Consider the following 65,915-nt stretch of genomic DNA (forward strand, 5'->3'; position numbering starts at 1 on the left):
CATGACAATTTTTATATAATATAATTCTAATCAAAAAAATTATCGCATTAAATCTAAGTTATTGCTAATGTACGGGCGCTACTTGCAGCCACATACTCATATTCTGTAATTTTAGTTCATATTTTATTTTATTTTGTACTAGCAATCCACCCTGACTTCGTACGGTTAGATAGAACAGTATATTCTGTTATGTCCATGGTACTGTTTAAGTCTATAGGCGACGGTTACCACTTTCTTTCAGGTAAGCCGTCAGCTTGTTTGCCATTCTAAGTTGCATAAAAAATACATATATAATATATATAAATTGATATTTCATATTAGCTTTTATAGACAAATTTTTTATAACTACTTTGGGTTATATTATTGTAATTTTCGTAAGGATTAGTTTTTTTTTTTAAATAACACTGCTACTTGCTGATATTGCAGCTTTCTATAGGTGAAAGAATTATTAAAATCGTTTGGGTAATTTTTGAGTTTATCCATTACAAAGAAACAAACATACAAAAAAAAACGAACATCTCCACTTTATAATATTAATATAGATTTTATTATATTCTATAATAAATGTTACAACAAAAATATAGGTAAGGTTCTAAATTTCTATGAATTAAATTAAAAATAATAATACATAAGTATGTGAGGATCGACTATTTACAATTTCAATGCTTTGACAATTCAAAATTGTTACTTGCACTTATTTAAAATATGTGCATACCTATTAGTGTAATTGTTTCTGTTCTTACTTCTATAATTTTACAGTACAGGAGTACGTTATAATACGTTATAACCTTATATTACTGCTAAAGCCATTATACAGTATCACAAAAATCATTTAAAATCGAATGACAGATTGTACGATTGTGGATATATGGCGATATTGTATATAATTTTGTTTATAAAGATGTACAACGTACATCAAAAAATGTTCTATTAATTTAAAATCCTTGTACCTCTGTAATTGACTGTCCTAGTTACTGTATTTCGTTCGTTGATCTTGAAGAATCAAATAAAATATACACTAACTAATGAACAAAGGTCAAGTCTAAGTGATTTGTGTTTATTTAACAATTTACCACTAGGTGCAATCAAGGTTTGGCTTTGTTAAATTTATGAATGAATGCCACTAGTGAATATTATAACTTGAAAATTATCTTTTTGTGTGCTCTTTCGTACGCTTGCATTACAGATGCAGAAAAACTATTGAATCAGACTAGCGATACCTAAAGTGGGTTTTGCGGAACGTAGGGGTTCCGTAAAAAAGTTACCAGGGTTCCGCGAAATTATTTATGCAGTGAAACAGTTTCATTTTTTAAATTAAAAATTAAAGGAAACTATAAAGTGTTATATTTTTACAATACTTCTAATAAAAGATTCTGTTTTTCTTGAAATTACAGTGTTTTTGATCATTGGATATGGAGTGTCGTAAAATAATAAGTATTTGGTGGGCGTTCTGTTATCTTAATAGTTTAGGAACCTCTGAAGTAGACTACTTCTCATCTCCAATGAAATAGATAGCATATTAAGATGAAACATATTTTAAGTTAGACCTTCAAAAACATATAACACGTTCAACATATCTCCTATGCACAGACATAGTCTATTTACAATTGTACTGTATTAATAAGAAATATTCTCGTCTATTCTAATAATTTAAGATAAAAGTACAATTTGATAATCAATAAATACAATCGTGTTTTTACAATAAGTTGTAAACAATATAAGATTTTGTATTGTATTATTAACATAACTAAATAGTACTTAGTACTAGGTGACTAGGTAACGCTGTGTAGCCCCGGTACAGAATAGGCCACCCCTTCCTTTCCCATGGGTGTCGTAAGAGGCGACTAACGGAGGGCGAGGGTTGGTCAGCAGCAACCCTCTTAAAACATCTCCAATAACTAACTGCGGTTGCCAATTCGCCTGTCAAGCGTGGCCACTACGGGTAAAATCTTTCCAAGGTAGAGACATATGTTCAGCTGTGGATACTTAAAGCCTGATTTGATGGCGATGATAATGACTAGGTGACAACTTCTATCCTTACATAGGATTCTACAAATATCTCTTATAAATATGTCCACTTCCATCATATTAATTTAATTGTAATGTATGAACGCTAATATAGTATAATAACCTAATCCGGAAATGTTAACGTCTATAATAATTTATGTTATCTATGTGAGATTTCTCACATAACAAATTAAGTATAATAGTAATATTGATTGGTGATTTATTACGGCTACAGGACCAGCGCCGGAAGAAGAGGTAAATAAAAAAAAAACGAAAAATACTGGTAAACTCTGTCTGTTGCAATAAGAAGTATCCGTGAAATTAATGATTTGCAAGTTTTAAAACCTCCTAGATCTTATTAGGATCATAGTTTATTTAAACGAGTAGGTCTGCATTACGAGTACAACTAAACTTTATGATGATATTAATATTTAGTTGATTAATATTAATATGACATAACTATAATCAACGATGACTTCCGTGGTACAGCGGTAGGTACATTATAGGTATTTTGCTTTGCGTAATGAGATCCCGAGTTAGATTCTTGATTGGGCTAATTTAGGAAATGAAATTTTATTAATTGACTTGAATTTAAGCGATTTGGGTTGTGCACTTACATGCTCATTGCTTTATTTTATTACACAAACGGGTAATCAATTAAAACAACATAGGGTACTCTAGTCTAAAGACCAGCTGGTTGGTGTGACCGTTTAGTATTTATTATTATCCTTGAATTGTCGAACAGCTGAATTTATTTCAATGAATTCAAATTTGATACATAAATAGACTATGTCTCACAAGGCATAGTCTATTTATGTATCAAGTTTGTATCACATACAAACTTGTGAAACTCAAAGTATAGCTAGTATAATATAAAAAACGCAAGAAAAAGTTGTAAAATGTACTTCTTTATAATGTTGTATCAATTGACATTAAAATATTACTAAGTAAATTAAATAAGTACAATACTATTGATTAGTGTAAGTATTTATGACAAAGAGTTTAATAAAAAAACAATAAAACCCAGTATAATGTAATGGCACGTAAACTACATTATTAAAATTCATAATCTAAAAACTCTCAAGTCCTTGATTTGATAACTACGTTAATCTTTTATTCCGTATGTAAATATTTATTTAAATATATGTGCAGTAAGAGATAATAAATAAAATCTGACACATTATTATTATAATTTAAACAATATAATTTTAACAAGAAAATTATATACGATTGTCTTTCTCATTGAAAATAAACTCAAAAGCTAATCACATAAGTCATAATTTTATATTCTCGTATTTTGTCACAAAAATAAATATTTTTTTTCATGTAAATACTTCATATTACGACGTTTAGGCACAGAAGAATAAAATACAACGGTTATTAACTTATTTTTGTGATTTTAATAATCACAAAAATAAGTTAATAAGAGTTTTAGATAATATGCTATATTGTTCGCAGATACTAAAAATTCTTATGTATAAAAATAGCAGCATGGTGCTGCTATAGAATACACTGTGACGCCCATAAAGCGAAACATAAAATTGAATACCTAATTTTAAGTTTACGTATTTACTCATATCACATAATAAAGACATTATACCTATATTACATAGTAATTGTACATACTAATTAACTTAATAATTATCAGTAAAAAACCAGAAATTGACGTTTTAGCAATTTGCTTTATATAACACATTCGTATTGTAGGAATATTTTATTTATTAGATCACGCGTGACATGACCTATGGATGTAGCATCAATGCAGTACAGGAATACTTGGTCACGTTTGAAGATACTGGTTCACCTTTACATATGCGAGTAATTTACTTTAGAGCAAATCTCAAGTTAATATAACTATTGTATTTAAATGCCGCTGAATTAATTTCAATGTTAATATTTTACCTACAAGAAAGACTTAGAATTACTGGAATCCTTTTAATAGTTCTAATATATATTTTATATTGAGCATATTTTTTAAAGAAACATAAGTTGTAAAATGGCAAATAATTTTAAATCGCTCATATTAATTGCTCGTTATATTTTGCCGCCTTGATGGTTAATATAAACGTCATATACTTTTTATTATATATTATATTTATAATACATGCGTATTCACGATAGAAAAAACATAGGCTATATTTTATTTCGAATGAAAACTTCGGCATGTTTGCTACCTACATGTAAATAACATATACTATTTCTTCTGATCATTATAGCTGTGGTAGACTTTGAATTCTAATACGTAATATATGAGTTAACCAAATCTAGTTACACACAACAAATGATAAAATCATTGTCCTTTCATGGGTTATTTATTTGCATTAAACAGTTATTTTTTTTAGTTTGCTGTAGACAGAGTTGGAAAATATGGTCTCCTGATAATTTTCATCTGCAATGTTACTAAGGAATTTCTCTAATACTTGCGATAGGCGTTTAGTACAAGTATATTATTTATTGTACACAAAATAGTTATATTAAATGATTAAAATGAAAAAGATAACAAATTAATTAAGAAATTGTAACAATACTAATGAGTTTCAAATTTGTTTAGTACCGCTCTATCTTTTCATTTTTTTAATATATATTTTGTTTAAAAGAACAGTGTGTACATTTATTAGACAATTGATTCGTTCTAATCTGCAAACATTTGAAAATACATGAAATTTTGCTGAACCTAAAATTTTAGGAGGAATCTAAAATATTAGGCTAAAACGAGGCTGAATCGTACCTGTAACTATTTTAAATGCAAAGTTCAAATATTTGGATAAGAGGATTTGTAGACGATGATTAAGTGTTGAATGATTTATACCAATTTAAATGAATTTATGTTGAAAGTATTAGTAGATTAGGTTCTGTTATAGGGTTTGTTACAAAGGATTGCAGATGCTGAATCACTTAAATCTAGATATAATAGAGTAACCAAAGTGTAACGAACAAAAACACTTACATTAGGTAATTTTAAAGCTGAACTATACTGCTCAAAGAACGTAATCGAAATGTGAAAACAATGTTTAAACATCTATCGTTGAAATATTTTTTATATTACCCTTTGTATCTTAACTCCTCGTCAGTTAGTTACATACTATAAAATACAGACATTAGAACAGAATACTAGGTATCTATTTGTTCTATTATCCCAAGACAGTGGATTGACATATGCAAGATTTGAAGTATTAACACTAATAGTAATGGGTAGTTTAATTACTCGATCTGAAATCATTGACTATGGTTATGTTTATGGTCAGATACAATTAAAAAGTCATAGTTAATTAAATCAATAATCAGTAATAACTAGATTTACGTGTTAAGCTGATATCTTGAATCGCAAGAAATAAATTGTTTTAACTATTAGCGTTGATATAAAAAAACTGACTTTTTTCGATTTTCGTCACAATAACTGCGCTGTTTGCTATCGATTGATAACGTAGGTTGAATTCATATAATCACCATGAAAATAGTAAGTAGAATTTTTTATTTTTAATATGTAATTAGTAATAGATATGATTTAATTTTATGTAGATATAATTGCAATACCTACTACAATTTTCTTGATAATTCTTATTCAATATAAATAAATTACCTATAAGGGTATAAATGTAAACAAAAAGTCACGATATGTTAATGGTAATCGATATGCATCATTGACAACTTACATTATGCTTATCACAGCAGGATGTCATGACCCCTCTCGATTTCCTATCACGACTTAGGTCGACATACAATTTATATAATCGAAATGTTTCAGGTTGTATTATTATGCTTCTGTGCTGTGGCGGCGCTGAGCGCCCCAACATCGGTCGAGGATGCAGCCCGTCGCTCCCTACCCGCTTTACAACACGAAGAAGTCCATGATGACTTTGGGCAATACGCTCTACGTTACATTACGGCTGAGGGTATCGTAGTTTCCGAGCGTGGTCGTCTCGTACCCACTGTTGATGGCAAAGATCATGTCCTTGTCTATGAGGGAGAATATTCATTCATTGGAGACGATGGCAAGACTTATACCACCAAATACAAAACGGATGTCAATGGCGGCTTTCATGTAGAGGGAGATCATTTACCTAAAGCCCCTGTGGTGGAAAAGGCTGAGTAGGTAAAAGGGCTTGAACCTGAAGTTCTGTTAGCTGAAGTACAACTGGTCACCTTAATAATGTGAAGTGACTACTGCATCTAGGTATTAATTAAATAATAATAACAAATTATTTCTTATGTTTTTATTTAACATGTTTGTCATCTTCATCTTCCTACCCTTATTCCAATTATATACGTTTTTGGAATTGGCATAATATGTTTTTTTTTTTTTATTTTAATTTTACGACTGATCGCCTACTTGACGTCAACTCTCTTTAAGAATACATTTGTTAATATTATACCCACCTACAGTATGGAGAAATACATTTAACATTGTCATTGTACAAAATCGAGATACAGATAATATAATAAAAATGGTCTCTAATTAAAACAACATCATATGTACATATATAAATATATTTTGGGTATTGTTTGTTGAATTCGGACGGGCGTATGGTGAAGCAAAAGATAAACTGGCTTCGACATAGCGTAGCAAGTGCGCGGTCAAATTCCGTCTGCTTCAAATAAATTAGAATTTTTCAAATCGGTTTATAATTGATCGAGTTATGAGGAAACAAACATAAAAAAAATACAACCGAATGAAGAACCGCCTTCTTTTTGAAGTCGCTTGAAAAGTGTCTTATTCCTTATTCAAGACTTATTCCTTACTCCAAGGAATTCATTCTTGTCTTCTATCTAATGCTAAAGTATTAAGTCAGTATTAAATCGTCGTTAAGATGTATGAGAATATTCGTTGGTAGTATTGAAAGCCACTTCTTATAATAGGTACGAAAGTGTTTGTAGTTCGCAAAAAAATTGTTAATATTTAATTATACTAAGTACCTACAGAAAAATCTCATATAACTATTTTGTACCTCGCAAATATAAGATTATATTGACAAAAATTGTTACAGCAATTTTAAAAACCGTGAGAATTTGTATTTTTACAGTTACTCTACGATTTGTATAGAAGAATAGTCATTACAAAAACTGTCTATTATTATTATTTTAATACAACATAAGCCTTCTCCGTAATGGCAGTTTTGCCAATAGTTGCCATGCCTGGCAGCCGGGTTGGCAACTGCAATTAGGCTTTTAGAGACATTTTAAGATAGACGCTGATGCACATCCCTCGTTCTCCCTTAGTCGATCTTACGATACCCACGGCAAAGGAAGGGGTTGCCTATTCTACGCCGGGATCACACGGCGAAACAAAAATTTTTTATTTGGAGTATATTTACCGTGGTTTTCTTTTATCCTGATCCTGTTTTTAGGTAGGTAAGTAACAAAATCTATTGCATAGAATGAGAGTTAGTAATTTTTTTTTTAATTTTAATGCTTTTTATGATAGGTATTATTTTAAGAGTATAAGAGGAAGGACGTAATCTACAGGAAATTTTTGAAATTTATATTTGTGTCTGTTTCATATAAAAACTCAGTTATTAAATTTCATAAATTTGAAATTATCGCTATGGAGGCGAATAAGGAGAATAAACCAGTGTAGAAGAAAGGAAACTTTTAATAAAACTTCATACTAAAGTCGCCTAGCCAACAAGGTAATGATACAGTATACATACGTATTGCCACTTCATTATCATCATTTCAGCTGTTAATTGTCTACTGCTGAACAATAAGCCTTCCCTATAAGGGGAGTTTTGCCAGTAGTTGCCACGCCTGGCAGACGGGTCATTGTCACTTCATATTAATAGTAGTGGTTCAATGCCTGCGACATGTCTCGCATGAATATAGATGTAGTATACCTTTCCTTAGACTGTACCACAGCGTAAAGGGCAATATTATTCTTATTGGGAGAGATGTCCGTACTCAATAATGGGACGATTAAGGGTTGTCATGACAATATTTTTCCAATATTAAATGTGTACTAAATATTCATCCGTTTTAGTACAATTGCTACTAGTTAGGTAAAGCAAAGCTAGATGTCTATATTTTGTTACATGTGAATTGAACTAACTGGTAATGTACTAAAGGTTACTTGTTTCGTCACAGCTATTTTGTAATCATTTTAAATAAATCTGACATAACGAAGGTTCTCAAACATACTCGTCCCAACAAAGCCGGCGACAATACTTGAGCTATTGCGTAATTTATAAAATAGAATCTATCCTCGAATATATACGCATATTGTCTTGTATATGATTACATCTAGATAATGACAAGACTGTAATTACTGTTTAAATATTCCAAGCCAGAATATAGGTTACTATTTTTCTTTATAAACTTTTAATGTCATTATTGAGTAAACAATTTGCTGTATGTAGTGCGCATTATGTGTTTAGCAACCAGATATTTTCGACACGCCCCATGACAGTTGTTGAAAATGATGATTAATTATAAATAATAATAAAGTGTTATATTGAAGGTTATAAGATTATCATAAAAACATATAATATGAAGTGGTTTACTGTGTATCGACGAGAGAAGCAGACGCGACATGCGTGCTTTGGCATTTAGCTAGGTTTACGAAACGTACTTACTTATAGCTGTACAATGCCTACCGAACATTCGAGGTATGGAACTAAGATCTAACATATTGCACTGAAGTGTGTAAATGATATTTAATGGCTCAGAGTGGGCGTATGTGTACACCAAATGCAACGTCATTTACATGTTTAATTGCATCATTGAACAATAATACTAACTTAGTTAATCAATTTTGCAGATGGTATTGCAGGAATTTAAAATTTGTGAATACTTAAAAGTATTAATAAATATTCATATGACGATATAAAATTATATTTGACCTTACAAAATTTTACGCTTCATTTTATCTGAACACGGCATGTAATTAATGACCTGTAATTGTATTTTTGTTGCGTAAATAAATATACACGGTAATTTAAAACTAATCACAAAAAACCAGCACATCTTTTGTTTTTTTTTCTATTTCATAATCAAAAACAAATGGTAAACAGGAATGACAAGCGATCATCTTAGTGCTTTTAGCGTTCTGTAGTCAAATGATTGAAACAGAGTATTTTTCCTCGTAATTGTGCTAGTTAGAAGTCTGCGTTCCAGCATAAAATTTTTTCGCCTTATATATATAAAATTATACAGAAAAACATAGAAGAGAGATCTCCATAAAAGTAAATCTTGTAATTAAGAACAATATTTATGCTTAATTGTTTTTGAGGAAATCTAATAATTTAATTTTTCTTTCTAAATAAATGTTCAATAGGTTTCAATACTGAGAATATTGAAAGTTTTTTTTTAAAGAATCCTATTCTCTTTTTATGAATATTACAGCATAAAACTTAAAATCTATGGAACTCTTCCAATACATTTTTTTCTACATCGAAACTGAATTTGTAAATTTTACCAAAAATATTTATTCGTATATAGTAAGCTAGTTGTAAGCTGATCAATACCACATAGGCAAACAATTTTTTGTGCACCAAAGGCATGGAACTTGGTACATTCCAATCAATCTACTATACAAACGTGAATTATCTTCTTTCGTACTCAGTCTTGTAGAAAATTTTAAAAGGTTGGGAGATACTTCTTCGAAATGTCATTGAAGCAATTTTGATCCTAGTTTCGCTAAAAATTAGATTGTATAATATACTCACTAAAGAGTTCTAGATTGTCAGTAATCTGAACGGTTACTTGTATTACATGAATACCTGATTTACATTTATAATTCGCATATATTTGAATAAAAATAATATGTGGTTTATGAATAAAACATATATTAATATATAAAATTCTAAAGCACCAGTCTAAAGTCTGAAATAATGTTCCTAAAATTTATGATAATTATTAATTTTTAGAGTCATGCGAAGGAATTTTCTTTACCGTAACATGCGTTTCTATTTTGCGTTTTAAGTAACAAAATTTTAGTAACTCCATAAAAATAAATAATTTTAGTAATACTGAAACGCAGAACAATGTATATATAGCAATAGCGCAAAAAAAAAAGAAAAAAACAATTTAATTTAAAAATGACTTAAGAGATTTCATTGTTTCTTATAAAATTGTGATGAGTAGATACTGAGTGTGTTAATACATGTTTCCAATATTTAATATAGAGCGTAATTTACCAATAATTACACGTTAAACCTAATTTTGAATACGAATCATTTTTAATGTACTTATGACAACTGATTGTACTGTATACTGTAGACGACTGCTGTAAAGAATTGAGTAAAGCAGGTCCACCGAATGAGGAAGTACTATTAATATTAGATAAGTAAAGGCTACAATCACATTATTGGCCACAAAAACATATTCCTTGTTTACAAAATTGTGTTTCATCAAATCAATTGCGAAAGTTTTTGTTAATTATCGTGATGATATTTGGGTATAAAATTTAATTGCGTTCTCTCGAGGTTAGAGTTCAACTGAATCTTATTAAAGTTTGGTATTTCAGTTACTTTTTTTTCAAATATTATTATTAGTTTAGACAAATGACTAATACATTGGATAAATAAACTATTTTATTAAACAAATGCGACTTATTTTGTTTTAGCTCATGTATGTAGTTCATTTAATATCTATATATTGTATATCCAGAAGGAAATAAAATGGAAATATTCGTTTCTAGAAAGGAAAATTTGATTTATTTAACCCTTTATTGCACCAATAATTTAAATAAAGGATTTATTTTTTCAAGTGTTTTTACCTCATAAATATACAAATATTACTTTGGAATATTAAAATAAAGAACAATGGAAGAAAGCTCTTTTAAAGTTAAGCTCGCCTTTATATATTTGCTCATCTCTGTTATATTTTTATATAATATGAGTTTGCATAATAAAGTATACATAATTATGTAAATAAAAAAATATGATATATCAACATCACAGATGATTTACTACTGTCGTACTTAAAAGGAAAAATGGACTCTATGTAAATATATTGAATTTTACCACAAATCTACAACAGACTGGATGCCTTGATATTTTTAGTTATATTATTATTATTACTATATTTGTCACAATTTGTCTCACAATTTGGGATATTTATCTCCCTTGACTTTTATATTAAAAATATATGTACCTAAAACGTAGGTTATGATTATTTTTTTTATTCAGTCCATGATGGTTCACGATCATATCCATAATTCGTAGGTCATTATAACCGACAAAAATAGTCATAAAATCGAGTAATAATCATTTATTTATATAAATCACAAAAGATTTTACAAAATTAAAAAAATAGAAAAGGCATTTTTATGGCACAAGAATTTAGCAGAAACCCTTCTGTGTGCTCGAAGTAACTGAGATCGAGTGTTCACTGGATATTGTAAGGTATGTTGAAAGGTTGTCCCTAAAACTTTGATCTTAGATTTTATGTACAATGATCAAAGTTGGTTTATGGCTTTACTTCTTCTGTCCGAGGGATGTTTTGGGTTGGAAACCGTTGGGACCAGCTGTGAAGGTGACGGTGTAGTGCTTGCCATCAGGGGCGACATAAGCGTACTGCCCAGTGACCGTCAAGGCTGCATTCTCAGATTGCGGGTTATCAAGTTTGCCCTCCTCCTGGCGAGATGTACCATCACTGGTTTCGTATCTGTTGAAGTTATAAACTAATGTTAGTAAAGCCAATGCATTAAGATTGGCATCTCTAATAATTCTGAATAGAACTTGTGCGACTGTTATTTTAATTAATATTTAAGAATACAATGCTATGTGAATGTATAATTAGGATTGATATAAATATGTATTGTTAGAAAAGACAATGCTTGATTTTTCATATAAACTTTGAATACTGCGGAGTTGAGTTTATTCGAATCTTTAGATGATCATGAATTATATACCATAGAACAATACTTTGGAAAACCATTGTTGTCAAATGAAATAAACTCTATAGAAATATCTATGTACTTATATATCTTATTATTTTCTCAGATACACTTATCAATTTGATTTGGTGCGAATGCATTGTTTAGTGTTTTTGTGGAATTACAGTTATAAGTTTATATATTTCCTTTTCCTTAACATTCCATAATGGAGTTGATTTCAACAATAAAGTAAATTGTTATTTTAAATATAAATAATTTTATAAATAAATGTAATAATTTATAAGAATAAAGTCGCGTTTTTTATGTGCCTAAAATACAAAATAGAACATTTCAATCTTTCTGATGTTACAATTAATATATAATAAAATATATTATTTGAACTGCGTAAGTTACATCGTTAGTACATTAATCTACGTCCATGGTTAGCTATGAAACTATTATTATATTTATACTATGTGTTAATTACTTTAGAATTTATTTTAGATATTCTACTATCATAAATATAGTAGAAAAGCATAAAATCTCTGATTATTATATTACGCAAATTAACAGTACCCAATTAAAATTTCTTAATTATTTTTGAATTGATAGTACTAAATTACAGAGATATTATAAAATATTATTATTCTAAGATATAAATTTTAAAGGTATCCGCTGCATATTAATTACTGATCTTTCTATATTTAATAATTCTGTCATGATAGAAAACTTACGCAAAACTATAGCCATCGGGTTCAACATTGCTATCAAAACGCAGGATCTGTACATCTTGGGGGTTTTGTTGTGGTGCGCCCGCGCATAGCGCCACGACTACGCATAAGACCGTTACCTGAAATTATCGATATTAAAGTACATATAAATTTACAGGTGTATTCCAATTTAGAACATGATAATAGTATGCATTCCAATTTTAAATAATAATAATGTCACAAGGGTTGACAATATACGATTGTTAAAATTATTGATACAAGTATCCTTAGCTTGTGGTGCTTGTTTATCATCAGTCGGGACATATATTTGATTGCTTCATTGTTATCCTCATGGCATCAAAAAAAATCCTAATCGGAATATTAATTATGAGAAATACACAAAACAATACACGAGATATAAAAAAAAAACACATTTTGATAAAGAAATGGACTAGTTAGTCACTCGGGAGGGAAAAATTAAAGAATGTAATTAAACAGGTAATTAGCAATTTGATTAACTAAAATAAAGAGTATACATAACTACAAATAACTTTTATTGGACACCACAATCCACTGTCGTTCATCTGAAGTTAATACATCACAAGACACGACACTTTTGCAACGGGTTATAAATGGGGATTAAAAATTTAGCATTTAGCCACAAAATACGGCCTTCGATACTTATTGTAATGATTAATAAACAAAAAAAAAAATGCAACTCACGTATTTGAGCATGTTGCTTAGTATTCGTGTTGAGCACAAACTAACGAATGAGTAACTAGTGTAGGTCGTTCATTTTATATAATCCCGTGCTGGTGCACTTGCAAGCTGACATCATGTGAGGATGGGACGCTGTGCCGTGAGCACCGCTCTCTGCTTCGGACCTCAAGAATTTTTTTGTAAACATCGACACGGTCACTAATCAAAATTTTATGTAAACGATGGTCAAACTATGACATAAGTGATAAGAATTATAATAATATATGTTTGTAACTTTGTCCCCGAAGGGCTAGTTAAGTTAAAGGTATGTAAACAATATGGTACTTTAACTGTATAATGACAAAAAATATATTAATTAATATTCATGAGGTTTGATAAGATAATGTGCGTGGAAAATTTATAAGATGCTATTTATGAAAATTTTTGAAGAATCTCGTTAATTCTTGACTTAATCTTCATGTCGATTGAAATAGGATTCCGTAGTATATTTTTTTTAAATAGTAACTTTTAATATGAGTCATCATCATCTTCCTATTCTTATCCCAATTATTATTTGGGATCGGCGTAATATGTTTTTTTATCTATATTACAAAAAAAATTGGCTTATAGTTTTACGATCGGCTGCCTGCCTGTTGTTAACCCGCTTTAGAGTCTAAATTGAACTAAACACTAATAAATGAAGCTATACCTACACATGTGACAGGGGTTGAAGTCATTAGATTACCACAATGTCATTTATTGTTATGCTATATATAGTTCTATATAGCAGAAAAGTTCTAATGTTTTATATTAATAGCGACGTAAATTTTATTCATCACAATTTGTTCATATCCTTTATAGATTTATTATTTTCTTATGTAGTATGTATTATTCTTATGAACGTATTCTTTTTTGGTTTCTTTGAGTGTCAAACTGAAAAATATTGACAAAATTTTGAATTAATATTTTGGTAGATCGTTTCATGTACCTACTACTGCTATAACTTATTTTTTATCATCCTACAATTATATATTTATTGACCATAAAACTATTAAATAAATAAGACACTCAAAAGTATAAAATGTAGAAAAAACAAATTGTCTTAATTAATAATATTAGTAAACAATTATTAGTAAACCTGGTGAATACCAGGGCCATAATTCTCTTTGTAATTATTTATCTATTATTAATTTTAGCTTCATATGTGAGTTTTGTAGAGAATATTTACGGTGATTTTTTTTTTCTCCAAAATTGATACAAAATATTCTACGGCAAAACGTATACTAATACGTTTGTTATTATAGTTATTCATGGACTACAGTAATAGTTTATTTATGATGAACATCAGGGGGAGACTTTGTACAAAAGTCGATTGCTTGGATACCTCTGTCCCATTCGTGTTTTAACCGCAAAGCAGTTGTGTTTGCATGGCTGTGTTTCGGTTTGAAGGGTGAGATATGGCGTGAATTTACTGGGTACGGAGGAATAACACCTGAGTCCTCAGGAATGGCAATGCATGAGGGATATCATGGGCGAAACAGTATACTCTGTTATGTCCATGGTACTGCTCATGTCTATAGGCGACGGTTACCACTTTCCATCAGGTGGGCCGTCAGTTTGTTTGCCATTCTAAGTTGTATAAAAAAAAAAAGATGAAATTGTTAATTATTACCACTTTTATTATAAATAATTATAACAGAAAATGAAAGAAAAATTTCAAACTAAAGAATTACATATTCGGAATTTTCTAATATCTCCTAAAAACAGATCAACAGAGAGTCAGTCATAATTTTTATATAGGCTTACTTTTTAAAGTACGAATAAATATGTATAAAATTGTAGTTTAGTAAATATATGAAAAATGGTAAAGTTACATTTAAGTGTTTATTACACTCAGAATTTAAACATTTAATTCATGAGACGAGTTAGGAAATAGTACGTGAGTGAAAACACAATGGACTCATTTGAAAGCTTCATATCATTGTCATCGTGATGACATACATTTGCAAAAGCTTTGTCAACTATTTGAAACTAAGCGGGTAAAAATAGATACAGCTAACTAAAATAATATTAGGATGCGTATATTATGTAACTTTTTCGTCATTCATTACGACGACGCCATTTTAATATTTTATTACTTTTTTATAACTGTTGTAAATTATAATAATTAAAAACACGCATTATCTTAAATAGATCTTCAATCATTAACATTTATAATTTAGTCCCGATTATGAATAGATACAAATATTCGAATTTTAGTTGTCAGACATACATAAAAATTGAATTAATAAATAATTTGAATTTAATATAATGTTAAATCAGCTGCATAATTTTAAACAGAGATTAAGGCCTGGTTCTGCTCCTTGTACAAAAAAGTTTTTAAAAGCAAAATTTACTGCAAATGAAATATCTAACAGTAACTAGTGGTAACTGTAAGAAGTATTTTAGACAAAAGTGTCGTGCTGAAAAATGTATATACCTACCACATAAATGGTGGATAGATATTAGTGGACAATATTTATTTGGGATTACACAATTTACTGATCCACACCAATTGAATTGTCTCACGTCAATATTTAAATATTCTTTAGTTTTCCCTTTACTATATAATATAGGGCATTTAAAGAAACGTGCTTACAAATATATAAAAAGCCGGCAAAGCATAAACAACTCTTCTCGTATCGCAGGTGTGTATGGGCGACAGTAGCTGCTTTCTATCATGTGGATCGTCTGTTCGTTTGTTTCCTTAACAATAAAAAAAAAAGAAAAAAATAGTTACTTTGTCAATTGTTAAATGACATTTAATGAATATGGACTCAATGGAAATTTAAATTTGATAAATTTGTAAAGGTACTTAAACAATGTATATAATGATAATCTTAAATATCTTAGGTTCAAAATTGTTTAGTTATATAATTTCCATAACAAGATTAGTATCTTTCTTCTTTCAAAATAGGCATTCTATATCAGCGATCAAAACAGATAATGTACTCAGTATCTAATTTTAATTTAGGACAATAATATAAACCAGATAATATTATACCAAATACAAGTCAAATTTATTACAATTATCTAAGTATTTTTACAAACTTTTACATTTATGATTTTAATGAGATATAATATTTATGGACTAGTCTTTTCCTGCGACTTTGGTATACTGATAGACAATAACAAAAAATACATAAAATTTTTATTATTTTATTTTTACTAATTATTTACCGCAGTTTTGTCCATGTAATTTAGTATATACAGTGTCCTATATGTTAAAATATTACCTATCCGTGTATAAATTTTTATTCAAATCTATGCTATATTAAAAGTCTTTTTTAGATCGTAGGTCAGCTCTTCATTTGTTCTAGTAAATTATTAGGTGATAATTTAAGTGATTATAACCTAATAATGACGACTTTTCCCACGTTTTAAATTTAGGAATACTCGACTAGTTTCGAACACAGTAGAGCCCTTATTCATACATTCATTTATTATTCTGAATTTAAAACGTGAGTAAATCCGATATGAATAATTAAAATACAGTATGACACACGATCTCGAAGGATAAGCAAGCTGAAGTGACAATGGGCTGGTCATATAGCTCGAAGAATCGGCAACCCCATGTAACCGACTTTGTAGAGATAAACAAAGTGTAAAACGACTAGATGGTGTGATGACCACAAATGTATTGGAGGGAGTAAATGGGTGCAAGTGGCTCGAAAGGGTTCGTTATTGCGGTTTATAAGGGAAGCTTATGTTCAGTAGTGGATGGTTTATGGCTGAAATGATAATGACTGAAATGACGGTTATATTACTAATGTTTATTAAATTTGGTAATGCTTCCTTGTTGGGTTCAGGATTTAAAATTTTCTTTTCTTATCTACTACTAAGCGTAGTTTGATTTAAATTTACTTATTCATTAATTTGAGAAGGAAAACAATAAGTGAATAGGAAGTGATGATATTTATCTATTATAATTCGTAACAATGGAAAAAAAATATAGATTAATACACAAAACCCTTAATCGTTGGTTACAAACTTATGAAAACTTATATATTTTTATAGGTTTATTGATGGGAATATTATATTTATCACATAGCGATGTAAAGATAAATTAATTAGATATTACCAGTCAATTACCTTGTCCTTGAAAGTAGGTAATCAAGTTTTTGTTATGATTATGTGATTACAGATATAATCTTTATATAATTGGACATTTAGTTTTCTTTATAATCTGAACATTTTCAAGGTTGCGTCTATATTCAAATATCATCAGCAATTAATAACAGAAATTACGTAAATATTTAAAAATGTGATTATAATAGTTTTATATGCAGTATTTACTAATTTCAAGGTAATTTTAATTATAATAAATTTTATTTTATTTACACCACCCCTATACTAAGAATGTTATTTTTATTTTATATATTAATTTATATTATTATTTACATTTTTACATGTTAGATGCCCTGCTACTGAAGGTATGAAGTAAAGCGAATACTAATTAAAGCAATATTGAATAGTACTTCCAACATAACATATTTCTTTGTACAGTTATTTGAATATAGTAGAAAATTTTTTGTTTGTATAAAGCTCTCAAAACATTATGTATTCCTCAATGTCCACTTAGTAGGTGTCTATAATACCAATATTACTACGAAAAGTATTAGTACACCTTGACCCATGCCCCTTGCTGCTGCATTCGTAATAACATGATTTAAAATGTACTTTAAAGGTTTAAATATTAACATAATTATGAAGTGTATTATATAATTTGGATTTTATTATAACATACTGAACGTTTTATGAAACAATATTAAGAAATGACTAAGTCTATTAAAACAGTAGCTAAATCGAAACATTACCTACGTTGGTTATAAATGGATATGAAAAGAGTTAACTTAGTAAACAAGAAAAAAGAATAGGTTATTTGTGAAGTATAAGTTGATTCTGGAAAGGGACTTTTGTTTTAATGGATGAAAATGGAATGGCAATCCGTATGTGTGGTTTTACGCTATTAGCGAGATATTATAGATGAAGACAAAGGCCGTATAAAGAGCTGAAATTTGAGCAGAAATTCTTTTTGAAAATAAATTCTGATTCTTATGGGAAAACATACAATGTATTAGAATGATAGGGATAAAGTGATGATAAGCTTGCGTAAAAGAATATATGCTTGTGATGCAACATATAGGATAGTCGAACTAAGAATAAAATGTAAAACAAAACCATGACATGTCGAAATAAAATAATGGAAAAAACTGCTGCTGGTGATGTTAATTGAGTAACTTTAAAAAATTAACATCTATGAATTGGGAAATTCTATGAACCCATCAGTTTCCGAAGGAAGTATACATTAAGCTGTCTTATGCAATGGCATCATATTTTTAAATATGTATATTATAAATAATGTTTACCACATAATTATAAAGTTGTATTTATAATAGTTGTTTTGTTGGCCTCGTCTATACAAAACCAATCGTGTTTTTTTTAGAAAATTTTATAAAAACCTTTCTAATGATAGAATAGATTATTCTCCGAATTATAGTTACTAACAAGTAGTTTTAGAAAATTCTTTGATTTGGAAATAATTTAAAGGGATTTATAGACTTAGAGGAAATCTGAAATTTACAACTAAATATGTTTTTTACCCTTACTCCGAATGAAGTTTTAATAAATAGAACAGTTTAGTGATGTGATAGTTTTCCATGTTTTTAATTAAAAATATTACTTTCATTTGAAAGTAATATTTGTAATTGAAAAGGAAACCTGTGCATCTACATTGCTAATACAATCATCAATATTAGCGTACATCAGGTCAAATTTGCAGAATATTGTTGAAATTGTTATGTCAATATGTATTGTCTGTTCTACCCGCTGACATTGATACTCCTTTCCACTTTGGGTTCGCTGGAAGAGAACTCTTGTAGAGCTGAGCCCGCCTTTGTAATATACAAAGGCGGGTTTACGTCTGTAGTATTTTTTATGTCCTATTAGTGTGTACAATATAGTATGAAATATAGTATAAAGTATATAGTATAAAAATACTTACTTTTGAGTCTATTAATATATAGCGATTGATTGTAAAACATCATCATCATTACAACTTCTCTATCGTCCAATGTTAAATATAGGTCTCATTTTATAAATATAGATTCTGTGCATAACTACATCGTCTAGCACAAACTGACTCCTTGAAACATTTTTAAAGTCGTCATTACAGCTTGGTAAAAAATATATTTTATCACAGGGGCATACTTTTTCGAAGCAATATGCAATACAAATATATAATTGCATATCCAAAGTGTTTTAGAGCTATTTTAACTAATACGCTATTTATTATTCTATAGAATACTATAAAATGTAATCTATAACATAGACATTGGTATAAGATTGAAATAGGTTCAAATAAGGTCTTATTAAATTTACGTAAAAAACATCTGTACGCACCACGGAAGTCATTATTAGGAAGTAAAAAAATTAATACACATATCTAATGACTGTTTTTATCCTCCTGTTGTTTTATTTGCTTGAGTATATCTGTATATTGGTATTTTTATATCGTGTTAAAATTAAATAATATTTTCTTTTTGAGAATTTCTTTAAGCCATTTGGAGGGTATCATGGGCGAAACAATGCACATAATACTGTTCATGTCTATAGGTGACGGTTACTATTTTCCACCAGGTATGCCGTAAGCTTGTTTGCTATTATAAGTTACATTAAAAAAGGCCACATAACTTATGGTTCTTTCCTAGGACCCTAAATCACCTACATCAATTAAATCATGAACGGCAATATGTGCTTTATAATGTTTTGGTTTGAAATCAAAGAAGAATTCTCTGATGTCATGTTTGTAGGTAGTTACTTTGTATTGCTTTCGATCACCATTTTTATGTGAACTGCCAGCTTATTTTTCCACATTACGTAATAAAAAACAATATAGTGCATCACGGATTGTGATACTAGTTTTAGCTAAGGTTTGCATGACATATCCTGTTGGTGATGATTATCAACAGAACATACCATCATCTTACATTGATTTACCTATACAGTGGACCCCCGATAATCCGGCCCCTGTCTAATCCGGCGCCCCCTGTAATCCGACATGACAGAATTATGTTTGACAATCTTTGCTAATATAGATCACGCAAGTTTGAACAGGTCACAACTCGTACGCGCCACCGCTATTGTGCTCGACGCATATGCATTGTTTTACTTAGTTTGAATTTGACTACTAGTGATAGCGATACGGCCTAGCGTACGTTCATTGTTTACTATTTATTCATTGTGTATTAAGTATATGTAGTACCTAGTAATGTCGTCACAAACCCAGAAGCGAAAGCACAAAACGTTGACAATTAAAGAAAAATGTGATATTTTAGATCGCTTAAATCGCAATGAAACTTTCAGTAGTTTAGCAAGTGAATACGGCGTAGGCCGATCTACAATTTATGACATTAAAAAAAACCACGAGAAGATTAAGAAGTTCGTGTCAACTACTGACTGCGGGCCAGGCAAGAGACAGACACTCAAGAAAGCTGAACATCCAGAAGTGGAAGAAGCTTTGTACATGTGGTTTCTTCAGGAAAGAAACAGGCATGCACCAATTTCGGGACCCATGTTGGCGATGAAAGCTAAGTTTTTTTATAAGGAAATAACAAAAAAAGATGATTTTATGGCCAGCAAAGGATGGCTAGAACGTTTTAAAAGTCGTCATGGCATACGTTTAATGACTATTACAGGAGAGAAACTTTCTAACGATGCCACCTGCATAGAGCCCTTTAAATTAAGATTTTTGCAAAAGGTGAACGATTTTAATCTTGACCCGTCACAGGTGTATAATGCAGACGAATCAGGGCTTTTTTGGCGTGTGATGCCTAACAAAACTTTCGTTTCTTGTAACGAAAAAGACGTACCTGGACGAAAAGTGAGTAAAGAGCGTGTAACCATACTACCATGTGCTAATGCTGCAGGTACACACGCGCTTAAGATGGTGGTCATTGGGAAATCTAATAAACCAAGGGCATTCAAAAACATTGATTTACCTGTACACTATTACGGACAAAAAAGTGCATGGATGACAAAAGACCTTTTCAAAAAGTGGTTTGATGAATGCTTCGTACCTGAAGTTAGAAAATGGTTAAAAGATCATAATTTTCCTCAAAAAGCGTTGTTGCTTCTTGATAACGCTCCCGGTCATCCGTCTGAAGAAGAACTGACAACTGAGGATAAATGCATCACTGCGATGTTTCTTCCGCCAAATTGCACTGCACTGATTCAACCAATGGACCAGAACATCATTCAGTTTGTTAAGCAAGACTATAAAAAAAACCTACTTTTGAGAGCCGTATCAAAAGACCAACCAATAGAAAAAACTTTAAAAGAATTTAATATGAAAGACTTGGTTTTTGCTCTTAGTCAGTCGTGGAGTGCGTTACCGTCATCAACTATTAAATCGTCTTGGAAAAAGTTATGGCCAGATATAATCACCACTCCTAGCAACGATCCACAAATCAGTGTAACTTCGGAAGTTATAGAACAAGTCTCTACTGAAACACAGATAAGTCCGGAAGATTTGGAAGTCTGGTACCGTGGAATGGATAAAGAAGAAAATGTTTTTCTTGAAATGTCTGACAAAGATATTATAAAAGAGGTTTCTAATAATACAACAAACGATCAGGAAGATAACGACGACGTGATTGCAACTGCTCCACAAGTCACAGATCAAGACGCAGTTAACGCTTTTGAGCTAGGTTTACAATGGGCTGAAGAGAATGGTACATCCTACAACGAACTTTTACTTTTGAGAAGACTGAGGGACAAAGCTCTGATCTCGCGTTATAACAACCTTAAACAAAAAAAAATTGATGAATATGTATTTCAAAGCTTCATAATTTGATATAGTATTCACTACATGATTTTGATTAATAATTCTTGATTATTTTGGTAGATATGTATGTGCATTTATGCTTAATTTTATAATAAAACGTAAGCTCTCAATTGTTATTTAATTTACTAAATTCGACTTACATAAATTAAGTCTGATTTGTACTTCAAAGTACATACATATGTACGTATAATATAGTATAGACTCTCGTCATTAGATATGTAATTTGTCGGATTACAAGGTACTCTTTCGTAAAAAAATCCGGACTATAGGGGTCTTAGGCAGTGGTCTATAATCCGACAAATTCGATAGTCCGACACTGCCCTGCATAATGTTTGCCGGATTACCGGGGGTCCACTGTACTTGATAAACCTTACTGAAAAATCATATTGAAAATGAAAACAAATTATGTTCATGCTATTGAATAAGAGAACAGTTAGCAAAATATCGTAGGAAAGAAAATGAATCAATTATGACTCCTTTGACGCGACGATACATGGAGTAGAATTATTAGAATAAGCGGTAAAATAATCAAATTTAATTATTTTGAATATGTTATCAACTAAAAATCTTACTTATATAAATGAACTGCTAAAACATAAACAGTGGCTGCTAGTGTTCTTTCCTACATTTATACTACGCCTAGTTCGTGATTGCGAGATTTATACTAAGCAAACCCTGCAACTCGATAGAATAACCTTGTACAACATATATTGATAATAATAATATAGTGACATATGCTATTTGTAGGCTTGTGGTGTCTTCCGTTACGTAACTTGACTGTATTGATCTTATGGTCAAATGCATGAACTTTAACTGGCGCTTTAAAAAATAATGATTGATGATATTTTTATAAAGTACCTATATTTGTTATGTAAGCTAATATATAATCCATGATTTTTCATGTAGTAAATGTTTTTGAAGTTTAAAGATCATTTATTATTATCAGAGTCTAGAATTGAATTGAAATCTTAACTCGTATAGTCTCCACGTCAATTAGAGACAAGCAAGCAAAAGATAAACATGTTAATGAATAGTTTTTAACCAAAAAGTAAAAAAGAATGAAAAAACTGAACAGAATTTTCGCACAAACTGAAAGGTAAATTTCCTTAACAATTTTAATTTCTCAGAGAAATAGTACTTCTTTAATATTAAATTTATTTCTTAAACCTTCATACTGACTAATATTATGTTCATGCAAGTATGTTTGTTAATACTATATTTGTGACCTTTTGGAACCTTTCTGGCTCTATCAATATTATGAAATTTAGCATACATATAGAATTTAAAATGAAAAAGGACATTTTTATGGTCTACAATTTGTTTGTCCTGACAATTTTAAAATTAAAATCGTTAGAAAGATTATGTTAATGTTGAGAATAGAAATAAAATATGCTTTTAATTTTAAGGTAATACATATTAACAAAATTGTTGTGCTAATAAAGTAATTGTTTTTATCAAGTATCCATTGTGTGGGATACAATATAAAGTCTTTAAAAATAAACAGCGATACATTTCGTAAAAAAATGCAAATGTAATAAGAGAATTGATCGTTATCTGTGTTTACAGATCCAACAAAGAACTAGGTACATTAAACAACCGTGAGAGAAATTATATTATGACCTTATGTTGGATTTTAGGATTGAAATAGTAGGTTTCTAGATTTATTTACGTGCACATTTTTGTAATATTTATTTAATTACTAACTATGTCCGTGACTTCATCTGCTGAACTTCAAACTTGTACCCTTAATACTTGTGCCTGTACACTTTTTCCTTGTTAAAGACTAAGTGGATTACAAATTTCATAATGCAGCAGGTGTTTGAGACGTTAGCATACAAAAAAAAAAACGAATAAAAACACTTATTTTTTATTCACTTTCCTTATTAAGGATACATGGATCGATATTATTGATAAATATATTGTAATTCACCTAGAAATCACAAAAAAAAAGAAGTTTTGCTACTTCAAATAAAATTAGACGAATCGCCGCTAATATCTTATTTATATGGCTTGTTATTTGTCTATATTAGCATAAAACGTACACTTACGTAGTAATCTCAATAGTGAATAGGTATTAAATGCGAAATAAAATATTATTTATAATAACAACACCAACAACAATTGAAATATGATTGGATATTTTTTTTAAAGAATCGATAAATAAACTCAAATAACTACATACTTTGCGATATGTAGGTTAAGTAATGCACGTACATACGACCCACTGTCTGGCAAACAATTTACACAATTGATGAATCCCCACAACGTTTTCGTGGATCACCATACAAACTGTTTGCATGATTGTGATTAACACCTCACCTCCCAATGAAACTTCGAAATATCGTATTGTCAACACATTGCAATGATATTTATAGCTGAAGTTGCCATTTCAGAGTATAGACGTCCAGGACTTCTCCATACATATACACACATTACAGTAATTCAGTAAAGTCACCAAAATGATGAAAATCGTAAGTAATTTTTTATTAGAATATTAATACTATTTTTTAATATTATATTTGAAACTATATGTATAATTATATTTAACGAGTTTGTATTCTATTATTTTAGTTGCCGAGAACAAATAATCTAAGTTTCATTTTAAGGTATCTGAACAGACCTTTCGTATACAAAATTATTCTATTTTCAAACACTAATGTTAAAAACATTTTCAACAAATAATAAAAAGTAATATATCCGAAACTAGTTAATAGTAATATAAAACATATTTTTTTTTTATTAATGCATTAATAAAATGTTTAATTTTGAATCAAAATATTAAAAGTATGCATTCATCTTATTTTTCAGAGTTAAATAACTTTAGTAATATATCATAAAATTATTTGTGAACATTATTCAGATTTACTCTTTAATTATTATCTTTTACTGGAACTAAATCTATTTAGTTTCTAGCAAATCAAGTTGTACATAAACCGTAAATGGTAATTATTGGGTGAAACAGATAAAATGGTAAAATATTTTATCAAACCAAACAAATAATCTACATTAGATTTTACATTACATTTTAATAAACTACCTGAAACCATATTTTCATTTGGTAATAAAGTTAATTAGATAAATAAATGTTGCAGTGTAGTTTTTTCTATTGAGTTCATCTACCCGCTTGTTGCTATTAATTCAATTGATTGAACAGAGGATACAAATATAAATAAACCTTAGAAAATGCATTAAACTGCGAAACCGGTCAAGTGTTTAACAATTTTATTGTGGTATTGAGTATAAGTATTTTATAATAATACAAGTATAAAACTATTAATAAATGTTTTTTTGCAGACTATGTTTACGTTGGCAGCAATTGCGTTGGTATGTGCTCTTCCTCAATCACCTTCTCAACCTTCATCACCTGGTCAGCAGCAACCCGTACAAATTGTCAAACAAGACTCTGAAGTCGATGTCAATGGATATAATTTCGAGTGAGTTCAATTATTTAAAAAAATATATATGATCACAATTTTATTCTTTAATAAGGTAGACAGAGGCATTTGTTGACTATTATTTTTGCGATGACTATATTTTATATAATATCAGAAATTTAGAAACCGATGCTTAGCTTAGCCTAAAGCGTATCGTCATCATTTTAATTAATTATTTATTTTCATACACATTATATTTGCTGCACACTAAAATAAGGCGCTTAGTTTAAATGTCCATTATGGTGCAAAAAGTAGTAGTTTAAACATTTTTATTGCTACAAAAAGATAAATATTATCACTAATTAACTTTTTGAAAAAGAATAAGACGGCTTTAGTGGTATAATGGTTTAAAACATTATCTTATCTTTCTGTAATTATGAATTCAATCCCCACGTAACACAAAAAATTGCGTATATTTACTTAACATATATATCATTAGTACCTATGTACTCATAATATGCTTAGGAATTTAGGTTTAGGAATAAGCATGTATATTTATGTTATGATATTAAAGTCATATCAAATAACAAAGTTATTAATTTCTGTCAAATAATATGAAATATTACAAATAAAATTAATTTCACAGGTTTGAAACAAGTGATGGCACATCAAGACAGGAGCAGGGTGAGTACAAGAATGACACTGACCAACAAGGACTCTCAGTGAAGGGTAGCTACAAATACGTGGCGCCTGATGGCCAACACATTCAGGTTACATTTGTTGCTGACAAGAACGGCTACCAACCATCCGAGCATACTGGGGACAATCAACAACAACAACAGCAACAACCCCAGCAACAACCCCAGCAACAGCAGCAACAATTTCAACAACAATCCCCGCAAGCTTAACATAACTAAACTTTAACACTGTAAATTAGGAATCGTTGCGTTGACAATTGTGTATGGCTGAAACCAAATAATGTATTATTAAGTTCTGTGATTATTAAGTTCGTTAATATCTAGTCTAAAAGCAAATGTTATGGAATAATAATAAAAATTGCAAAATGATACTTTGCCACATATTCTACCTCTTTTATTTTAGTCTTTTTATGTGATAGAAATTAAGAACATTTAATGAATACGAACACTTTAAAAAAATTAATCTAGGGTATCACATATCCAGTTAATTATGGAGAAAATATAAAAAAATATTTTAAAATTTGGTTTATATGAAGTATTATTTGGTTTATAGTAAGTCTTCGTAAGATAGCGTTATAAACCATTTTTCAAAAGTAAAACTATTGCAGTTACAAATTACAAAATGTTATCACTCTTCATTCCTAGGATATCATAAGGAACAAATAAAGAAATAAAGTACAAAGTATGAGAGAGAAACGACTTGCAATAAAAGTTAATAAGCCGTAGACTCCATTTTTGCTTAAAACACGTTCACCAAAAAGTGCTACAGTCGAATGCTACCTATAATAAAAATTCGATAATGATCCTTACTTCTTCATCTAAATATATATTTGTGATATTTGTTTTTATTCAGCTAATTGAAGCTAATTATGCAGAATGGCCATCTCCTATGGATATCTTATAAGAGTTTGTTTTCTCCACAACTAGTTAAATTATATAAGTCTAACGGGCACTGGTTTCTTTTTAAAAGAAGAGTAGGTAACCAACTATGACCACGCTAGCTAGGTGGCTACCGAGCTAATGAAAAATCGACTTTTTATTTATTTATTTATATTTTATTGTACTCAAAGATTATATTGTTGTACATTTTTCATTCTTAATTTGGGTGTCTTTTTACTCTCAATTATTTTTGGGATGAGAAAATATGGTGACAGGAGCTTATAATATGTAATATGGATATAGATTATCTTATTAATTTAATATTTATAGATATCGGTAATACATCTTCATTTAATTCTGAGTTATTACTCAGAATAAAGATAAAAAAAATGTCCTAGAACATTATGTTTCTAACACCTACATTTCAATAAGTATTAAACAATGATGCAATGCACGTTTATTAATGATGGACAGAAAGTTTCCTGGTTCTTAAATCTGAACAGAATCATGTTTAATAATAGATATTCTGGTTTTAAAGTTTAGTTATAAAAAAATATTAAACTGAATTAAAATTATTACTTTTATTTAAGACTACGCATAATCTTAAAAGTTTTAAGTAACCCTTCAAAATTTTATAATATTTTATTTCTCGTTTAATTTTAATTAAAGAATGATAAGAGTTGAGTATACCAAAATAAGAATTTTTTCAGAATTAACTATTAGACTTTCATAATCTCTGTAAATAAACAAATTTCAATTTTAAAATATCTTTCTTTTCTTATTACGAATATAATATTACTTTATATATATGTATAGAAAAAAATATATAAAAACGTGATTTATTTATTACTGACGGTCATAAAAGGCTCTTGAATACTAATAAGAAGTATGTAGAGAAATGATAAAGATTTGCTTACTTCGTCTAGTAATGGTTTCAGCTATAAAAATGGAAGAACTTATAAACTGTGCTTATAGGTGACAATCACGGTTTTCAAAATACCTACCTTTTTTCTTGCCTTTTGTTCATTATTGTAATTTGATGTAGATCTTTCACGCAGAAAATGGCTTTTTTATTCTTTTTATTTACATACATACATATCTGTCACGTTTGTCTCCCATTAGGATAGGTAGAAACAATGGAATGCCAGATGCTTCGATTCAAACAAACCTCTTTCGCTTCTTCCACATTCTTCTTTCTTTCTTTTTATTTATTGTCTTATAAGAGATTACAATTGAGGGATTGAATCTTTTAATATTCAAATATAGGTAAATTAGGCATTACTCATCACAGACTCAACAAGGTCTTCTTAAATAGTTGCGTACATAGTAGTTTCTATAGTAGGTGATAACTAAGTGTATTGTCACACTGTCACGACACGACGATTCGGTGCATAGGTGAAGCATGGCAAGAAAGGTCACAGTGTGCGTGATTAAATATTTTGATTGCAATTATTTGATTACCATAAACGAACGAAAATATACTTAGTAATTATAATAAACCCGCTAACAACATGCTTTCTAACTGCATTGAGTTGACTGGAAGAGATATCTGTCAGAGATAAATCCACCCTTGCTCACAATATTTATAAATGCATTAACAATGTATTTTACAAGTGCAATAAAGAATATAATATAAACTGCAACAGCAGTGCAGACTAAATATATTAAAAGTATTGGAATAGAATTACATTATTCCTTTTTTGTTATTAACGTAGTATTTCGGAATTTTCACTGATTATAGAGCATCTGCGGGTGTACTTGCTTTATATGTTAATAATAACTGACAAGCTTTAATGCTGAGATTAAGTGGATTTTAAAAGTTACGTTTGGTTAGTTTTTATATTAGATGGTAAAATTTCATCAATTTACAGCCTTTAGAGTAGTCTTAATAGTAATAGAATATGAAATTTACGTGTGTCATAAATGGCTCAAATAAAAAGTTTATCTATCTATCTATATATCAAAAATATTCAGCACACGCGTCCATTAGTGTAACTAACAGACATATTTCACCGTAGTTATTATACATGCTTATACAATAGTCTTTATTATAAACACAAAAAAGACTATTTTGGAGAAATTGTGTGGGATGTAGGGCTGGAAAAGGGGTGATTGCTATACAGAAAATAATTCTATCCTAAGAAAGTCTTTTTAAGTGTAATTCCCTTATAATGAATAGTTTGATATTTCAGGATAGTGATTAGAAAATAAAAAATGAAAAATTAGTTGATTTTTTTATTGATTTGATGGTACTACGTGTATTTGTGGCTTGTATCCTTTGTCGTCAGCAGTAAATGTCACTAGGTACTGTTGACCGTCTGGTGCTATGTAAGAGTAGGAACCTCTCACCCCGATGCCCTGGTGATCGCCGACTGTGATTAACGAAGCTTCTTCTTTGCGTGATACACCGTCACTGGTTTTGTATCTATAATGAGAGAAATTGTAAAATGTTTATAATTCTAGTAAATATTTATTTTTATTGTTTATATAATATAAGAGAGAATTATAAAGATGTCGTAAGAAAATGAGACAAAATATAAAATATATAATACAGTATGTACTTAAAATATAGGTTAATCATAATAAGTCTAGCCAAATAAATTTAACTATGAAATATAAACAAAACTTAGATCATTATCATCGTGGGATTTCCAATTGAGGTTTAAAAATAACCTAAGTGGACAATTTATGCTGTTTATTTTGTACTTATAAACCAACTATTTTAGTATTATTACTATTGAATAAGCAGTATGCTAAACAGTTAGTTCTTTGTATAATATTTTTCTATATAATCGCGTGATCAATTTTGTATGAATTTTTACTCGCGAATTCGTCCGTGTGACCGGGATTAATTGTAAAGAATTAAGTTTAGACGTTAATAATGCTACAATGTGATCATCTATGTATACGTATATTCAATTTCTACAGACTCTGTTGTATTTTTTGTGCACTACTACAAAAGCAGAGTACATGTCTTAAGAACATAAAACTACAGATTATTATTCAAGTATAGTTATAAAACTAAATTTATATATTTTTTCTTCAGATCAATTTTTGTATAGATAGTATAGTTACAGGAGAAATATTTACCGAAACAAATTTTGTGTACATGCATTTTACTGTATGGAGATATGTTTATAATCACAAACAGGTACAAATTGGTTGGCAATCTCTAGTAATAAAACATTTGTTTACTGCAAGCGACTAATCAAGTGTCGCGCGGGAGTCATAAAAGCGGTTTTCTATTGAGCAAGTCCTTGAGCGGCGCACATATTCTTATTGTTTGAACACCCGTTAAATAAGTACATATCTGTGCTTTAGGTAAATACATCCTATGATATAAACAATTATATATGTTTGCTATGTAGATGCTATTGGTAGACAGTTCGTCGGTTTTTAATTAACCCAAAAACCAGCGAGGTAAAAATTTACGTCGTTCTTTTAATTATTCTGTATAAGTTATATTTGCATTAATATTGCAATGTGTCATATAGCAGTATTAAATGAAGTAATATAATTGTGACTGTGATATGTGAGGTGTGATTAAATGGGTGTATATTAAATATTATATATTAAATCAAAATTTCATATTAGTTGATTATTGCAATAATAATATTATCTAGGAATTTCTTGAAAATAATTCTAGGTATTTTCGATATTCAACTATATCAATACCATTATATAATTACTCGTATAAATGGTGATGTTGGTGATAAACCAGATTCACATATTGTCTCACCTTCCGATGATTGAGGGTTCGATACCCGTACAATTAAAACATTTGTATTTATAATACTATATATACGTTATAATTATATATAAGTTTTTTGACGTTTTTTCTATATGTAATATATATATATTTAGAAAAATATTCATCTAGTTTAATAATTATAGCACAAGCTTAGTTTGGGACTAAATAGTGCTGCGTGAATGTTAGTGATGTTTTAAGAGGGACGCTGCTACCTACCCTTCGACCATTAAGTTCCCTTAGTCGCCTCTTACGACTCCCACAGAAAAGAGGGTGGTGGCCCATTCAACCACATGGCAATTTATCTTGATTGAGAGGACAAAATTGTAAAAATCAGAAATCGTTTATAAATACATACTGTATAATTGATAGTAATTAAATTAGGTATACATTTAGCATTTTCCATATAAAAGGACAGTTTTGATACCGACCAATCAATCACACGAGCGAAGTACCGGCGTAGCTAGTAACACGATTATAGAGTTGTTATTAGATATAGCCAGCTTGATATTTTACGTTTATTGCTAGATATTTATCACAATTAAAGCAGATTTATGAGATGACTCAATGAAGATACCATTTTAGTGTTTTGTAACCATATAGTTAATCATAGAGCTACATAATATTATTGTAATTATTATAAGTTCAATTTAATCGTTTAAGAATAAACAGAGAGTATAAAATGTTTATATATTTTTTCATAAGTACTCATACATTTATATGCTTGTCAGTTTCAAATATGTAGGTACTGTTATTATTTGTTACCTCTATTAGTATAGATACGTTTTTAATTTTAAAACTTATTCTAGACTTGTCGTCTAGTATATATTTTAAAATTCTGTAAACTTGTAATTAATATTCGTAGCCTAGACCGGACTTAGTTTTTATGAAGATTTTAAAAACAAAGGTAAAAAAAACAAAAAAATAACGAGTAAAAATGTTATGCAGAAGTCTCGATATGATAAATTTTAATAATATATTTCAATATTATATATACATATATTTACACACACACACACACACACGCACACACACAATATATATATATATATATATATATATATATATATATATATATATATATATATATATATATATATATATGTATGTATACATAGCTTAAAGGTTTTACTGCGATTCGTATTTATTATATCATATCGATTAAGAACTCAGTTTTTTCTTATTATGCTTAATTACAAACCTTAATATTAATGCTAGAAGATATATTTTATAATCGAGACTAGTTTGATTTTAAATTGATATGCTGTTCAAGACCCCTTCCAAGATTTTATATTTAATTTAAGAAATGTATTTACATGAATATTATTAAATAAACATTTACACACTTCAGTTTGATAAATTACGAGAATATATTCATCATCATATCAGTCGTTATTTGTCTAGAATGAGTCTCCTTTAAAGACTGTCAGAAGGAACAGGGTCATTCCTTATGGTAGTTAACCACTCAGGAGATGTTGCCAGTAAATATTACGCTTGGCAGGCGGCTTGGGAACCGCAGTTCAACTTGTAATATTAATTATTTTATTTTATATTGAATGGTATTAATTAAGCATATAAAATTATAAATAATATTAAATTAATAGTTGGTTTATTGAATAATTACTTTAAATATTAGATAGTGAGGACTTATTATTTTTATTTTACTTACTCAAAGTCATATCCATCTTCTCGAACGTAGGTTTTTTCTGTAAGAATTTCTACTGGTTGTACATTTGACGCATCTTGAGCTACTAGGACCGCTACACATGCACTGAAGATGAATAATTTCTGTAACCATTGAAAGTGTTATTAAAAATGTATAAATATATATTTAATTTAACTTTATTATAGTGAATAATCATCATATCAGTTTTAAAATGTCATCAGATAATACACAATCCGTCATAAGATTTTTAATCATATTTACCACTATTATGTAAAAAAAAAAAATACTTTTTGGGTATTTTATGTTAAATTATAAATATGATAAATACCTAATAAAACAAATAATGTACGAGTAAAGGATATTATGGTAACAAATATCTGTAGTTGTAATCAATAAAAATTGTAAAGCTCAATTTCGATACATAAAATGTAATAATTGTATTTATAATAGATTTTAGACTTTAATGGGCAGTTATAGATATTATAATCCAAATTAGATAATAGCGAGCCTTACCACTGTATGTTAGTTAAATTTTTAATAACTACTTAATAATCATTATAATGAAATTACAAATTTACTTACCAAGGCGTACATTATGAATTTCACGGTTATCACAGTAAGTGATGAATGAAGTATTGACAATTTGACACTGGTAGAAAGGTTGTCGATTTCATCTTAAATACAGTGATTGTTTGTCGATATTACAGCAATTCACAATGTAACTGTACCTAGGCGTTGTTTGTAATGGAGGTGATAACACGAATAATGTGATGAAACTTCGTGTGTTCATAATTTGACATAATGCGAAATGTGTATTTTACGTAAAATTAAAAAGTATTTTCCTTTCAATCTAATATGATAGATAGATCAAAAACCTCCTGGTGATATATATTTACGCTATAACTTTTTACGAGGTAGGTAAAGTTATAGATCATAAGGTTGACTCTAATTAATTATATTGTGTAATATATATATATATATATATATATATATATATATATACACACATATATATGATTTACTAGTGTTTATTATGTTGTGTCGATTATATAATATAGTATATAGCTGTAAATAAGAGAAAAATTCATAATACGATTGGAAAAAATTATATAGCAATTTTTTTTCGAGTTGTATTATGATATTTTCACTTATTTACAACTTATGTACATTTGTGAATTTGACTGCTTTTCAGTAAAAAAAAATAGTTTAATGTTCTTTGTTATCTTAAATATTGGTAGATATATAGAGTATTCCAGAAAGAATAATTAAACATAGCTGAATTCCACTGATAGTATCTATTCGTAAAATTGTACAAGTTTTTCAAGGAATAAGTATGTATGTAGGTCAAGTAATTAGGTGAAATATGAAAATAATTTTTGAACTTTTAATACAATTAATATGCACGTATTAACAGAGTAAGAATACAATATTATTATTGCTCCTTTTCATGTTCCGGATATCGTAAGAGACGACTCCCTTAGTCGCATTAATCCACAATACAGCAGTATGAGTGAACTAAGACTCGAAATAAGACTCTGACAACTATACGATATGACTAGTAATTACATAATGAGTTAATGAACCTTTTTTGTGGACGTAGGTTTTTATTTACAGTACACAGCAATGGAATGTTAATAGTTTACATAGTAAATAAATAATTAACATTAATGAATGAATTATTTCTCTTACAATATCACAAAATTTCTGTTTATTACAATTGGCCCATCGTATTTTATATATCGCATCCGTGTAAATATATAATTTATGTGCGAACGTACTTGTATTTTTCTAAAAAATATTATAATTGATATTATTATCGAGTTTTTAAGATACATGTCTATTTCACTGTAAAAAATTGATGAAAAAATATTTATAAGCATAATTTTCATGCGAACTTGAAGTTCCACCATGTATCAACATTCACCACTATCTATTAAACTATTTATATTTTTATAAATATTTATATAAAACGACCTAAATACAAATATAATTTCGGTGCAAACAGTTAAATAATAAATCATAATAAGTTCTGATGATATTTAATAAATAAATATAAAAAAAGTGTTTTTAAGTACAAATAAACATCTTTTCGTCTTTTCACAACTAACATTACTTATTTCTAGTTGTTATTATTAATAATTGTAATTATTTTATTAGCTTTTTGATGCTATAAACCGTTTGATGATTAATTTTCGTATACATACAAGACAACAGAGAATAAATAGTACTCAAGAATGGTAGTACATATACCATGGATATTACATTGTGTAATTTTACTTTCTGTTCATTTATTTTTCATTAGTACATAAATATAGATGTATGAAACAATTTAATGTTAAGAGCATTCTCTCTCTGTCAACTTTTTAAACTTTTTTATTTGTTCAAATTTGTATAAAAAAAATATAATTTACAATTTTATCTTGTATCCATACATGCACCTATTACACAACTTCATGACATATATGATGTTTTATTATTACATAAAAATACTTTAATTATAAAATAATTATGGTTGGTTTAACACAAGGACTAAACTTCTTATCTTTTAAGATATATATATATATATATATATATATATATATATATATATATATATATATATATAAATGCTTTGCTGTTAAAAGATTACAATTGGACAAATACGATTAGTATTTTCTTTTTATTTCAAATTCGTTGAAGTTTGAGGAAGGTAAAGGTAATAAATAGAAAAATCGTAAAATTTCTTGTAAATGGAAAAATCTCATTTTTCTTTTTCCCAAATACAAACTGTTCCTAGCTATCAATTGAAATATTTTAAAGTTTTTGCCAAATGTTTGTCAAGTCAACTAATAAGAAATAAAAATAATTTTTTTTTATTAAATAACTCAGTCTGAGTTTTAACTAAGATCTAAGTCTTTATTATTCTCATAAAGGAATGAAACGTAAGCACATTCCTTTTTTTTATCTAAGATAACGTATCTACATCAAATTATTCTCCATAGTTTCTGCACCCTTAGCTTCATTCTCCATTAAAAAACATGGCAAAAATATTAATTTTGTTTTAGGTATTATTGTACCTTTATTTTGTAATTTTAATTATACTATTACGTATAAATTAATTAAATAATACCGATAATGATACTAAGTATCTATATTAAATATAAATATTACGGAGTCTTTAAATTGCTACTTAATTTGAAAGTAGCAGACTACAATTCGATCGACTGACATTATGACACTTTCTTTATGATAGTTCTATAGCCTCTTTTACCGGCTTTATAAGTCATTTCATAAAGTTGTCCTTTTTTGTCGTACCAACGGACTGCTCCCTGCACATCCAAAGCTGCTTCTTTTGTGCCGGAGTTTAAAATAGCTCCACGTTCTGTTCGGGAAGACCCATCACTGGCGTCATAGCTGAAATTTAAAATTTAATATTTCAATATTTAAATTAATATTTTAATTTTAAAATTAATATAATTTTTTTAATTCTTAAAAATAATATTTTAATAATTATTACGGAATTAAAAAAATAAACTGACTTATTATACTCGTAATAGTTAAAAAAATATTACTCAAAATAAAATAAAAAAATAAACATAACGTTGACGAAATAAAATCATGGGATGAAATATATATAAGATAATTATAAATATTGTAAGTAAGGGTATACTTATAATATTCAAAAGAGATTTCGTCCAGTAACACAATGACAAAGGAGTTAGGGGCACTTAAGTAAGATTACTGTACGAACGACATAGATACTAACACATACAGTATAAATAAATAGCTAAATAAAGTTAAATATATATTATATTATATGGATACCTAAATATGATACCTACCTGCTATATATTATTTTTTTAATAAAAATATTTTTAATAGTCAGTCGGGTTACAGTCATTGTAATAATGCAGATTTATTTTATTTATCATATATATTTTGTGTCTTGAGTATTTAATTTATGAATCAGATTTACCATTGAAGCGAGCAACGATAATTTAAGAAACATGTTTAAACGACTTCAAAAAGAAAAAGGTACTAAATTTATTAGTATTTTTTGTTACTTTGTTTTCACATCTTTGCCGAATGGGTGACCGAGTTTGATTCTTTTTGTATATTGTGTCACAATTTAAAGTCGTTGGTTTGCTTAAGAAATGAAATCATAAATTTTCCAAAATTTAAGATATATATCCTATTACTATCATGACTACATACCATTATTTATTTATAAATGCAATTATTTATAAAGAAATGATTTGAGACACCTAATGTTATTATTACATTCTGTATCGGCTTCTCTTCTTATCGACTATGTCCCAGTTATGTGGACATAACTAGTAGTTAAAGACATTTGCATTAAATTTATTTTAAATGTATTATATATATAATATTAGTATTATGATGCAGGGGGGAAAGGGATTATTAGTAATGGAGACTGAGAATCCCATTGCTAGCAATATACTCAACCAGGTCGAACTACTCGCGGTTCCCCCTGGAAACTATCATGGTTAATTCCTGATGAATTCATCGTGATGGGCTAACTGGCCTGTTTTCATTCTCATCTATCACCCTTCACTGGTGCTCCGCCAGCGTAGCCCGTTAGCGCAGGCAGGGTTACTATTCAATTTTTATCCATAAAAAAAAGTATTATTGTGCAATATTTTCAACTTCGTCCGATTGACCGAGTAAAGATTATAAACTGGGAAAAAAAGTAGTTTATGTAATTTTTCCATCTGAAAAAGTACGTGTATAGAAAATTTTATAATTATACAAAGTCTCTTTCGTATATATAATATTATGTAGTAAGGATTATAATTTATAGATGTTTAACAATATATGTTGCGTTAAAAATGCTTAACCTAGACAAATTTGTTGATGCGATTATTAGGAGCACGAGTATAAATTATACGCATAAATCAAATATTGATTATCTTTAATTGACATGATTAAGTTTAATTTACTTTTTACATTTTTTGCAAATAAATATTTATGCACCTAAGGTCATATGGTACATATCAATTTTATAATCATGCTAAAGTTTGGAAAGAATCATTATTTGTTATTCACACTAACCGTACTTCCGCTTAAAATAACGCAACGCCTGTGAGATGCATATTAAACAGAATTACGTTTTAAATTGTTCTAATATTAAAAATCCAAATCGTTTAGCAAACGATGGAGTGGGCATGTTTGAAGTTTCACTGTGTGATAGATTACGAAATATGAATTTCTCCAGAAGAACCAATGTTATGAGTTATATGGATAACTTCATTTCATTCATTAGCTACATAAGACGAGTTAATTAATGCAATGAAGTTCATTCATTAACTTTGTGTAAAAAGTGATAAATCGAGTATAGGCAAGTAATGGATCCTATGGGTAAGTCCCATAACAATTACAACAAAACAACAATTATCTACTCGTAACTCCAATTTAAAAAAAAAAAACCTGTTTAACTTATTTACTATTACTATAGAATATTTTTCCTAAACATGCATATGCGAATGAGATTAAAAAGTGGGATACATTGCAAATAGATCTAATTTATGATGTCCTTTAAATACACCTTAATTAAAGTAAACCATAATTGGGGACATGGTGCTCAAATAACGGATGTTTATAAGGGTATCCGAGCAGCGGTCACCGGCCGTTCAACTTGGAGGAGGCGTACCACATACCACGTTTTTGTACCGCGCTACTTGTATGACATTGTCACCATTCTACTTTTTTAATATCCCCGAATGACATATACGATAAGTAGATACCATTTTAACAGCGTCTTATTATTGTGCCTACACTCACAAGTCCATGACCTGACTAGATCCACGCAAGCAATTATTATAACCAATTATTATCTATGCAACATATTGTTATATTATGAAATTAAGAAAGATAAGTATAAAAAAATTTAAGTTTAACCTACCTAAAAGAATAAAAAAAATGGTAAAGATGATAAAATCTTATTGTTATAATAGAACGAATAGGATAAATTCCTTAGTTTATTATTATATTTATTTTTTAATTTATTCTATAGTATTGTGTTTTATGAAGCAAAGTAGTCACGTAAGGTAGGTGATATCTTTTAGTCATAGAACACAATGTAAGATTTCAAAATAGTTACTTTCTACAAAAATAAGGTTTGTCAACATACAGTTAATAGGACATGTATTTGAATAATCGGGTTACGTTGCACGCATAACGACAATATAAAACACAATTAGCATAAACGCGACATTCCTGCGTATTTGTTTAGGAAATATTTTGGTGCCAACGATCAAGTAGGTAATGTATAGTAGCTTGACTCATCCTTTTGCTTTCCTTTTCGTTTAGTATTCTATTGATGTTTGAAAGCGATAAAAGAATGACAACTTTTGAGATTATGTTGCTAATTTAAATGTTATCGAAATTCATTCAGTGATATTAAGATATAACTTATTTCAACGAATGATTTGAGTAATATTTAAGTATAAAACATTTTAAAAACACGTGGTTGGGGCTTAAAATAAAAATATGTGACATTTATTGAGCCATAAAAATGCAACACCTAATTTTGACAAGAAAGTTTTGTTTATTTGTCAATGTAAATGCACATCTGATAAAGTTGTCTAATAATGTATATTTAAGAAATTGATAGCTAAAATATGTATATGTATACCTAGCGAGGTATTTTATGTACCACATAGTCAAATGATTTTATATTTATATGTGTTGTTATTATTTAAAACACAAATTAGTAATTTCGGCCAACGAATAAAGAGTGAAGGTTAAAATTACTCGTGAGAATATAATACAACCTACCGATAAAAATCTTTTTGTATTTACACCATTAAAAATAAAATTAAGAAATAAATATTGTAAAATTTCTTACCTATAAAAGGTATCATTATTAAAGAAGTATATATAAGTATATAAAGATATGACAAATTAAGTTTAAAGTTAATCAGTACTCGGACGGAATCGGCATATAATGTATAATTTTTAGTACGTTCAAATACGTTGTTGTTGCGGTCGAATAGTCAGAAAGTGCAATCACAAACACACGAGACCTATATTAGTTGAAAACGACAAGGCACGTATCATCACATTTGTATAACACAGTAATATCTATGCGATCCGTGATGCATTTTATATCTCGATACGATGGTAATGACTTCTTGAGAGGTTTCAACAACAAGTTTGTAAAAACAAACTGGCGTTTATTACCATTACGCCTACTTCTAGTAAGTAATGAAAAAAAAGAAAAAGTTGGCCCTACATAAAAAAATATAGAAACCTTTTTGTTTCATTAGTAGCAGAATGTTCAGTTGTAATAATATATTATCGGAATTGACGAACAAATATATCAAAAAAAGAATGTCGATTTTGTGTCGAATTTAGAATATTTTTTGTAGTCAATTTTATATAAAAAAATAAGGGTCAATACGTTCTTAAATCAGCGTTAACTGTCATACGGTACAAGGTATAACGTAACAGCGTTGGATTTTGTCTTGTAAGGATCCTAAAATAACGTTTTGCATACCTACTTTATCGCATGTATTATATTCAGTATCTTTTTTATTCACAAATAAATCAACATGAAAAAATGTTTAGAGAATATAACGATATTATATTTTAATTAATTTAACGTTAAGTTGTATCACACTGAAGTATAAATAAATATATAAATAATATAATATTAATAATATATAATATTTCATCGAAGAATATTAATAATGTTTTTTCGAAGAATATTTCATCTACGAGTCTTGTATTGACTTCAGAATGACTATAAAATACTATTTCGTAAAATCTTCCCTGTTCCATTTTCTCATGGTTCATGCAATATCACAAATAGCACGTTTAAATATTGGATGATCACTCTATGGTAAATACCTAAGACAAATATGCTGTATTGAGTTTATATAACCTTAATTATATTTTCTTTATCGAGCTTATTATTAATTCGTTCAATAATATTTTTAATTAATTCATTATAATAAACTACTTATCTGAGATACGTAGAAAAATCAGAGAGCTAATACCTCAATTTTCATAGGCATCTCTTTCTTTATCTACTTTCATAACTCATCTCTTAACTCTTCTCTGTCTAGGCTGTCCAAATTAGATACAATGTCATAATGATTGTTACTTACTAAAAATCATAAGAATTTGGTAAGTTTGCTGTGTTGATCTGTGAGTGCAGTACTTGGGGTTTGGCTTGGTTGTCTATATATGGATTAGCAGCAAACATTTCCACCAGCATAGCAACTGCAAAAACCTGAAATGTTAACATAACTATGTAAGCTCAGACGTAAATGTTTATCGACAGTTAGGTAGTACGAACAGTCGTAAACTACAATTAACCCAGACATATAGTTATCGTACATCGTGTTATTTAAAGTGCTTAAAGTAATTTGCACTATCTTTAAAATTTCTTTCTTATTTTTTAACATTGAAAAGCTTTTAAGGGTCAGTATTTATTTACTTTATCTTATGATTTTATAAGTAATGTTTTTTTAACATGCTCTAGTAGACTATTATGTTATTTTTCTAGATTAGCCTTTTTATAGGACTTCAAAAAGGAGGGAATTCGCATTTAGTCTATTTTACTTTATATAAATTTGTAACGCAATATCCTAGCTAATTCTCAACTAATGTTGATAATTACATAATTGCATTAGGTAATGTTTACTTCAATAATAAGTGGTCGGTTTTGTGTAGAATTGGATATAGAATAATAGACGTTCTAATTTTATCATAATCTGATAATGAAAATGAGAGTTTTTATTGAAAATATGATATTATTTACCCGCTTCGACTTCGCACAGATGCAATATTTGTTTGTGTAACTTATAAACTGTTCAACACATTTTAGTAAGGCTGGTAATTTAAGTTTAATAAATCTAATATATAATTTCGATTCAGCCATTTGTTTTAAATGGAATTTGTAAAGTATACGTGAGATCTGTATCTTACTTAATTAAAATTTATCTTACTTTTAACATAGAAACCATCTTTTTGTTTGAGATATTAAACTTAGATGTATGGTGTCGCAGACTTTTTTCTAAAAATAAAAGTAATTAATATTTTTGCTATAGGTTTTATTCTTTTGTTTCAAACCATTCTGCCAGCGCCTGCCATATTACAAAATTTTTGCGGTGATTGTGATTAATTATTGAAAATATATATTTTTCAAATTAAAAAGTAGCTTATATCACACAATGACAATATAACTTTCTAACAGTGAAAGAATTTTCAAAACGGATCATATTTTCAAAGTAGTACCGGAGATTACACAGAACATCCAAACTCACAAATTTACCTCTTTACAAGTATAAATTAACTTATTATTACTTACGTGAATAAAAGTCATCAACAATTTACGAAAAATTATGTATATATGTTCTATACCTAGTAAAAATTTATCTTCTATTCTTTACATTATATGTTTCATATTAACGATTACAAGTAAGACGTTAAATTTTTTTGAGAAAACATAAACAGGTATTAAGAGGTTTAATTAGGCACCTGACCTTCATAATTGCATTTACATTTGGTGAATAGATGTGTACAATAACAAGTATCAATTGTTCCATGTTGTATCAAGTTTTTATTTGTGCTACTCTGGTCGTACTTGATAAGTACTTGATATAACTTAGTTTACCTTTATTTCAATAATAAATATAAAATAATAATAATTGTTTTCCCTCTTAAAAGTTAATAATAATAATTAACGAATAATTATTATTCATATTATATTATTCATTATTCATATTTAAGTTCATAAAATGCTCATTATTTTAATTTTAAATTAAACTATATTTTGATATACATGATATCTTAAATATTTTACTGTAATTTTAGAATAGTCAGTTCTTCAGAAAATTATTCATGCATTCACAAAAAAGTTTAACAAATATGTTTATCTAGGTATTATCTAAACAATCTCACCAGGACTTGGTGACCTATAAATTTAAATACTGTAATGGAAAAATGAAACGTATTCAATATGATAGAAATAATACTAATTTTAGATAATTATTTTCATATTAATTTAGATAGATCTATTTACAAGGTAGCACGTTATTCATAAACAATTTCTTTCCAATAGCAGTGTATTAGATTGAAATTTATTACTAGCCTTTTCACTAAATTTATAACGATAATAAATATAGTAATATTAAAAATATTGCGGTATCGGATAGAATGGTAGTTAAGTCATTGTAAACGTAAACATTGGAGGTGCAGACGCAGAAAAGGTCAAAGTGTGAACTAACGACATTCGCGTCTAAATTAAACATTCATGCACCAGGCGATGATTTCTGCAACATCACATATCTGACATCGCAATAACGGGAAGGTCACTTTAAGTACGTAAGACTTGAGCTAAGACTATCATTAGATACGATATTATTATTGATAATGCAAATTCTAACTTTATTGTAATTAAAATTACGTGTGCTGGAATTGTAATATAAAATTTGTAATTACCAATGACAGCAACATCTCGAGCGGTGACAATAGGAACTGGCGACTTCCTGAACAGGTTGTAGTCCGAATGTGCTAACGGTTTCGTAAGATCTCTTTATATATAAAGAGTAGTCTGTGTACGCGCCCGCCGGCCGAGCCGAGCACCGCCTGTTCTGAAACTGAGCCAATTCTATATGACCATAAAGAGACTGATTGACGCTTGTTAGGCATTTTACAGTAATCTTAGACAATAGATCTATACGTAAGACCTGTGAAAAATGTTGCTCTATTTTCATGATAATTATTACCGTCTTCCTGTGATATCTTGAGTGGTAGTCGAAAACTTTAACGCTATTTTTTTATATATAACATTGAAGTTTATGTTGAAATTAAGGATCGTTATCGAATGAATATATCATCATCATAAACATATCAGCTATTAACTGTCCACGGCTAAGCATACGTTTCCCCCTATTGGGGCTTTTGCCTATGGACAGCAATTATCTTGCTTGGCAACCCACTTGGGGTTAGCTACCGTAGTTAGACTTTAGTTATATTTAAATAGAAACGCTGCTGCCCATTCTTGAACCATTTACAATAAACCCTTATTTCGAATATTAGTTTCGTAAACATTTTTTTTATTATTTTTGAATGAAGCAAAAAGTGCAAAAATAGTATTCTTTAAAAATTTTTATGAAAAACTTATTGTATTTCACAGCTTATCCTGGTAATTTATAGGGAAAAAATAAGACTCAATATGCCAGTAAAAGATATGGTCCATTATTACCCAGCCGTTGAATCATGATTTGTATATTTCTCCATATATTTGTGTACCAATTATCAATTAAATCCATCCAGCTATTTAAAAGTCATGAATATCCAAACATAATATTAATAAAAAATAATAAAACTACTGGACATATCACGCATTAAATATATTTATAAAGTTGCACATTTATAATATTAGTAGAATATACGAGATGTACTCTAGATACAGAATAATAAAATAGAACGAAGTTTTCACATCGAACTGATCTTATTGGCATATCAATGGTCGTGGGTTTTCCGAGTCGCTACGTCACGGATCACTGTCTAAATAGGTAACATCCTTTACACAACAATAGATCCGTAAATGGTTTCTGTAGACTGAAAAATTAGATGGTGAAATCATTCATGAAAATAGGTAATGTTATTGTTCAAAGTAATACGATGCAATTTATCTCATAAACAACTGCAGATACAGATGAAATTGGAAACAACGTGTTCATTAGTATGATCCTAGGAATGATAATTTGTAAGCCGGTAGCGTACTGTTTAATATGGTCAGTTAGATTTAACTAAAGTTTACATCACACCCGGAAGTTTGTACCTACGCACAAGAATGGCTAATAAAGGTAATTTTTTTTTAACCTAGTTATAAAGTATAATTTATTACAGTAAATTTGAGAGGGTATCAAATCATTTATCTGTTTCGAATACATACAAAAATTAAATTAATTCATGTCAATAATTTAGAGATATGTTTAAATATTTCTGATTTAGACTTAGTTAATATAATTTAACTAAGAATTATATAAACATAAAAACTAGAGAAAGAATATTTAATATATTTCAATAAATGGCGCATTTCTCTCTTTTTTCTGAGTTTACAATTAATACGGTACTGCTCATGTCTATACGCGACGGTTACCACTTTCCATCAGATGGGCCGTCAGCTTGTTTTCCATTGTATGTTGCATTAAATAAATATACTCCTAATAGTACAAGTATACGGTGCATATCATCTGAAATCTTGCAGACTTGACAATTGGGTTTGTAGAATTTTCCGTCAGACGTGTAAATTTTCATGATGAGTAATGTCCAGAGAGATCTATTTTGATCCATAGAAGTAAGGAATATGTGAAGGTTCAGAATGGGTAGTAATATGTGCTCATTTCTTTTGAAATTTTATCAAAATACATCATACCAATCAAAATATTTTTGAGTAGAATAGGCTAAAAGTGTGAGGTATAGTAATAAGAGAAATAACTGCATTTCAAAATTATTATGCCAGTGGATATGGTGTGTAGTGTGTGTGCAAAAGAGATTCACTGATAAGAGCACGGCTTTTATTATGAATAGAATGTATACAGTAGTTTTTTTTATAATAGTACGACACATTGACTCCATAGTCGCATGATGATTATGAAATCTATCTCTATTAATTGTAGATCCAATGCAAGATTGCATCTATATATGGACCGCAAGTTTTTTTATGGATGGTAATGAAATGGCAACCCCGCTTGCGTTAGCGGTATATGCTGGCGGGGCACCAGTGAGGGATGATTGGTGAGAATGAAAAGTCAGGCTAGTTAGCCCATCGTGGTAAATACACCTGGAATTCGGCGCGATGGTTTCCGGGAGGACCAGTGGAGATCGACCTGACAAGGTGTATTGCTAGCAATAGGATTGGTAGTTTTCATTGCTATCAATCCCTCCCCTCCCGAGCCGCAGGTTAGATACTACCACCACTATATCAGCTTATATGTTTATATAAGCTAGTATAGTGGCGGTATATATACTTTTTCACACCTTTCTTGAAGAGGTCGAAGTTATACTTGGCAGGAAACACAGATCCATAACTTGATGGTTCAACAAAGGTAGTAAGCTGGCAAACTTTTTGACCCTAGTATGAATCTCATTAACAATGATGGATATGGATGGGATGAATATGGATGCATCCAGTTTAATCATAAACTAACACATGGCTTGTAGCTTTGTTCCGATTTTCTTATAATGAAAAAATTAAAAACATATTTATGATATCTCTTATTATACAAGATATACTACTTGGCTACTTTTATGAATTTTCAATAATTGGATATTCTAGTAAAATCAATTTGCTGCGTATCCGATGAATTTCATGGATTTTCTCTTATAAATGCATCCTAGAGCTATTTCTGATATGAGTTTAACGGATATACAAATATGGTAAGTTGGTTTATCATCGTTATTATAACGCACCATTAACGTCCCACTAGTTGTTCGAGTCTCTTCCTATAAGAGTTCTTTACGCATATTACTTAATTATATGCATATTGGTTTCGTAAATTTTGTATTATTTCAAGTTTCTCTTCTCTAAAGTTTCTTCCTTAATTTTGAATTTATTTTGTAAAGAAAGAGGTAATCATTTCGACTGTTTTTTATGTTATACGATATCTTCACCACTTCAGAACAAACGTTAACAATTTTTTTTATCGAAAGGGTTTACTCCCACGTTATCGCTATGTTTATTTTTAAGATTGATAATTTTGTATTGTGGAACAAAGCTAAATTATCCTTCTTTAAGGTGATTTATAATCGAAGTTTTTATAAGAAAACAAACCCATTGATATAAGATATTTAGTGGGTATAGTATTTTTAATTTACCAGGAATGAAAAACAAGTTAGCGAAATAGGTAGGTACCTAATGGAAAGTGGTAACCGTTGCCTACAAGTTTAAATTACGAGTATAATCTACTACCATAAAAATAAATAGGTTTTAATTTTATAGTACTACCACAGTTTCCCAAATTCATTGCTTCTAAGTACTAATATTTACTGTTTTTTCTTTCAGAAAGTTTTTCTTATATTCTTATTATTTATATTTCTCGATTTTACTACATGTTACCATAAAGATGTAATTCAAATTTTAAAACCAGTATTGACGGATTTCACTGATGATCCTGCAGTAACGATTATAAAATTCAATAAGGGATATACAGAAGAAAAAGGAACTGATGGATTGTTAAGAAAAAGAATTCCTGATTACATTAATAATCTCTATTATAATGAATTGGACAAACGTGGGAAAACAATTTATTCCAAATGGATATATAATCTTAGAGATGTAGTTATTTTATTAAGAGAAAGATTTGACGTGGAATTAGTAGTAAATTAGTGCATTATTGTAATAAAAAAAAATGTGAATTATGAAAGATTTTTAGTCGTTTCTTTGTTAATTTCCTCCTAAATATGTAAAAGCAAAACTAACAACGGGGGTTATTGCTATAACTTAATTAACAGTAACGAAATGGATCTTCCATTATTTCAGAGCTATTTATAGTTATTTAAATATTACCTCTGATTACAGAGTAAATAATTTATTTATTTTAATTTATTAGTTCTAATTCGACTTTCTCATCATATAATGTAAGCATAATAAGAGTCTTTATTATTAAGTCAGACATAACGTGACTAAGAAACTCACATATTCCGTAGGTAAAATTTATCAAATTTAAATTTGTATGGACAATACAAATTATACTTATAAAAATAAAATGCAGTGACAAAATTACAGAAATAGAAACCGACATTATTTGTTTCCATTGTTCCTCTATTAGTTTCACTATTGTAAAAAAAAACACGTGTAAAATTATTTAAATATCTGAGCGTTCAAGCTTCAATTAATTCCTTTAATGATCTACAGTTACCGTATGTCCCGGCATAGAATGGGACCACCCTTTCCAATTTCCATATCATAAGAGATTACTAAGTGAACTTAATGGTCGAGGGACAGCAGAAACGTCCCTCTTAAACATCACCAAAAGCCTAACGCGGTTGCCCACCCGTCTATCACGGGGGAGGCCTATGTTCAGTAACGGACATTTAACGGCTAATTATGATGACCTCCAATGGATTTTGTAAATATATTTAATAAAGTTTAAGACTACGGTAACCACTTACCATCAGGTGGGCCGTATGCTTGTTTTCCACCTCAATGGTATAAAAAAAATACTAAAATTATAGTTTAACTTTTTTTGTATGTATGTAAATTTTTTTTATGGAATGCGAAATGATAGGCATATGACCTACCTGATGAAAAGTGGTAGCAGTCGCCTACAGACACGAACAGCAGTGCGGACATTATAAAATATACTGTAAAGTCCATAATATCTCTGATATGTTACTCCTCCTGAGAACTAATATGTTATACCTTGTAATTTCACTACTGTTATGCACCCTGTATGTGTTATACAGGCAAGAACAGCTACTTGTCGGCAGAAACATGAATAGGATAAGAAATTATATTTAAAAAGTGCTTATTAAATATAAAACATAATAAGTTTACTTAAATAAGGATTACGATTTACTTATTACTATATATTGTTTATACAGATACACTGGCGGATGACTTTTACAAATTAACAAAGCCGTCTACCTTTTCATTATAACTTATTATAATATCTAATAACTGCTAGAAATAAGGTCAATATTATATATTACACATAAATATTTGTGTTTCAAAACTTACAGCTAAGTGTCTTTATATATTTAGCTCTTTAACTGAATAAATTTTCATTTAAAAATTTAATTGGCGTAAAATAAAATTATATTTCTAATTAAAATTGGAAATTTATCGTACAAAAGAAAATAAAATAGTTATAAAAAAACTACTTCATTGAATAATTTTGACGTGTTGAAAATAATAACTTTATGCATTCTAATGTTTTTTCAAGTATATTTCTATATGTGAGCGATTAATTATTTTAAATTATATATAATATATAAATAAACGTATAAAATAATACATGTACACATTTCGACATTACAGATTATCCCTATTCCAGTTATACAAATTGACTGCAAAGTGAACACAACTGATCTCATGAGGTGATTTTATAGTAAATATATATGTACTAATTAGTATTATTTTTAATTATTGCATCCAACATAAATAAATGTCTATCTAAACAGTTGGATTGAAAATTTTAATTTTTTTTTAATAGCAAACGCTGTAATTAAATTTTAATTACAGCGTATTATTTAATTTATATAGACTTTCATTACTATACAATCAAATCAAAATTTGTACTGTTGGATAGGATTTATATTAGTATATATAGTCTGATTTGGACTTAAATGGATCCAAAATAAAAATTACAAATACTGGCTACTTCCTGTCATATTGTGATTACAATAAGGTTATAATAGTAGTAAACAAATATAAAAATTGCAGAGTTTGTGGAGGTAAAGTTCATCATATTGCAATTAGTATTAGCTTTCATTAATGGCATTCTTAAACACATAAATTTAATAATGCACTCTTGAACGAAAAAAATAGATAAAATCATTAATTATTTTAAGGCTATTTTTTCAAGGTACAACGACAAATACGAACTTTAGTTCCCATCCAATTATAAGAATTAACTTAGGTATTAAATCATTATTACGAATACAATTATTAATACTAACATTGTTGTTATTAACTACTAAAGTCATAAAATTTAATGTACATCTTGTATCTCAATTTGTATTGGGATCCAAAATCTTCGAGTGATAAAACAGAGTAACACGTAAGTGATGCCTATGTTGATATAATTATTTGTTATCAGGTAAGTATTCTCCTTATATAAAAAAAGGTAAAGGCAGACTGATTATATCGTAATGGCTGAACATTTATCACACATAAAGAATAATTGAGCAAACGTTAAAGACCTTACTTCCTATTAAATAATATTAATAACAATAATCTAACGTATTCCATGTAATTATGTAATTTAACAGGACTGAAATAACGTCTAAAAATAAAAATGATACAAAACATTTTTTAATAATCAAAATAGAAGATTAGTCGTCACCATTAATTCAAATTTTGGGTTAAGACAGGGAGAGAGAAACAAAAAAAAAAGAAAAAAGTTGAGAGTCTTTCTTATGAAGAATATGAAAGTTCTGGTAAATTATTAAATAAATTCACCATGTATAATCTCAAAGATGTTGCAAGATTTTTCGAAACTTATCTTGAAACCGAAATATGTCACGTTAGATGTAACGATTAAGATTTTTTTGCACTTTTTATATAAAATTTATCCCAACAAAGATGCAACTGCTGCTCCGCCAAGACGTTCAGAAATCTCTTCGTCAGTTGTTGTCTGTAAAAAATATTAATAATGAAGTGTAACCAACGTGATTCAAATATATAAAATGTTTTTATTAGACAGAAATAAAATGTAATATCAATTAAAAAACATATATCTATAATACTTTACCGAGTTCCAATCTGTGGTATAGTCAGTAGTCGTTTCGTATGTAATTGTGTTAATTATATTCGAATTGTCATGATAATTTTTAGATCCATTATAATCTTGTTCAAAATATTCTCCTTGTTTTTTATAGTTTCCAATTACACTAGGAGACTCCGTATATTCTTTTTTAAAGGAAATTAGTGGCTGCGAATCGTTTGATGTTTTAACGTTCTTTATGTTTTCCAATGGATGTTTTAACTCAAGTATTGGTGTTGGACTGTACAAAAATAATTATTTAAAATCACAGTAAAATATATATTAATTAATTAATTAAACAATTAATACTTACATTCGTATTTCGATGTTCGGGATTATTTTTTTAGGGTCAATATTATTAACTAGTCCTGACAATTGACTAGGGAATACATTTTCAAAATTTAATGGTAAAGACAAAACAAGACCAGTCAAATAGCACCAAATTATTAACATCTGGAATAAAGTAAATTAATTAATATTGAATAAACATTGATTTTTAAAATAAAAGTTTCGTGATAATCGATTTAAGATAAATTATCGATATCTAAATCTTACATTTATTGAAAATATATTACGGTTTATTTCACTGGAACCCATTAGTTACGATAACTTCGCTGACGAGATTACCACTGTTTTATAATACACAAAAATAATCGTCCACTTTTAATAAACTCTTGTTACTGTCAAGGAAGCAATGTTGTATAACATACTAGTCACTGCATTTACGGGTAAGTACTGAGTGGCTCTTCTCGATTATATTCTCAGAATACACTTTTTTGTGAGTTTCATTAGTGGTTTAAAGTTTAAATGATACTCGAATGTTCATTGGTTAATGGAGGATCACAATAATTCTAACGTAATGTTTTTTGTTAATCAAAATAATAAATTAAAGTTCTGTAGTGTAAACGTAAAGATTTATTCACAGTGTCCAAATACAAAGCCAATTATAATAGGCAGCGTTAAATTTCTTCTAGCTGGGTACTAAACGTACAATTTATTAAGTTTCAAGCAATTCTTGATTATATTGTAACTAATTAAAGAAGTGATAGCTCTACATTGAGAATAGTGATGATTCAATTAATGTTAGATGTTACATCATCAAGTTTTAACATAATTTACATGTCGTATCATATTTTTGGGTGTTCGCAATGCTAAACGAATTTTATAGAGTAATATTTTTTATAATTTTCATTAAAATTTAATTTATCGTAATAGTATGTACGTATAAAAAGATGTACTACTATTTCTAGTTATTAGATTACGGTATTCAGGTGCCGTTTGAATAAAATATTTAAAGAGAAACAGTTAAATGAGTAGACAATTTGACTAGCTGACGTGAAGAGATCTGGGAATCTATATTTTTGTCTAAACTTACCTTGAAACAGAAATTTATATTTTTGTCTAAACTTATCTTTTTATACTACTATGGTGGCAAACAAGCATACGATGATAGTATAGTATTTAATGGTAGAATAGCATCTAATAGTAAATACAATTACCGTAGCTTATGGATGCCTGTAACAACAGGGATGTACCGCGTGCGTTGCTGACCCTTAAGAAATCTTAATACTTTTTTAAGAACCCTATGCTATAGTTTCTAGGGTAAACTTCGGCACGGAGATCATTTCATAACTTCAACGTTCGCTTCTCTGAAACTACACTGTGTGTCACCATTTTGGTTTTAGGGTGTGAGAGGAGATTCACTGCCGATGGCGAACGGTGTGTGACCTATTATTATATTCTAACATTTGATCCTTGATCTTTGTTCCCTTAATTGTGTATTGTCAGTTTGTTTATCTCACTAACACTAACAACAATAAAAATACGATTTAATATTAAGAAAACTCTATCACTATGAGGAATTTTGGGAACCTTGACAAGCCAAGAATAGTCTTTTTTTGTGCTGATACTCACGTATGTGATACTTGAGATATACGATTATTAGGAGTCTCAGCAAATACCTAATATATTCTACATACAGGTAGCATATCTATTTTGAAATTTCGTTTCTGAAAAGTAATTATGGTAGTGATAAAAACTACAATATCACACAATCAAATTACCAAGAATGTCTTTAATATGGACTCTGCTTTACCTTTACGTTTAATGCTAAACTACAATATTTACGGACTTGGTCCACAGTTGTAAAACATCACGATGATGTTTTGATGCGTCATACAAAGTGTTTTTTTATATTCATGTTATTAGACATTAAAAGGACCGTAGGTACTATTCATATCAGGAAGATTACTTCTATTCTATGAATAATTTTTAGGACCAAAAATGATGAATATATATTTTAATTCCATTATAAAATTAAAATTATTTTTTGTAAATATTCCGTAAATGAAAAAATAAAGGTTACAGTTTTTTAGTTCTGGGAGAGATTATATATTCTTGATGAACTATGTTTATTCCTAACTGGTGCTCTGCCTGCATATTTTGTTATTTCATCCATATAATCCATTCTTGTATGTTCAATAGATAGTGGTTCTTATTAGTTTCGTGTAAATCATAAAAAAAATTAAACAAGGATACAAAATAAGTTAAATGTATATTTCATGTCAATTTTTATACATCAATAATCTCTTCTGTATGTGCCGTGTCTTCGTCCTGATCTTGAGGATGATCTGCGGCTCCGTATATGAAGAGGCGCTATACGGTTGAGCTTTCTTATGGGTCGAGCCAGGCGGGACATTTCATAGAGCCGATAGCGACCTTGTTCTAGTTGCAATAAGCCCAATTTGACACCGCGTTTAAGCGCCCTTACCAAGAAATTATAAGATATCATTATTTTTTTACATCAATTTCTAAACTAAATTATCAAAATAATTTAATGTTCAGTTATAATTATAATGCATCAGTCAAAAAACAATTTCGATTATGAAGGACTTTTTTTATAGGTATAAAAACCAAATATTTTTTAAGGACTATGTAGTTTTTTTCTAGAATCTATAGCATGTAGGTAAAACTGATTTTTTTGTTTTGCATTCAAAAAGCTATCAATAATAATAGGAACAAAAGATGACAAATTTGAAATCAAACCAAATTCTGTGTAGTGAATGCTGTAAATATAAGGCAAATAATATTCGTATATTAGCTGAAATTAAAGTAATAAAATACGGTCCTAACTAACAAATATGATGATATTCAATACCTGGAAACATTGCGACTAATTTTTGGATCAGAAACTCTGTACTCCATCTTAATAAATTTTATTATGGTCCGCGCAGTCCATCCTGTATTTTTCATCAATTTTTTTATAGCTGACATAACAATTTCACCAGTTTTTATGTTAGATACTGATGTTTTACCCATCGCAAAATTTGGAACTAAAATAAGATGTGGTATAATTATCATATTTTTTTTAACACAGGGGCAAACGAGGATGCGGCTCACCTAATGGTAAGTGTCTACCACCGCCCATGATCACCCACAACACCAACAGTATTGCATATGCGTTGCCGGCCTTTTAAAAAGGAATACGCTCTTTTCTTGAAGGTTATAATGTCGTTGCGGTTCGAAAATACAAAAGTCGATTGCTGGACCTCTGTTGATTTCAAAGAGTTGTGTTTGCATCTGTGTTTCGTGGAAGATAAAGTGAATTTTGAAAAACGCACGGAATGGAAGACCACCGAAATTCGTTTAGACGGACGAGATAATACAAATATAGTAAATGACTATTGTAAAGTTTCGCGACTATGTAATAATACATGAAATATATACCTATAATATCAAATACTATCATATTTGTAACATTATATTGTATTTTTTCCATAAAATATTAAAACAATGTTATATCTTTTACCAACATTTAAAAACAAAAAAATAAATTCTGTACAAAATCAAGTTCAAGCGTAACAAAATTATTACAGAATTAATATAGGAGTAAACTTTATTCGATTTCAATCAGATACGTAAAAAAACAGTAGAATTAGAATCTCTATTTTCTACGTTGGTTTGGCATCGTGGAAAGAGTCTTGTATGATATAATAGGTATACAGTATGAACATAAAGAATCCAAGTACCTACTGAGAAGAACCTTATCATGATCAGATTCATACGAGTATACCGTCAGAAAATGAAGTCAAAGTAAAAATGAGAGATTCTGGAATAAATAAAAAAATGAGCAAACATAGTTACCCGTATCCGTTAAAAATTAATATATAAGATTTTAATGTAAAATTTGATAAAATGTCTGTGTAATATATTTTTCTAAGATTAATTTGAGGTATAATAAATAAAATATTTTGACATTTGCAGACTGAAGTTTTTAAATTAAGCCATAAGTTTGTATATGAGATAACGGTACAAATAATATAATATTTCACTTGTAGAAATTCTTAATCTAAGCTTTTTTTTTACAACACACGGGGGCAAACGAGCATGCGGCTGACCTGGTGGTAAGTAAGCTTCTATTTGTATGAAATATTTATATGCAATTGGTCGTCTAAATAACATTAATACATACATCGTAAAAACTGTGAGATTTTTAAACATAACTTTTTTGTTGAGACTGAAAATAAAACAGTTTGAAAAACAGAAGGTTGAAGGACGAGGCAATGGAATAATAAAACCACACGGTATACACTAGTGGGGCACCAGTCAGGGATGATAGGTGAGGATGAAGTCATATCAGTTGGCTCATCATGACAATTTTATCAAAAATGAACTACTATGTTTTAAGAGAGAACACGTGAAAATCAATCAGGTAAAGTGAATGTCAGTGAGGATAATGCTCTCCCAACGGATTTGATTTTCAGATTATTTTAAAAGGATTAAGCGCCATAAACGTAAAAATTCAATTCATACTTATTAAATGCCAATTTATAGTACTGGGATGAAAATAAACAGTAAATAATACTATCTCGACAATTCCTTACTTGAGAATTAATTACTTATATAAATACAATTTGAATAGCAAATGAAGTAAACGGAAAAAAATTAATTCATTACTCCTTAATTAATTTATTTATTTAAATAACTTTATTCACCAAATGAGAACATATTACAAAAGGCAGACTTAATGCATTAAGTCTGCCTGTACATTTTGTACATTAGTGCAGAATATTTTTTTGTATTTAGTAATTCCAGTTGTGACTACATCTTTCTAGTTATATATATAAATTTCAGAATAGTTATATATAAAAAAATGAAAAGCGTTATTAAAAATGACTATATTTATTTATTTAAGACTAGCATTGATATGTTTCTGTTTACCAATAATTATGCAGAGGTTGATGGAGTCTTTTCTATCTTTGGCTGGAATCCGTTCTCGTCAGCAATATAGGTGATTTTATAAACAACGCCATCAGGGGCGACCCAACTGTAGGAGCCTTTTATGGAAATCGCTTCATTGTCGGTCCCAGCATTCTTCAGCTCACCTTGTTCTTCTCGTTGCGTTTTGTCGCTTTGTTCAAATCTATGATATTAAATGTTATAAATATAATAAAATAAGATATGGAATCAGATTAGAGGAAGTCTAAAATAAAAGGTAACTATAAAGTTACAAATATTTAAATAAAAATAATATCAAATAATATAATATAGAAAAATTAAAATGATCTGATTTCACGTTTTCTGGTACCTAGTACAAGAACAAACGCCTACAAATTTATTATAAGCAAACGATTGATTACACTATATTTTTGTATCTGCAACTTTGCTTGCTTTGCTTCGGGATATTTTATACATTACTAGATATTTTATCTACTTAACCCAGGTTAACTTTGAGATATAGGTTGAGTTCTATCAGAATTTTATTTGCTATTCGAATGTTATGGCCGTATAAAAAGAATTTGTCTTTATCTTACGACAAATAAGCTTACAGGGTACCTGCAAAGGTGGGGTTGAAATTATAACAGAACTACATCGAAGATTTTGTAAAAAAAAAATATATATAGAATAGAAGGCAAATATAAATAAATATTCGATAAGTAAACAAAAATTCAACATACGAATAGCTATATGTGCCGAGTCCATCGTTGTCAGATTCAAATCGCAGGAGTTGCACTTCTGGCTCATTCTGGTTTTGTGACTGAGGAGCTGGTGCCACTGCAGCAACACCCAATAATACCAGCAATACCAACTGAAAAGGATATATGACAATCCATCACTGCCTGACACTTTCACTAAACGAATTTGAAAGAAAATCTTGATTTTTAAATTTTATTATGATACTGAAAGTTTATACACAAATATTGTAATTTAGGGGAAATTGGTATAAAAATGTTTAAAATATTTTTAAGTTCTATTTTCAGTCGACTAATTTAAGAAACAAACTTCTAAATTGACTCGCGTTTGACTGTTCTGGGCTGTATCTTCAGATTTTCGTTGTTTGGATTCTCATTCTCAGGGTATCCTAGCTTGAGAACCACGAAATTGATTTGATTGTATGGCACTTATTATTATTTCCACCACAACAGGCAATTAAAAAGATATTAAATATTTATTAACTTCAATATTCACTTCGTCAAATTTCACTATAAAACACTATTTTCACAGAACTATTAAATTATCATTGTAATTACCAGCTTCATATTTTTATATAGGCGGTTTACTGGTTTGGTTTATCTTCGAAATTTGTTTATTTGTTAATCTAACACAAGTTTTATACTATTCTGTATATAGTATTACAACATATTATTTGACGTACATAAGCCGGTACAATACTTTCTGTGCTGTTCCTTCAAGTTAGGCGAAGGTGAAACGTGCATCATCAGAGGACACAAATGATGGGAGGCTTTCGAAACAAATTTTAATTATATGCGTATAGGATTTGATAGCTACGCTATTGCTTGAATGATTATATGTTATTGCTGGCAATTAAAGTCTAGTTTGACGAAGGTTTCGTATGTAATTCCAAATTTTGCATTGATAATGACTTTAATCAATACTTACAAGAATAAAATAGCACTTGACGATTTACTGTTCTCTTATTTGCAACTTCATAGTATTTATTATAGTGATTATAAATTATATTATATTATATTATAGTATATGTATTGTAATTATTACTATAATATAAGTACTATATTTGATATGAAATACAGAAAATTTATGTATATTGTAAAACGCATCAATTTATGTCCTGTTAAAATTGGATAATGTCCTATAGTGGTGAACAAAATAAATATTCAAGTTAAATGTGTTCTGATGTTATACAAATATAACATAATATTTTTAAACTAATTGACAACCTATGTAGGTCTATTATTCCATTTTTACGCTATTATTTACATACTTACATATATATCCGTTACTCCTATCTCCCATTGGGATAGACAGAAACAAAAAATCGCCTAATACTCCAACTCAAACAGAGATCTTTCGCTTTCTCTACGTTCAATAATCTTTTTATATATGCTTGCCAGTTACGGAAGCTTTAGCGGTTCTTCAATACGTCGCTTATTAGGTCCACGTACGTCTATCTAGGGCAGCTGCTATCGAAGTCTCTTTCCATTCGTGCTTTATAAATCTTTTTTGTAATTTTTTTTCCTTCCATCCTTTTCAAATGGCCAAACCAAGTTAATTGTTAATATCTTAAATAATATTCTTTATTGTCTTTACAAAAGATTACAGTAGAAAACTTAAGAAAAACTAATAATAGTACTCGTAACTATTAAAATCAAATCCTCAAAAAGGACTACACCTAGTGCTGTTTTTAATACATAAACTTTGAAAGTTAATGAAAAATTGTAGAGTTATAAATATTTATTTATAGCTCTACAATTATAGACAGCATGTGCTGAAATACTATAGAAATAAACGTATATACACATTTAAAGAAAACTGGGGAAGATACGATTATTTTTAGATTTGGAGACTAATACTAGTACTAGGAGAGTGATCTGCTCAAACTATGGACATGTTGACTATCCTCAGGCGTCTGGTAAAAAAAAAATACGTTATTGATACTAGCATTTACTACCTACCTACTGTATCATATTATACACGTATACAGTAGAATACGTTTCACTCTGTAGAATCATATTGTACTAATGAGGAGGAGATTATTATAAGTCAGTATTAGCTGCTTCACTGCAAGTAATATACTCGTACCCTGTCAGATTGAACTTCACGTGATCCTTGGATACCATTATTCTTATACTTCGTGATAAATTCATCACGATAAGCTTTTATCTTTACATCAGCTTTCATCCTCATCTATCTATCACTCCTCACTGGCGCCTTGCCACAGTATGTAGATAGCACAAGCGAGTTACCATTTTATTACCATCCATTAAAAACCAAACAGTTTTACTGAAGATTACAAAAATATACGTAACAACTTCAATACACTCCAATAATGAGGTGCATGTATCTTATAACATGTAAGAAAATTTCACGAGCCATTAATGCCACGAGCCATCTATTTCTTTCAGTGCATGGCAGATGAAGCTAGGAAATTAGTTCTGTTTAGTTATGCGCCTTTACTATCTTATATACCTATATATCTGTCACATCTTCCATTAGGGTCCATCCAGTGACAATTGAAGGCCAAATGCTTCGATTCAAACAGATTTCTTTGGCTTCCTTATTATTATGTAGAGACATTCTTCAGTCTTTTTATAACGCTCGCCGGGTTGCGGATATTTTTATTTTAGCCCTTCCTCAGTACGTCGCCTTTTTGGTCAACATACGTCCGTCTAGGTCAGGCTCGACCGATATCTCCATTCATTTGTACTCCATAGATCTCTTTCGTAATCTTTCTTTCATACATACTCATCAAAGGGCCAAACCAACGCAACATTCCCGATTCAATTTTTATCACTACATCGTCTTTTAGTCTACACTTCTCTTTAATCACACTATTTTTGTATCAATCGTTAACTGTTCACTGCTGAGTATAACCTTCCCCATAGGGGGGGTTTTGTCAGTAGTTACTACGCAGGCGGTTATTGGCAGTGCGGTAAGCAAACCGCAGTTTGGCTTTTAGTGATATTTTAAGAGGAATGTTGCTGCCAATTCCTCAACCATAAGCTCCCTTATTTGCCTCTTATGACACCCACAGGAAAGGCCTCCTCTATGATGGTACACAGCTATGACATTATACTATTTAATATATCATTAATATGATATTATACGTGTTACGTATGATAGATATTTGTTAGTCATTCTACAAGAACTATTGAACTATGCACTGAGGATAGATTGTATCCTCAGTGCATAATTATATGCATTTTATATAAATATATCATTTATTACGATTTTTGTTGTGATGTAAACAATATATCATTTCATTTACATCTGTCTTAACTCAAATTAATTAACATAATATTGACATGCATAATATACAACGAAAAGTATCCCCCGTTAATGGAATTTATTATTTATAACTAATTTGTATTTTAATTATTAATTATCCTTTTCTATATATGTTTTTCTGTATGTCTTTATTTATATTCTGCTTTATATGTTTGTGTATAGATTGAGAATAATACATCTAGTCCTATGCTTAATCTTAGTCTTTTATTATTCATATATAGTAGTATCATATTTATTCTCATTTAGATAAAATAAAAAAAGAACAGTAATATACTAAGTATTCAATATAATTGAAGAGTAACACTGTTATTAATGATCAATTAGAAAATGGCTTTACATATAAATTATTATTAATTTACTAGCATTAGCCGCGACTTTGTTTAATTGGGATATGTGTTTTGTTTGATAGCTAATTTCCGTCTCCATCCCATTTAGTATATGTATACCATACCATATATACTCGTATAATGTTAGTATACAGTTTTTTGTATACATTAATAAAGATAATACTGAGTTAATCAGCAAATGAAAAAAAACTTGTTTATAACAATGAGGGTTGATATTAAGATTTAATAAATATGTATGTCATAATAACAATGCACGGAACTTTCAATGAACTAATCATTCCCATATTTTGCTGATTTTTTGTAAAGTCTGCCTGGGAATTTGAGCTTCAAAAGCCGTGGGATTTTTAAAAGGCATTCAATAAATGAAATAAGCTTTTGTGCAAGTTTTGTCTAAAACCTTGACAACATTTTAGCAACCTCCGTGACGCGTTAGAAACTATGAGAAAGGCCATATTTTAAATGTTTCTGGAATTAACATTACTTTAATGATCATTATTCGATTTATCTTTATACATTTTAACTGGTATGAATGTAAAACTACTCATACTATTCTAAACTAGAATTACAAACAAATTAGGATGGAATAGATTTTAAGTTAAATAATTCTATATTAATAAAAATTATTTACCTATTATTATTAATATAGAATTCTTTAAATCAAAATATGTAAATAGGACAAATATGGCAAATTGCATTAAAACCTATTGATTTATTTGTGTTCGAGTAACAAACACAGTTTAAAATAAAAAAAAAATAGCATACTTTTGTCCTAATTCCTATAACTTGTGTTGTATAATATAGTTAATTTGCAATTTTAGTTCCATAAAAATTCTAAAATATTTGTTTTTCACAAATGAAAATTACATTTGTCCAAGACGCCTTTTTTGTGGAGAAAAAATATTTGATACATTGAAACAGTTAGAAGGTTAAGAACCCCATTGCTAGCAATATACACTATTAGGTTGACCTCCACACAATTCTGGAAGCTATTGTGTTTAATTTATTGTTGAATTCGTCATGATGGGCTAACTGGCCTACTTTGGGGAGGGGGGGGGGAAGGGATTGTTAGTAATGCAGATTATTAGTTCCATTGCTAACAATATACCTTAACAGGTCGACTTCCCCGTAGTCCCTCCTGAAAACCATCGTGCTGAATTCAGAGTGTATTCATCACGATGGGCTAACTGACCTGCTTTCATCGTCACCTATCATCCCTCCCTGGTGCCTGGCCAGCGTATACCAATAGCGCAGACGGGATAAACATTCCAGTATCACCCATTAAAAAAAACTGGCCTTCTTCATCGTCACTTATTATCTCTCACTGGTGCCCTGTCAGTATATACCGTTAGCGTGGGCAGGGTTACCATTCCGTTATCATCTATTAAAAAAGTGGGAAGGATTATTCATAAAAGACTCGGCAAAGTTTTTTTCTTTTAATGAATTAGTATATAAATATTATATACAGTTTCATCATATTATTTATTCTATTAACACTTAATATTTTCTGTCAAGAAAATTTATATGACGTTATTATCCAAGAAAAGACGCTATAACTCCACTAGGGATGCTACCGCCAGGTCCTTGTTCAATTCTTGGTTGAAATCCGTTTTCGTCAGCTATATAAGACACTGTATACACTACTCCATCAGGTCCAACCCAAGAGTACTGGCCCTGAACAGAAATGCTCTCATTTTCAGTTCCCTGATTCTTCAACTGACCTTGTTCTTCTTGCTTAGTACCGTCTGATAACTCCACCCTGGAAACATATTTAATTTAAATAATATTCTAGGTTTTCTAATGAGAATCTCATACCTAGAAATTGTCGAAGTGTATGTAGGTGACAACTGCTAGACAGAGTAATGTGAAGTATAGGTAGGACACCATGGGACGCTGATGGATTAGGACTGGTTTTTATGGCAATGAAAGAAATCTGTTTTTAAGCATTGGAGAATGGTTGAAATGATGATGACCAACGGTCTCAAATTACAACAAGAACGTTATTACTCACGCATAACTATACGCTTCCAGTCCGGTATTATCAATATCGTAACGAAGAATCTGGACATCCTGAGGATTCTGAGGTGCGGCCGCGCCGACGGCAACAAAAACGAGAACCAGGAACTGAAATAAGTAAATTTAATTTCACACGATTGTTCACATATATCATCACTTTATTTCACTTATTTATCCACTGCACTACTAACCAACTTCATATTTCAATTGTTTGTGCCTAACAACTGCTTCCTTCAAACAACACTTTTGGTGTGAGCTGATTACGTCTGCAAACACTTCTCTTATATATTTATTCTAATATACTGGTTGCAACATAGTGCGGGATGAACATACGGTGTACCTTATTACAATAAGTCACAAGATGCACCAACCGCCATAAAGTGAACGTACCTACGGAGTATAGATACAGACATGCATCATCGATTATGCATTTGAGAAGAACTGACTTGACCCTTACAACTTTTCTTAAGTAATAATAGCAGTGCAAATGTCAATGTTAATAGGGATTTCAAAAGCTAATAATCTTATTCTCATGATAAACAGTAAACTCTTCTAAAACATTTATCACACAATGTGGTCATCTAATTATAGTTTACGAAAAATGTTACTTTTCGTTATTTATGGTATTAAACACTTTACAACAGCCACTTGTCGGCATAGATTTTGAATTATGATGTAAAAAGTTTCTTGAACATTTTAATTGTACTAATTTTGCCATCATGGAGTTTAAATGTTGTCTACATACGAGTATTATATATTGTTTATTTTCTAAACAAAATGTTTATAGAATGGGTATGAATGAATAATTAAGTATGAATGAGATAGATTGATTGAGATAGATTTTAGATGTGATTTTGTTCGTTTTCACTTGGCTTCTTTCAAAGATGTGACGTTAAAGGTGAAAGTGCATTTAGTTGTAAAAATTGAAATTATGGAAAATATTTCAAGTTCAAGATTTTTATTTCGTTACCCTTGTTCCTATACTATGTTGCAAAAAGGTATTTAGTGTACAACCGTTTAGGATTCACAGTAATATAAATCTAGGACAGCTTTTATATGAACTGAACTTACACTCTAAATGGTTCATAAAATCTGATGGACAAAAATAATGACAACTAAATCCAATATTTTGTAATGTAAATAAACATATCGAGACTTCTCAATATATGCATATAAGTAAAAAAAAAAAACAAAATAACAAGTAACTTTATCTCTCTATTAGGGATTTAGGTCACGATTTTTTTTTTATTTTATTATAACCAACACTTTGTGGTTTACATGTGTCGAATTTGTAAATAACAATAAATTTTTCATGTTAGCATGAATTTAAAAATATCTGTTCAGTAAATTTCATTGTTAAATATCGAATCTCGATTAATTATAAATTTAATCGAGATTCGAATAAAAGAACTCTCATTTTAGTAAAGTAACGTGTTTATCACTACACTATAGAGTCAAGCAATTTATTACAGATACTTATTATTTGAACAGACTTTAAAAATAGAATATCTTATTATAATAATGACATATTCAAATAAAGCTAGTTTTTTATTTGTAAGGAAGAAGGGTAGTCAACATCTCCATTAACCCCAATTTCATTGTCAACTTCACCTGCTTGCGTCAGTATACAACTATAACTAATTGATTGGATTTCGTGATATTTTTTGTTGTATAACTAATTGTTATTTATATTACTTGTTATTGCTCAATATAAAATAATAAAATTTCTTAATAAAATTTTGGTTGTAATATTATACTTAAATATTGTAATATTTCTGTATTTACAGTTTAATTACAAGTTATTATTATTGCATAAAATACATAATCATAATCTTTTTCATTTTACTTATCTAAAATTCTCTCTGTTTTATTTAATGTCACAAAGATGATAAATTTAGTGCTATATTTTAATGGTACTTTATGAGTTTTTACTATTGACATAAATATAATAATAATATTTACGGTATAAATATTGAATAGAATCATTGTAACATCGAATAATCTTCACTGAGCCTTTACTTAAATGAATTGCCATGTAATCCCGGCATAGAATAGGCCACCCCTTGTTTTCTCGTGGGTGTCCTAAGAGACGATCAAGGGGAACTAATCTAGTCAAGGGACGGGTAGCAACGTCCTTCCTAAAAGATCACCAAAGCCTAACTGCGGTTGCCAATCCACTTGCCAAGCGTGGCAACTATTTGCAAACCTTATAGGAAAAGCCCATATCCAGTAGACAGTTAACGGCTGATATAACGATGATGATAAATGAATCTAGCATAATCATCCGTTAAAAAATATAAATAAACAGTTTGTCAATATGCAAATTTATTAAAATTAAATTTATTATTACTGTCTATGTGCCTAAATAATGTCCGAATAATAATGTATCTTAAGTAACAGTGCAATCAAATAGAGAATAAATTCTTTGTCTTTTATTAGGTAGTATTTTTTAGAATAAGAGAAATGTTTTCTTTAGACAAATGGTACTTAAACCGATATTAATGTTGAATCTATTTTATTTGTATTTAAATAACACATCACTTTGATAATCCAGTCCTCTTGTACTTTAGTAAGGTGTTACAGAAAATAAATAAAAAACAGTCTCTTTACCCAACCGATGAACTAACGAAGAAGAGAAATATTATACAGGTACATATGGATATGTGTGGCTGGATCTTTACATCTACATATATCCTAAACATCACATAATATGTTTATTATTACATACACATATTAATGTGTGTGTGTGTGTGTGTACATATGTATATTATGTATATGTAGTTTGTGTCAAAGAAGGTTTTTATAATTGGATGTTTGTTATTCACTAAATACACATATACTTACACATACAAATACAGCTAAACATTACACAGAAAGAGAGAGGAAGATGGTACACATAACTTAGATTTATAGTTGTTTTATCAACATATCATACTTTTTGTCCAAATTTCCGCAGACAAAGCTGCGAGACACGGTTACTATTGTATATTGTAATGTATTAGATATTAAAAAAATCGATCTATTGATCATTACTGTAGATAATATCTAATGAAGGAATTTTGTCTATTTTATGTATAGTTATGTTAGTGTTCTTATAAGGTTGTGGGAACATCAAGCTGCCTCGGCCTTTAGCATTTTAAATTAAATTGGTTGATGTTATTAGGAAGATGATGCACTAACAATATGTCGCTAAAGTAGTTCTTATTACAATGAACATAAGGTTTATACTCGATGCAGTTCAAGTGCCATGTTAATATGTGTACCTACAAACCGCGAAGTAAACAATCATACACGGAAAAGTTCAAGGTTCCATATTACGCTGCATAATTTTGTGTTCAATTGATTTCTGATGAGTGTTTAGGTGCAAACATTCACATAACATCATTGGGGTCAAAGTTATTTTCATATTTTATTGTCGTCACTTGTTTTAATTATCCAAAGAAAATATTTTATTTATTATATTTATTAACTTGGGTGGAAAGGGATTGTTAGTAATGGGGTCTAACTAACCCATTATCCGCAGTACACCCTATCAGGTCGACCTCCACGTGGTTTCCCCAGGAAATCATCATGGTTAATTCTAGTGGAATTTGTCACGATGGGCTAACTAACCTACCTTTTCATTCTCACCATTTATCTTTCCCTGGTGCCCCGCCAGTTTATATCGATTACGCAGGCGCGGTTACCATTCCATTATCACCCAAAAAAAAAAACTAAGAGAGCTTGACACTTTAACAATTCGCTTTCTTAATAATCATAATTTATGAAACATAATAAAATATAATTGTTGGACAATTTATTGGCATTTCGCGATATTCGACTATTTTACAAGTCTATATATCCAAGTTCTATACCATAATACATAACTCATGACGCCGTTGAGCAGAGTCAATGCCAGTAGAAGAGGAGCCTGTTTTGCTAGCTCTAATATTTTCAAAGAAACATGGAAAAAGTACCTTTGTCGTGCTCAAATATAACTAATAATAATAAATAATGGAAGGTGCTATAATAATATGCCATAAATAATATTTACAAATATGTATATATGTATGTACCAATACATTTATATTTTACTAAAGTTATTTTTATGAAAATATCGTTATAAAATAATTCTCTTGTAGTTACTTATATTGTTTTAGTTATTATATTAGTATTTTCGATAATTTGTACAATTTTCCGTAAGTAAATAGGGAATATTCAGTTGTTAATTAAAAATGATTTTAAAATATAAGTCCATTTTTAATAAATAACTTGACATCTATTCATATAATTTTTGGAATAAGCTTTTCAATACTATTTAATTTGACAGCTAATATTTCGTAAAAGAGACTTACCTGATAAAAAAATCGATAAACTTTTTTTTTA

General features: G+C 29.2%; 7 protein-coding genes and 1 pseudogene across 7 annotated transcripts; 2 read left to right on the forward strand and 6 right to left on the reverse strand.

Annotated features, from left to right (window-relative positions):
• Positions 1–5,288: 5,288 nt before the first annotated feature.
• On the forward strand, positions 5,289–6,190 carry LOC116413614 (endocuticle structural glycoprotein ABD-5-like). Its single transcript, XM_031913730.2, has 2 exons — positions 5,289–5,464; positions 5,753–6,190. The coding sequence occupies exons 1-2, from the start codon at positions 5,456–5,458 to the stop codon at positions 6,098–6,100; spliced, it is 357 nt and encodes a 118-aa protein (XP_031769590.1). The 5' UTR covers positions 5,289–5,455; the 3' UTR covers positions 6,101–6,190.
• A 5,006-nt stretch (positions 6,191–11,196) lies between these two features.
• On the reverse strand, positions 11,197–13,408 carry LOC113511708 (endocuticle structural glycoprotein ABD-5-like). Its single transcript, XM_026895408.3, has 3 exons — positions 13,252–13,408; positions 12,553–12,668; positions 11,197–11,607 (listed from the first exon to the last, which is right to left on the reverse strand). The coding sequence occupies exons 1-3, from the start codon at positions 13,261–13,263 to the stop codon at positions 11,418–11,420; spliced, it is 318 nt and encodes a 105-aa protein (XP_026751209.1). The 5' UTR covers positions 13,264–13,408; the 3' UTR covers positions 11,197–11,417.
• Positions 13,409–24,498: 11,090 nt separating this feature from the next.
• On the forward strand, positions 24,499–26,566 carry LOC113511766 (endocuticle structural protein SgAbd-6-like). Its single transcript, XM_026895482.3, has 3 exons — positions 24,499–24,582; positions 25,406–25,545; positions 26,132–26,566. Exons 1-3 carry the CDS (start codon positions 24,571–24,573, stop codon positions 26,391–26,393), a joined length of 414 nt encoding a protein of 137 aa, XP_026751283.2. The 5' UTR covers positions 24,499–24,570; the 3' UTR covers positions 26,394–26,566.
• A 2,701-nt stretch (positions 26,567–29,267) lies between these two features.
• On the reverse strand, positions 29,268–33,416 carry LOC113511919 (endocuticle structural glycoprotein SgAbd-5-like). The gene is made up of 3 exons (XM_026895643.3): positions 33,059–33,416; positions 32,480–32,598; positions 29,268–29,487 (listed from the first exon to the last, which is right to left on the reverse strand). Exons 1-3 carry the CDS (start codon positions 33,068–33,070, stop codon positions 29,298–29,300), a joined length of 321 nt encoding a protein of 106 aa, XP_026751444.1. The 5' UTR covers positions 33,071–33,416; the 3' UTR covers positions 29,268–29,297.
• A 1,655-nt stretch (positions 33,417–35,071) lies between these two features.
• LOC113511900 (uncharacterized) lies at positions 35,072–43,215 on the reverse strand (annotated as a pseudogene).
• A 6,346-nt stretch (positions 43,216–49,561) lies between these two features.
• LOC116413599 (uncharacterized) lies at positions 49,562–50,751 on the reverse strand. The gene is made up of 4 exons (XM_031913649.2): positions 50,479–50,751; positions 50,237–50,376; positions 49,912–50,164; positions 49,562–49,794 (listed from the first exon to the last, which is right to left on the reverse strand). The coding sequence occupies exons 1-4, from the start codon at positions 50,518–50,520 to the stop codon at positions 49,729–49,731; spliced, it is 501 nt and encodes a 166-aa protein (XP_031769509.1). The 5' UTR covers positions 50,521–50,751; the 3' UTR covers positions 49,562–49,728.
• A 4,377-nt stretch (positions 50,752–55,128) lies between these two features.
• On the reverse strand, positions 55,129–56,503 carry LOC113511837 (endocuticle structural glycoprotein SgAbd-5-like). Its single transcript, XM_031913687.2, has 3 exons — positions 56,454–56,503; positions 55,881–56,011; positions 55,129–55,345 (listed from the first exon to the last, which is right to left on the reverse strand). The coding sequence occupies exons 1-3, from the start codon at positions 56,460–56,462 to the stop codon at positions 55,150–55,152; spliced, it is 336 nt and encodes a 111-aa protein (XP_031769547.1). The 5' UTR covers positions 56,463–56,503; the 3' UTR covers positions 55,129–55,149.
• Positions 56,504–60,957: 4,454 nt separating this feature from the next.
• Positions 60,958–61,944, reverse strand: LOC116413607 (endocuticle structural protein SgAbd-6-like). The gene is made up of 3 exons (XM_031913696.2): positions 61,742–61,944; positions 61,546–61,658; positions 60,958–61,293 (listed from the first exon to the last, which is right to left on the reverse strand). Exons 1-3 carry the CDS (start codon positions 61,748–61,750, stop codon positions 61,068–61,070), a joined length of 348 nt encoding a protein of 115 aa, XP_031769556.2. The 5' UTR covers positions 61,751–61,944; the 3' UTR covers positions 60,958–61,067.
• Positions 61,945–65,915: the final 3,971 nt, after the last annotated feature.

Source organism: Galleria mellonella, unplaced genomic scaffold (genome assembly GCF_026898425.1).
Source record: "Galleria mellonella isolate WM207_F2 unplaced genomic scaffold, CSIRO_AGI_GalMel_v1 utg117, whole genome shotgun sequence".
NCBI lineage: Eukaryota > Metazoa > Arthropoda > Insecta > Lepidoptera > Pyralidae > Galleria > Galleria mellonella.

Excerpts from the sequence above, each read along its gene's own strand:
- LOC113511708 (XM_026895408.3), bottom strand. Across the intron at positions 11,608-12,552 it reads CCCGATGGCTATAGTTTTGC|ATACGAAACCAGTGATGGTA; the intron begins GTAAGTTTTCTA and ends TAACTTCAACAG.
- LOC113511766 (XM_026895482.3), top strand. Across the intron at positions 25,546-26,131 it reads GTCAATGGATATAATTTCGA|GTTTGAAACAAGTGATGGCA; the intron begins GTGAGTTCAATT and ends TTAATTTCACAG.
- LOC113511919 (XM_026895643.3), bottom strand. Across the intron at positions 29,488-32,479 it reads GAAGATGGATATGACTTTGA|ATACAAAACCAGTGACGGTG; the intron begins GTAAGTAAAATA and ends CTCTCATTATAG.
- LOC116413599 (XM_031913649.2), bottom strand. The coding sequence starts at position 50,520 with ATGGGTTCCAGTGAAATAAACCGTAATATATTTTCAATAAAT. Across the intron at positions 50,165-50,236 it reads CCGAACATCGAAATACGAAT|TCCAACACCAATACTTGAGT; the intron begins GTAAGTATTAAT and ends ATTTTTGTACAG. Across the intron at positions 49,795-49,911 it reads ATACCACAGATTGGAACTCG|ACAACAACTGACGAAGAGAT; the intron begins GTAAAGTATTAT and ends TATTTTTTACAG.
- LOC113511837 (XM_031913687.2), bottom strand. Across the intron at positions 55,346-55,880 it reads CTCGGCACATATAGCTATTC|ATTTGAACAAAGCGACAAAA; the intron begins GTATGTTGAATT and ends TTAATATCATAG.
- LOC116413607 (XM_031913696.2), bottom strand. Across the intron at positions 61,294-61,545 it reads CTGGAAGCGTATAGTTATGC|GGTGGAGTTATCAGACGGTA; the intron begins GTGAGTAATAAC and ends ATATGTTTCCAG.